The following is a 52,710-nucleotide window of genomic DNA, read 5'->3' on the forward strand; positions in this document are numbered from 1 at the left end:
AAAATAAAATATTTAGTGGAAAAAAAAATTTCTTCTACCATTAGTATTTATTGTCACAAAAACATTTTGTAATAATTGAGTTAATGTCATTGTATCCAAAGTTGCTAAATTTTTTAGTAATATTTATATAGAGTAAAAACAGTCAGGTGTATTAAAGCTCCCGCTATGCGCATGGTCCGGGGAAGGGCCCGACCACAAGAGTCTATTGTACGCAACCTTACCTTGCATTTCTGTCAGAGGCTGTTTCCAAAGCTTGAACCCGTGACCTTCTGGTCACATTGCAGCAACTTTATTAGTTACTCTAAGACTCTCCTTCAATTTATATAAAGTACTGAATAGAAATACTCATATTATATTATTGCAGCTAAATATAATATAATGATAATTATATTATTATCGTTAAATAATTGTTGTAAAAAAATTTATTTGTTATAGTGAAAAATTTATCACCATGCTTTGTGTTTTTCTTCTCTGCCTCTTCAAACACAAATATTTGACTTTTAGATGCATCTTATACTTTTTAAAGCTCTCACAAATTAATTTGTTTGTGCCTTTGTATCTGTCTATAGATTGTGCAAAATTTATATAGCATGCTTTGTTTTCTTCTCATCTATGAAACACAAATATTTAAATTTTAAAGTCAATTCATTTTTTTTTTCATTTTTTAAAAAAATATTCAAATTAGGTCTGTTGGATTGTATTCCATATCGTTCTTAATTAAAAAATGTATCCCATATCTATCCATTTGAGCTGTTTTAAAACTTTGATATTTGTTGTGTACAACCTCTTCATTTTTTTAAAAAATAAAAATAAAAAATAAAAGCCCATATTGTTTGACTTTTAAAAATCAATCATCCTGTTTATGTTTTTTTATTTTTCACCCGGTGTTCAAGCCCGTAGAACCCCGATTAAATTTGAATCATGCACTGCAAGATCCATTTTGGAGTGACGCTCCCAAATAGAATTTTTTCCATACCCAGGACTCAAATGTGAGACTTCTAATTAAAGATGAAATAGATCATCTTTGCACCACAACCCATATTGATCAATCATCCTGTTTATGTTGGGACAAAGTACTAGTACTAAATCCAGCTGATCATGACATCATAAGCTCACAATGTATCCATAATTCTTAAGGTTAAATTGTTAATTTCTTGTTTAATATCGAGTGCGAATAATTTATTTTTTGTATCTATATCAGCCCACCATTATAGGATGGGTCTTGAGAAGACTCTTCAATTTTTGCAACCGCCGGCAATATGTAACCAAACTAACGTTATAGAATGTATGCATTGAATCTTTGAATATAGTTTGGAATTTCTTGAGTCTTTATTCGAAGGGAAAAAAAAGGTATGTGTATGTATCAAAATCGATAAATACGTAATTCATTTAATATTATAATAGCAGTGTAGATCGATGTAGGTTCATTTGAATTCATAATTTTTAATTGAATTTATTTGTGTAAAACTAATTGAATTGTTGAAAATACTAATGTACGAACTCAAAATCAAACATAATCATCTATCAGTTCAGTGTTAGAACCTAATTCTATATTCATAAAATTAAAATTTTGAATCCGTTTCTAAACATACTTTGGAAAAAAAAACCTATTAATGCATCAGAGTCCCTATCTAAATTTAGAGTAATAGAAAATTAGCCTAGAGGAAAAAATTATGAATATTCTTCTAAACTTAAAACTTGTTGCTCCACTATTGACCTTTTAGTCCAATTTGTCGTCCAAATTACATTCCACTTGTCCCCACTCCCCTTTATATTTTTGTTTTATTCTTCTAACGTATTGGATATGAAGACTTAATTACTTGTTTTCTACATAAATTTAAATTTAATTGAATCTCAATACAGATATTGAATATCAAATATCGAGTCAGAAACAAAAAAAAAAGATAGGGATAGTTTTGATTCTCATTTATTAGATGAAATATACTACTTATACTATTGTATTATAAACACATCAATCTTTTTTTTTACTAATTAGCTTAAATTAATTTATTTTCCTTGTTTTTTCCTTGAACAAAAATGTAGGGGAAAATGAAACAAGATAAAACTTAATTAGCACTTTATTGTCCTTTAATCCCCAAATTAAGTAATGTGCACAACATTAGACTGGATAAGGGATCACATAATTTTTGGGGAAAAAATACTGTTTGACAAAAAGCAAGTTGTTTGAAAAATAAAAACATGAAAGTACAAAAGAATGAATAAAGTTGTATTAATCAGCCATGACTATTCTCCGTTTTGTAACTTAATTTACATTTGCAAACTTAATTACTAATAAATTGACTAGCATTAATTTTTTTAAAATTTCTTATCGGGTGTCCAACACTCGCATTAAAGCTCGACTAATTTAGATTTGTGCCGCTTATGACCTCATTCTAGTGTAAATGCTCCCTGCCAAGAATTTTTTCATATTCAAGGCTCGAACCCTAACTCTAATTAAGGGAGGAACAACCTCATCCACGACATCACGGTGATGTGTATTTATTGATTTAATTATCAAAAAAAAAAATCTTGATTTGTTTCAGTTACTAGTTTATACCAATTGTTAATATAAAGTTATCCCTTAGTAGGGTAATTACAAAATACATGACATTCAATATGAATAATAATGACAAACATGTTGTAAGATATATGTTTTTTTAAAAAATATTTTTGCTTGAAAAATATGCTAATTTGCTTAATTATTATTTTGAGGATAATGCTGCTGTATTATTCAAATTTTGTTTAAGCAAAGTTGATATACTGTTTCCGTACAAATAATTGCATTAATGAATTTCTTCAACCATAATATATAATTCACCACCTCTAGACATTTTATTTTATTTTTTATTTTTTTAGATCTAGACATTATGGATAATCTATTTTGTTTGTTTTTTGGACCTAGTAGCATGTTTATCCTAATCATCACATTATTGTTAATGACTTGTTATACACTAACTACGTACATAATTTCTTCACTTTCGATGTATGTTTTACCAATTAGGTTACCAAATTGAGATTATAATAAACCATTACATTTTGTTCCAAGTTATTTTAACTTAATAGTATACACAAAAGTTGAACTTTTTCCATATTTATTAAGAAATTAACTTGGTTGTCTTAAAAAATGTTAATTGTATATCAACCATATATAGGACCTATATATTTGGTTTCTAGACCTTCAATCCCCTCATAGAATTCAAGTTGATAGCAGATAGAAATGAAAATCTACATGAAAATAGTTTATTGTATAGTTAAATTTTGAAGGTAACATTTTAATGAGCAAGTTGTCACAATTCGAATCATAATATTATAAGTTTTAAGTTTGATGAATTTATAATCACAATTGTCCACTTAAAGTATTTCATTCTTCCTGTTTACATAACAAATTTTGATAGTATGTTCGTTTAAATATTTAACTTGAAGATGAGACTTAGACTTTGGAATCATTTAGGGCATGAAGTGATGGAGATCAAATGAAACCAATTAGAAAAATGACTTTAAAAAGCTTGTCAATTTATTGTCAACGTAGAAGTTTCTACTTGGATGAAACTATAATGAAAAAGAAATTAAATATGTATCGCATAAAAAAAAATTCATGCAACAATATGAATAGAAATAGAAAGTAGAGGCGTTATAATTAAAAATAGAATTTTCAAAAGTAGGGTTATAATTACACAAACATTTCTACCATATTTATTAATTTTTTCTATAGTTTGAAATATTTACATATTGTCTCATTAGCTAATGATTTCATAAAAAATTTCAAGTCAGATATACCTAGATTAATGTATTTTTGTTACTAGATACACTCTAATATACAGATACATAGGATAAGATGCGAGCGAAATATGAGGGAGGCGAACGAGAGAGTTTGCGTATCCAAGATACATGCGAATCACAGTAGATACATATATTTGGGATATCGAATACATTATGAAAAACAAATATATATATATATATATATATATATATATATATATATATATAAAGAGAAAGGGGATGAGAGAGTTAGATACATGCGAATCCACTTGGATACAGTATATCTTAAACAAATTACACCTAATTTTGACCCCATTTATCCTAGATACATGTATCTGGGGATAGAAATCTGGCATGAAAGATAATTTTAAAAACTCACGAAAAGACACATAATTAGACCCTAAACTAGTGGAATTTGTGTTGTTTGCCCTAATTTCATCCAAAGCCCTCGTGAACACTATTATGTGGTTACCTCAGTAATTAACCCATAGATCTTGCAAAATCAGCCCATTTATGCAGAAGTCAAATCGCAAACTAGCCCATTAAATAGACACTAAGATGTTGTTGGGCCTTGCAGGTAGTTTCAGATCAATCTATCTACTACATTTTAATGTTGGACTTGCATTATTTCACGAGGTACTCTATTTAGACACCGCTATTTAAATTGTATTTAGTCTCTACTCACCTCAGAATAAAGTAAGACATGTAATTAGTCTTGATAAAATAATGTAATAATCGAAGCACAAGAAATAATAGATAGTAATAGAAATCGAACGACAAAACACTACAAGAATATGAAAGGAGAAACAAATAGGATGCACCAAACAATCACCAAGCCTATTATGCAGGGAAGTGTATCTACTAACATTTTATCCTAATACGCGATCTGCATGTCCTTGATAAGTTAAAAATGCATCATGTCATATCTTATTAGTTATAACATCTTCTCAGTATTTCTTCGTCTTGCGAGAATCTAGCGAGAATGAAACTTAACACCTTTTAAGTTTTAAGTTGTAAGATTAGAGTTCTATCACTAAATTAACAGTTCAATTCTTCACAATAAAATTTTAAATATATTAATTAAATAAATTTCATTGTGGGCAATATGACTTAGCTAGCTAGGAAGGTCGAAAAATTCAATAACATGGAGGGTGAAAAAGAAACTTATATTAATGTTGAACGTTCTTTTAAATTAAAGGAGATATAATCCCAGTGAAAAAGGAAAAAGAAAATAAAAGCATTTACTTAGATTAATTATTAATTTATTATTAGTAGAAAATCAGAACTGGTCGTGCAATAAATATTGGCAAATCTTAGTTTTTGTTTAATAAATCAGAAAATGTCGAAGTAGGAGGTGTGTATTTCACAACTGTTTCCTTTTTCTTTTGATTAAATAAAAACAAATCTTATGATTAGTTGTTGTAGTAAAACTATAACCCCACTTACCTTTAAAAAATTATATTTCAATTACTAAGAGAGATTTTTTTTTAAAAAAAAAATATCGTGCAGCATGCTTAAAGACGTTTAAAATTTTGAAAACCAACATATCTTAGAGAAAATTGTATGGAGATTTTGATGGCTAATTTCATTAATTAAATATATATGATTGTTTATGGTGATAGAAATTAGAAGTATTCATGAATCTTGCATATTGTTTCAAGAATATTAATACACTGGTTTATTAGAGACAATTACGTGGCCCACCTATTAGGTAGTAAATTATTTACCTTGTCTTTCAAATAAATAAGATATATAATAGATAATATTTTTGGTTATGCATATTGGAAGTTTCTTTGAAGGAAGGAAAGTATTAATTATAAGAATAGTATTTTATGGAAAGTTCCTAGGGTTAAGATTTTTGCCTAGAAGTCCATTGCCTCCTATAAATACGATGCGATTTCATCAGTCTACCACACTGTGATAAACATAGGCTAAAAGATTCTTAGTTTTTTCATTTGCCAATTTTCTATGGCACTTGACAACTATGCAGAAGGTATCGCTGAAATATTAAAGTAGGAAGATACCTTCAACTATAGTTGTTCAAGAGTCGTAGAGAATTGTCTTTGATCTGATATCAATTCGTAACTTGAAAAGAATGATAAAAATTTTAAAATTTTCTTTGATTACACCCTTTAATGAATCGTAACTTGACATCGATTCGAAACTTAAAAAAATGATAGAAATTCTAAAATCTTCTCTGATTATGCCCCTTGATGAATCGAACTGTCCTTCAACCTTCGTTTGATTAGATGAGCCACACGTAATGCCTAGTTTGGTGTAAGAGTATATGAGTTATGCCTTCTTGTCGTAGCTAAGAGTGGATCTTGTTTGTGGTAAATGAATATCATTCTTTGTAAAATTGTATATACTTGGCTAATGAAATAAGAATGTTTTTTTGTACTATATACAAAACTGTTTATGCCCTTTTACAATAAAATAAAATAAAATATGATCTTACAAACATCTATTGTGTTTTATTTGCAAATTTCCTGTATTTTATTTATCCACCTCTTGTGAAAAAATTGTGTACCAAAAAATCATTGAAAAATTGTATTTTCACCTTGGTCACTATAAAAAAATATTCCCCAACAAATAGGGAGTATTAATTATAAGATAGACAAAAGAATGTTCTCTTTATTCTATGTGCTTTAGGTCCCATCTAGTGTGAGATGTCTCTTCTTCTGCTACTAATTATAAGCAGCATATATTCTCTTCTTGTTTTATTCTTTTGTTTTTGAAAAGAATATAATACCCATAGCTTTGTGGGAAGTTCCATTAGTGATAGCCTCCACTCAACTTTTATGGCATTCATTTTGAGTTGGTTTCAATTTACTTTATTTAGTTTTTCGTTTGGTGTTGATATTTGTATCGGGACTTAATTGAATCTAAATTTATGCGGAAAAGTTTCATATATATTGGGGGTAAAACGTCTTTTAACAAAGATGATTTCATATCTCGAACGCGAATTCGAGATCTCTGATTGTTAAGGATAAATGAGTGTTTATCATTTCACCATAATCTTTGCTGGTCATTTTTCTCTATTAAATAAACTATTTGGCATAGTTTTTATGTAGAGAGGCAGATCCAAAATTTGAAACTCATGGATTACTACAACGATTTCAAGTTAATATATAATAATCAAATTCTTGTTTCATCAATTTCATATCAAGAATTTTGACTTGCAATTGAATACCCAATTTGTCACTATTTTCATGAGATTGAAAAATTATAAATATCTCAAGAGAGGGAAATAAACTATAAGCGGTCGTTTGGTTGGGAACAAGTTATCCCGGGATTAATCATCCCAGAATAAGTTATTTTATCATGTATATGGATAACTTATCCCGTGACTAAGGTATAAATGGTGGGATAAATAATTTCAGGATTGCCTATACCTCCAATCAAACTTAGAATAAATAGTCCTACATTTTATTCCTTGGATTATTATACATTATACCTCACCACAAACACACCAAACTACTCCTGAGGAATGACTTGTACCACTTCTCCTTTCTTTACTTTGAAGCAGTTTAGAAGAATCATATTTTGGATATGCCAAAGAATATGAGTTTCCTCAACTTTTAAATGATAAAAAAAATATAAATTATAAAAGTTCCTTTATAGTTCTTAATGCTAAAAGGAATAATATAAACAAAATAAAGCTAAGAATTAATACCATTTTAGTTCATCATTAATGGTTCCTCATTTGTTGGGGCAAAACATTTCAACAATTATATGATTGTAGTATATTATTTCTGATTATTAGCACAATGCCTTGTCCTTGATTTCTATTTTATATTATTACCTCAACTATTATATGCCAATTTTCGGAATTTTGGGATTTTGATTCCTTTAAACAAAAAAACTCATTAGTTAATTTATGATTATGAGTATCCTTTAAAGTCATACCTTCAAACTAAAATGATCCCTCTATGTTTAATTAACTTTATGATGAGGTGGAAGAAAATGAAATTTACATTTGAAAATACTTTTCAATGATGAAAGAGTTGAAATTCGCATAAATGGTATTATAAATATTGCTTATGATATATCACCAAAAAACAAAAAAAAATGACATTAATTGTCGTTGAGAAAGTCATTCTTTTTTTTTTGGGGGGGGGGGGGTTGGGGGGAGGGAAAGTAGCAATGCAGAGGAATTGATCGACTCATCTAATATTTATTATTATTGTTGCCATTATTTGTCTCAAAATGTGATGATATATAAAATATATAAATAATTAGCAACAAGGTGGAATCCAACTGATTAAACAACCCAAAATGATCATTGCCATGACCTCTAAAGTCAACCCTATACTTTTTATCATTTTGGAGTGATTAGTTTTGCCATAATAATTAAATATTACCAAAAGGTTTATTCTTTCGGCCCAATGTTAATTTTAATTAATTACCTTTGGCAACCTCACAACCAACATTTTAGATCTTTATGCTTCCTAACTAACTTATAATCATATTTTCATTAAATGGAATCTAATTGAAAAAAGTTTTCCACATACACCAAAAAAGCAAAGTTGTTTGTTGGCAAAATGGTCCCAAATCACATTGAATTTGCAAGGCAAAAAGAAGGAAAGGGATGAAAGAAACAGGAAATAGTCAATAATTGCAACAGTTAGAAACCCCCGCCCCCCATAACATTTTGCAATTTAAATTTATTGATTCGATTAATTTAAATTTTTATTGGCTAAATTCGCGATAGAAAATAAAACGCACAAATTAAATTTATATGACTAAGAAATGAACTTTTTATAATTTTTCATTTGTTTATCACATGCGCATATAACTTAGAGTACATAATAAAAACTAATTGAAGAATTCACATAGTGAATGTGCTTTTTGCCTCAACCCTAAACTTTGATATCTATGAACTAAGACGCTTCAGAAGAAAGCTTCATACACCCTGACATGCTATAACTTGAGCTTACTCAGGACCTTAATACCCGAACCAACTAGATTAATATCTTTTTATATTGTTGATAAAGTTTCTAAATTTTAATAAGGCATAGATTGTTATGTAAGATTCAATTCAATCAATTTATGATTGCTAAATTAGTATTCCATTTATTAAATAAGAAATTCAAATAGAACCATAATCTTATCTAATTCAGCAGGTGCTGGCATTATATATACATTTATACATCTTGGAATTCAAAGGCCACATAACATATCACCACATGATCATTTAACCCCAAGAACAATTGGGGTCAAAAATCTAAATGGGAAAAGAATGAAGGCAAATGAATTCACAAACCAAAATTTATTTCTGTACCCCCTAACTTTATACCCTTTCCACCAAAGCCACTGAAAATATGCAATCTGAATATTTTTTTCACACTAATATTCCTTAGGCTTTTTTATTTATTTATCAATTCTTAGAAAGTTTCCCATTTTGTTGTCACCACAACTGGCCCTGGGCTTCTTTGATCAGCAAAATCTCCATTTCCCATTTTCCTTTGTTCTTGCTGATAATAAATTGATTTTGGCATTTGTCCTGTGGCTATTCTATTTTTGTGGTGCATTGGCACTTTGACATTGTGATTTCCAAGTGCTGAATTTCTTATTTTCAACATGTCTAGAGTCTCTATGTATTTTTGCACCCTTTTCACCTACAATTTATCAACAAAAAACAATTAATGAAGTGATATGGATAGTAAGAATTCATATAGTCAACGGTTGAACTGTGATTTTCACTAAGAAAGATCAAAATATAAATAAGTAAATACACAAATAAGTATCTATATTGGGGTGTCACCCTTGGATTGCTTGCGATTGAGGCCTCGTTGTTATTGTTGTTTTAGAGAAAGATTAAGGAAGAACTAACAACAATTAGCTAATTTACATAACTCACAAAAACATAACACTTCTTAGTAAACTACACAATAAATCTCAAAAATACTAATCTTTGGGAAACTTCATTCAACATAGAAATTTTTTAAAAAGACACAAACTATGTTGAAATTGAGTTGAATAGATGTATACCTGCATTCTTCTCTGCAATTTGAGATCACCATCAGCAGTAATTCCATCTAACTTAATCAATTGTGTCATCAACAATTCAATTAAACTCAATAGCAAAGTCTCTGTTACTTTTTTGCCACCATAAATGTCCATTTCAACATGGGCAACCTAAACCATAAACATTAAAACCAATGATCAAAATCCCTTGAAATAAAAAAAAAACTAACAGATTTTTTTATTTTTTTTTGTAATTTAGGAAATATAATTCGTTACCTGTTTAGCTAGCTTATCAATTTCAACTCTAATTGATGTGATTTCCTTTGATGCACTCTCCATTTTTGCATTTCTTCTTGATTCAAGATACCTTTTTTCTCTGCTTATTTCATCCTCAATTAGTAAAAGTTTTGATCCATCTTTTAAACCAGAAACATCAAGAAAACCTCTTGAATCTCTTTCTTTCTCCTTGTAAAATATTTTCTGATCTTCAGTATGTAATCCAGTTGGTCCTGCCAGCATTTTCTTCATCTCCCCTGTAAAATTCAAGATTCCTCATTTTATGACAACCCTTTTGAGAGATGAGTGGAAAAGAAAACTCATATCAAAGTATGAACATGCAAATCCATTTCAAGATTCCTCATTTTGTGAACACCCTTTTGAGAGATATATTTATATGGGGGAAAATGCAAAAAAAGAAGAAGTATGAATTATGCAATTTCATTTCAAGATTCCACATTTTGTGAACACCCCTTTTGAGAGATATATGGGGAAAAAATGCAAAAAAAAGTATGAATTAAGCAATTTCATTTAATATTTGTCATTTTATGACAATCCTAAGAGAGATGAATAGAGAAAATGCATATCAAGGTATATGAATGTGCAATTCATGTCAAGATTCCTCATTTTATCACAAGGTTGTTTTCCCAAACGATCACTAAATTAATTTTATGAAAATCACCTTTTTTCTTGGTTCCAATTTTTTTCACTTTCACAATAACTGTTACCCGAGTGATCATTTGAGAAATGATGAATGAAAAAAAAAATGCATAACAAAAAGTATTGAATTGCAAAATTACCAAAAGTTGCTTGTGAACTGATTTTGACTTCGTGATAAGATGAACCATATTTGACTTTGAGTCTAATTATTGGAACAACAGTTGAACTTTGATTTGAATCAGAACTTCTCTTTTGTACTAACATTCCTCCTGGCCTCATCTCCCATCCTGAAGAGGAAAGTCCATTTCCATTTGGCTTTTTAGTCTTCATTCTCAACAAGTCTTTGTTCATACTGAGAAATTGAAGCCAATTTATGATGACAACTTTCCTACACTATCAAGAAATGTTAAAAGTTGATTGGAAAAAAAAAACTGTTCCTTTAAATGCTTGTCTGCTAAGCTAAGAACAACCCCATGAATGAAGAAAAGAAAAAAAACACAAAGATTCTGACCCACAATGTCACAACAACAATGTTATGTTCCTATGACATAAAATCCTTTGTAACTAATCAAGAAACACCAAATTGGTTTAAATTGTTAATGATTTTAGTAGGCTTTTTATAAATTTGTGCTTATTGAGTCTTCGGGGGGGGGGGGGGTGTTGAAGAAACTTCAGGGACTTTTCAGAAACAATATCATAATTATAATGATTTTATAGAAACTTAAAAATGTGGAGGTGATAAGAAGGGATAGTAACAAGAATGAATGGCTATTTGGGTGGGTGAGGAGAAGGGAATATATCGGTGTTGGGATATAAAATAAAATTTTAAAAATCCAATATTAATTTTTTTTAAAAAAAAATAATAAGAAGAAGAGATAACATCATTTTTGGTCTCTCAATTATTTGTAAATTCTTATTTTGGTTCTTATGTTATATGGTTAAACACATTTAACCTTTCAATCAATTAAAAAGTGTGTGTTTTGTCTTTATACCTATAACAATATGTTATAATTTGACTATCTTTAGAATTATAATATCCTCAAATATCGAATAATAATACAAGTTTAATAAAATATATTGATAATTAAGTAGTGTAGTACTCAAGAATTCAGGTAAATTTGTAAGATTCACAATTAAAAGAATCAAAAGTGCATTACATGTGCTTAATCATATTATAAGAATTAAAATTGAAATTTATTAATAATTAAGGAACTAAAAGTATTATTAACCTAAATAAGGATTGAAAGACCCTTTTCTTTTCCTTCTACTATATTGAGTGAGTTTAGGGGAGGTATCAAAATGTTAATTATTTGTCAATAAAATTAAAATTAACTATTGTTTTGTCATTTGATGTATAAATTAATAAACTAATGGTAGCTAAATGTAGGTGGCTTATATTCAAGAGCCACTGCATTGGCTGTGGAAATGTATTATTACTATTTTGCCACCGCATGGCTTTGAGAAAATCCTCCACTTTGAATTAGTACGGTTTCTTTCATCTCATTTTATTTGATACTTTTTTTAAAGTTATTTTAAAAATAATATTATTTTATTATAATTAAAAATAATATAACTTTAAAAAATTTCTTTTATTCTTAACGAAATACTTTACAATCATACAAATATTTAATAATTATTTTACAATAAATTTCAAAAGTCCTTTTTAAAAAAAATAAAATATCTTACCAAATAAAATGTCACATAAAATAAGACGAAGGGAGTAATATATAGCATCAGACAGTTGTTCGTTGACATATCTGCTTCTAGTCGAGGGCATTCTTAAAATTTTTGTACTCTCTTTGTCTTAATTTGTTTTTGTTTTTGTTTTTTTTAATCTGTTATATACATTTTTATGTAAAAAGTATTTAAAATCACAACAAAAAACAAATTAAAATATGTAAAAGACATATAAAAAGTATAAATAATTCTTGACATTCTATTCGTACCACATAAGTTGGGACAGATTTAATAACATATATTATTTGAAACTTACATGAAAGATGCTATAAATCACAATAATAAATAATTTAAAATATTTAAAAGTCATATAAGGCGGAGTAACATATATTATTAAAATTATATAAAAAGCACTATGAATTACAATAATTAACCACTATAAATATCTAAAATTCATATTAAAAAAAATAATTTACTCTCTAAATTTTATCTGTATCACATAAATTTAAAATAAAAAATAATAATAAATATTAGCACGGACTCCTGTGTATAGCCCCAAAAGAATTATGGATTTGGTGGTGTAAGGTTAACTTTATTTTCTATGGGCAAAAAAATAGGAAGGTGGAATTGGTTTTTAAAAATATGTATTAAAACAAAAGGATTGATATCTTAGTGTCCATATTTTAAATAACAACAACAACAACCCAGTGAAATCCAACATCGTGGGAGTGTCCATATTTTAAATATGTTAATTAATTATAATAATGGAGGTCAAAAAATCAAAATGCCAACTGTTATCTTTTTAATTGTTTTATTTTTCTTGGAAAGGGACTTGACAAGAATAGCTTTGGCTTTTGATTGTGATTGATTCTTTGCTTGCTCAAATTTTTCATTATCCACGTAATTTCTTATCCATTTATATACACCTAAAGTTAATAGGACTACTATTTTTCCCATGTTTTGTAGGCAATAATTATAATTTAATATTACAGGTAACTCTCCAACTTGTGATTATGATGGATGTTCTGTATTTTTAAAATTTAGTTTCAATAATTCAGTAATTAATAACTAAAAACAGATATTAAATATCAAACTTTCAAAGTTCAACTACTAAAAGTAAATTAAACTTCAATATAATAAATTCAATTTGATTTGATAACTCGATTTTTGGCGATTTATAACTACCCCTACTTGTGATTGCCTAAGCTATTTGTTTTTCTTTATATTGAAAAGACACCTTTTAATAATAATAATCTTTTACATAACCATAAACAATTTGTTACCAATTAAATAATTCCAGTAAAACTTTACTATTAGCTACATGATTAAAGTAAAATTTCTCTATAATTCTAAATTAACATAATTCTAGTTTTTGTGATATCTCATTAATTATACTCAATTTTTTAATCAATTGAAATGCATGTTTTTTTGTCCCTTTATGTACGAGATATCTTATTTGAACTATTTTTAGAATTATATTACGGTCAAATATAACATAATACATGTGTAATTAAGTGATGGAACAAATTATTAAATTTTTAATATCATAAGTAAAAGGAATAAACGTACATTTCAATTAATTTGAAACTAAAGATATTTAGTCAGATATTGCAATGACTAAAATCAAAATTTACCCATAAATAAATAACCAAAAGTACTATTAAGCCTAAGAAAATTTCTTAACAACTCTTTTTTTTTCTTTTTTGTAATTTAGTACAATATTTTAATCTTTTCTAGAACAAATAAATGTTTTTTTTCATTCCAAGATTAAATATAAATTTGACCCACTTGGTGGATTTGTTGGAAAAGGAAAAAGAGTAGACCAATTGTAAGGATAGCAATCCCTTGAAGCAATAGTAAATAGTCAAAAAGATTTTAGTTCCAAACCCTTTTTCTCCTACAAGCATGCAATAGAGAATGTTCACTTTCATAACCAAATCAAAGGAATTATTAATCTTTTGCACAACTAGCAAGTTAGAGGATAAAAAGTGTTAATAAGAGTTCAAATTCTAGTTATGAAGGTGATTTGTTATAGAGCGTTTTACTTTTAATGTGGAATTTCTTTCTATGAATTTAGATTTAATCGACTTCAATATGAATATCGAATATTGAATGGACAAAAAAATCAAGAAATTATTTTAACTTATAGTGGCATCATTTTTGGTTCATTGTTCTCTTAGATTCAATTATTCCTTTCTTACTTTTATTCCATAACAATTTTATATCTTTCACTTTTTCTAATAAAATTTCTAGGACTTTATAAGAAACAACAATTTAAACTAAATGATTTTGTAATTTGAGTAATGCAAGAAAAATGTTTAAAACAAGTTGGTCTTGAAACCATCAGCAGAGCCAAAAACAAATTGCAAGATGATTTCTTTTTATTTATTAAACATTGGCAAGAAGAATTATGAAAAGTAGCGGGTACCTAATAGAATAGTCAAAATTAATACAGTTTGACTCCAACACCACCATTATGACAAATATAAAGAGAGTCTTGAAATTTTTTTTAAGAAACCTTTTTCGTAATAAAATATTCATTTATCCAAATAAATTGTTTTGTTCATAATTTTTTTTAAAAAATAAACAAATTGTAGACATTTGTCTTAACTTGGAAAGATTCATATGAACCAAGAAAAAATAATTAAGGACCCAAAATTTAAGCACAAGAAAAATGAACTAATGGGGTATAATAAACAAGGGGTCCATATCCCCCTCAATTCACAAAAAGCCAAATGAAAAATGGAAACAAAAATGGCCAGCTATCTTGGGTCATTTAGTCCTTTGAAAAAACTTTATCCAATGAGAGCATATATAGCCTTTCGCACTAGGCATTCATCTAAATTCATAATTTTCAATTCAAAATATAAATATATATGTAAAAATTTATTCAAATCTTAACATATATTACATATGAATTACCTTTAATTTTAACATTGTAACGAGTTCAATATTAAGAGTTCTAAAAATTAAACTTATAAAATTTAAATTTTGAATTCGCCGATGCTTCTCCAAATAAGCTTATTTTGCCATTCATAGCTAGAGTTTGTTAGTAGTAGGGGTGACAAATGGTTGGATTGGATCGAATTTGGATAGATTGAATATGGATTGAACCAAAATAGATTGGATTACAATCTATCCATATAAAATATAGGTAAATATAGATTTGGTCAAATATGATTTGGGTAAAATGGTTCTAATGCTCTTTAATCTCATAAAGCCGAAAGACATTAAATCAAAACAAAATTACTAATGTTCTAACCCCTACAACCCACCCCAAAATTCTTGTTTTTTAAACAATTAATTTTTCATACAAAAATGAAATTTAATTTTTCTTCTACCCTCGTAAACCTCCCCACCACCACCACCAATCAAATTTTTCGCCCAATTCCTCTCTCCATCACCCCTTATTTTTTAAAAAAGAAAACAAAAAATAATATTTCCCACCGCAACCCCCCTCCCCCACTCGAACGACCTACCCCACCCCCACCACAATTTTTTTAAAAAAATAATTAAAATAATTTCTAAAAAAACAAAAAACTTTTGAACCTCTCTCCATCCTACCCCATCCCCCTATCGAACTCCTACCTCAACCCCACCCATAATTTTAAAAAAAATTAAATAAATTTTAAAAAATTAAATTTTTTGCAACCCCACCCCCACCCCCCAATTTTTTTTAAAAAAATTGGCTCCCTCCCACCCACCCCCACCTGAACCTTACCCCCCCCCCCCCAATTTTTTTTTAAAATTTTTTCTAAAATATATTGCCTACACCCAAATTTTCTTTTTTAAAAAAAATACTTTTAGTGCAATTAGAAATTTTGAGTGATCTAAGGGTCTATATGAATATTCAAATTTTACCCATTTTTTTCATATTTATATGAGCTTTTGAAATAGGTCAATCCATATTTACCTATTTAAAAAATATGAATGATCCATTTAAATATATATAGACTAAATAGATTCGTTTTACTTAAATGGACCGTAATTGTCAGAGCTAGCAGTCAGTTTAGAAGAGGCACACATCACTTTGTTTCAACAAAAAACATAGCAAGTGAACTACTTAGTCAAGTACCTATCTTCCCTGGTGCCTACATAAATGTCTTGTTTTTTTTTTCCAGATGGCATGCAGCCTTTGGTTCATTGGTCCAAATCATAATAAGTTAAAAAACAAACAAATTATGACATGTCTTTTGTAAATAATAACTGTATTTTTGTAAGAGCCTGATCAATTAGCACAAAATAGGAAGTGTATTATTATGTGACAATGTATGTCATAGTAAGTGAAAATAAACTATATATTATGCTATGTTTTTGGTCAAATATAATAAAGTCAATCATGTCATTCATCTTGCTCCCACTGAGAAAAATAACTTGGCGAAAACAATGTCATAGTTAATGAAAACAAATTATTATGACATGTTTTATGTCAACGATAGCTATATTTCTGTAAGAGTCTGAATTAGTATGTAATAATCTAAATGTTGATCTACTGTGTTTATGTAAGATCTTGAATTTGCAAAAAATATATTTGTGTGAAAACAAACTATTATGACATGTTTTGTTTGGTTAATAATAAATGTATATTTGTGAAAGCTTGAATTATTGTGTAATAGTCTACATGTATATTAGTCGTGTTATCACTTATCAGTACCAAATCTAATCTAGATGCACAACTCATTGCTTATTTAATAACTCGAAATATACGTGACATTATATAAAGAACATGACGATTCTAATTTTGAATCCGACACTATATGTAGTTCCTCTTGTTCCATCGAATGTACTGAGAAAAATAACTTGACAGAATAAAGCATGTTAATATGTGTGACATTTGATGTCATTCTTGCTAACAATTGATTGGACAAATTCCCAAACAGAAGAATGTATATGTGTGCATGTTATTACCAACATGTCACAATTTCGTACAATTAGTTTTTTGTTCAAAATCAACACCACAACTAACGCATAGAAAGCCAAGAACCTCTATCAAACAAGACATGACACCAAATTTATGCTTGAAGACGGTCTTACTTCCTATTTAACCATCCATTATTCGAACCAATGAACACGACTCTACTTTACTGGGAAAATGGATTACTCATTAATGAGCTTTTGGTAACTAATAATTTTTGGGTTTCCTGCCCTTCTTTCATAGTGTACACGTCAAGTTGAGTCATTTGATGAATCCTTAGTCCAAAACAAATTGGAATCGGCTCATTTCATATTATACATTGTCAGTCTACTGCAACCTTCCTCCTTTAACCAGGCTTGAGATCAGCAATATGAACAAGCTCGCCTTAACAAAATCCACTAGTGATTAAATCGGATTTTGTGTGGGGTAGACCTACTAAGGAGAGTAAAATGGTACTTAATAAAAATTTATTCATTTTCAAGGCTCGAATCTGAAACTTTTGATATCTCAATGGTTAGAAACAAATCTTAAACATATACTATATAAAGAAATGTTATCTTTGAGGGTGTGATCAAAATCAACAGTATGAATTGCCCTATAGGCATAAACATAATGAAGTGGGGACTACAAAGTAGTGGCATAAGAGTGACATGCCCAAATCCAAAGGGAAAATAATTCCAGGAGAAGAATACATTATTTTTTTAATAAAAAAAATAAAATGTTTAGGCCTTTTCAAGCCTTATCCTTGAAGAAGCAGTCCATGTTTCCAAAAAGGATTATCAAAGAGAAGTGGGGCTAAAGCCAGTTCATTTTTCTCTACAGTTTTTCAGATAACAAATAGATGAAGAAATAATGCATGATATTTCAGAAACTCTAGTTTGAATCTTTATATAGTTCCACTCACACAAGGCTGTTTTAAGGGTGGTCCAGGATAACATGCCTTATTTGGCACTTTCATCACAAAAGAAATGGTCACAAAGTCAACAATCCAGCTGCATTCATACATTATTATAATAACACAACTCAAGCAACTTAGTGAAGCTTAAGGTCCTACAATTTTCCACTCATCAATGGTATTGAAAGAGATTATGTAGTATATGAAACATGTCAAAGTTTATGTGAATCATTATAGTTTTGAACAGCACTAACAAGGCTGTGGTGGGATGGATTGGATCCGTTCACCCTTAACCAGAGGTCTCAGATTCGAACACTGATATGGAAAAATTCTTGTTACCACAAATGGGATCTAAGGAGAGTACGATGTACGCAGATCTTATGTCCTTACCCCTAGCATTGTAGGGTAGAGAGGTTATTTCCGATAGATTCTCAACTCAAAAGAAGCATAATAAAAGCAGGATAGAAAGGTAAATAACAACCGCAAAATAGTTAGATAAACAAAACAATGGGTAGAAAGATTGTTTTCGATAAACTCTCAACTCAAAAAAAGCATAATAAAAGCAGGATAGAAAGGTAAATAACGACTACAAAATAGTAAGATAAACAAAACAATCGAAGTAATTGGTAATAATACAATTGAAAAATAAGATACTGTAATGAAAGTGGATGTGGTGGACGTCCCTTTCCTTTTCCTTTTCCCCCATTTTTCTTTCTCCCTACCACTAATTATTGTCTCCCTCTAATTCTTCCTATAAAAGGCTGTGTAGAGATGCAGAAAAGAAAAAAACAAAAACATAAATAAACATTCCATTGTTCTTACTCCTCTTCTCTGTTTTCTGTGGTTTACTTATCCTTATCTATAATTTAATTTCACAACACTCTTTGCTTGATTTTGTTAAATCTTATTTATTTTACAACACGTTATCAGCACGAGGCTCCGGCTATTTATTTTTGAAGGTAACAAAAAGCGGTAAGAATTTTATTTAATTTTCTTTTCATAAAATGGCAAACATTTCCAAACTTGAATTTCTTGCTTTGGATATCTCTGAAAAAGATTACTCCTCATGGGCACTAGATGCTGAAATTCATCTTGAATCGATGGGTCTGACAAACACCATCAAAGATGATAACACGGCATCTAGTCAAGACCGTGCAAAAGCTATGATTTTCCTCCGCCACCATCTTGACGAGGGTCTTAAATTACAATATCTTACATTAAAAGATCCCTTGAAATTGTGAAAAAATTTAAAAGAAAGGTATGACCACCTGAAGTTGGTCATGCTTCCACAAGCACGTTATGACTGGTTAAATCTGAGACTGATGGACTTTAAAAATATAACTAAATATAATTCTGATTTATTTAGAATTATAGCTCAGTTAACTTTATGCGGAGATGAAATCACGGAACAAGATAAACTTGAAAAAATATACTCCACATTTCCACCCGCGAATATGCTCCTGCAGCAGCAATATCGCGAAAAAGATTTTATAAAATATTCTGAATTATTATCTCACCTACTTATTGCTGAACGCCATAATGAATTATTAATAAAAAATCATGATAGTCGGCCTGTTGGTTCATTGCCGCTCCCTGAAGTGAATCAGGCAAATTATAACCAACGAGAAAAAGGTCATGGCCAAGTCGTGGTCGTGGTCATGGGCGAAAAAGAAATTATAATCATGATAATCGATTGACACCGAAAAATGATCAGCAATATAAAAGGCAGGGTAAAAAGCCAGAAGCTTTACCCAAGAAAAATTTAGAAAGTGTATGCTATAGATGTGGAGGTGTGGGGCACTGGTCGCGGACTTGCCGGTCGTCAAAACGCTTGGTTCAGCTATATCAGGCATCGTTAAAAAGGGCAGAAAATAATGCAGAGACAAATTTCATCTCTGAGGACAATATTGAGCCCATGCATCTGGATGTAGCTGATTTCTTTAATTTTTCAGAAGTAAACATGAATGTTGATAAGCCCGATAATATTTAAATAATTCTCTTTGTTGTTGTATGTATTAAATATTATGTTTGTATTTTTCTAGATCCATGTAATAAAATAAAATTTTGTATAATAAATTATGTATTAATTATAATATTCACTTTCTTTCCTTTTGAAGAAAATATGGAAATGCCTCAAATTTTATTTGGATCAATGATCAATCAAGATGATATTTGTGTAATTGATAGTGGAACAACTCATGCTATTTTTAAAGACGAGAAATATTTTTCCAACTTGCTTAGAAGAAAAGCTAATGTTACTACGATATCTGGCAATTCCAAAATGATTGAAGGCTCCGGAAGAGCTACTATAATTCTGCCTAAGGGGGCAAAAATTGTTATAGAAGATGTCCTATTCTCTTCTAAATCCCCAAGAAACTTGTTAAGTTTTAAAGATATCCGCAGAAATGGATATCATGTTGAGACACTAACTGAAATAAATACTGAATATCTTGGTATAACCAAAAGTGTCTCAGGCCAGAAATATATTTTGGAAAAATTACCAACTTTGTCATCTGGCCTATATTATGCAACAATTAGTGCAATTGAAGCACATATGATCGTAAACCAGAAGTTTACTGATCCAAATATATTTGTGTTATGGCATGATCGAATAGGTCATCCTGGATCAATAATGATGAGACGAATTCTTGAAAATTCAACTGGACATCCATTAAAGAACCAGAAGATTCTTACAAATGATGAATTTTCATGTGCTGCTTGTTATCAAGGCAAATTAATTGCCAGACATCGATCCTGAAGGTTGGTATCGAATCTCCTGGATTTTTAGAACGTATACATGGAGATATATGTGGACCTATTCATCCACCTAGTGGATTGTTTAGATATTTTATTATCCTAATAGATGCATCATCTAGATGGTCTCATGTGTGCCTGTTATCATCTCGCAACCTGGCATTTGCAAAGTTGTTAGCACAAATAATAAGATTGAGAGCGCAATTCCCAGATTATCCAATTAAGGCCATTCGCCTTGATAATGCTGGAGAATTTACATCCCAAGCATTTAATGATTATTGCTTATCAATTGAGATAAAAATTGAACATCCTTTTGCTCATGTTCATACTCAAAATGACCTTGCAGAGTTATTTATAAAGCGCCTACAATTGATAGCAAGACCTTTACTAATGAAAACAAAATTGCCAATTACTGTTTGGGGTTATGCTATCTTACATGCAGCAGCACTTGTACGTCTCAGACCAACACAATATAATAAATACTCTCTGTCACAATTAGTATTTGATCATGAACCAAATATAGCCCATTTAAGAATTTTTGGTTGTGCGGTATACGTGCCTGTAGCACCACCATAACGTACAAAAATGGGCCCTCAACGAAGGTTGGGCATATATGTTGGGTTTGACTCACCCTCCATAATTCGATACCTTGAACCGTTGACTGGAGATTTATTTACTGCTCGATTTGCCGATTGTCGGTTTGATGAAACACTTTTCCCACCATTAGGGGGAGCAAAAAAGGAATCCGAAAAAGAAAAAGAAATTGCGTGAAAAGTTTCATCACTATCACATTTTGATCCACGTACCCGCACATGTGAGCAGGAGGTCCAGAAGATCATCCACTTGCAGAAAATAGCAAATCAAATGCCAGATGCATTTACTGATTTGAAACGGATAACTAAGTCACATATCCCTGCAGTGAATATACCTATCCGGATTGATGTCCCAAAAGGACCATCTACAAGTATCATAGCTTCTGAATCCCAAACACGCCAGAAGCGTGGTAGACCGTTGGGTTCAAAGGATAAAAATCCTAGAAAAAAAAGCGTGAGAAATAATAAAGATGATACTACAATAGAACCTCCTGAAGAAGGTCAAGATTTGAGTAATCCTGATATTCCTGAAGAAATCAGTGAACCCGAGACTCAAGTAAATGAAGAACTTTCAATAAATTCTTTCGGTGATGAGATAAATTTAGATCGATCTAAAATCACGGTTGATAATGTTTTTGCATATAATGTTGCACTTAACCTCATGCAAGATAGTGAAAGTCTTGAGCCTAAATCCATCGAAGAATGTCGACGTAGATGTGATTGGCCAGAATGGCAAAAGGCAATTCAATCAGAATTAGACTCACTTGCTAAACGTGAGGTTTTTAGACCAGTAGTCCAAACCCCTGAAGGTGTAAAACCAATTGGTTACAAATGGGCTTTTATGCCAAAACGAAATGAGAGAAATGAAATTGTAAGATACAAGGCACGTCTTGTTGCACAAGGATTCTCTCAAAGACCCGGGGTCAACTATGAAGAAACATATTCACCAGTTATGGATGGAATAACTTTTCGATATCTCATCAGTTTAGCTGTACATAAAAATTTCGAAATACATCTAATGGATGTAGTTACAGCTTACCTTTATGGTTCACTTGATAATGAAATTTATATGAAAATTCCAGATGAATTAAAATTGACTGAAGCATGTAAAAAGTCTCGGGAAATGTACTCAATAAAACTGCAAAGATCATTATATGGTTTAAAACAATCAGGGCGTATGTGGTATAATCGCCTCAGTGAGTACTTAATAAATGAAGGCTATATAAATGATATCATTTGTCCATGTATTTTTATTAAGAAAATGGAATCAGGATTTGTTATACTCGCCGTTTATGTTGATAATATAAATCTCATTGGAACCCCTGAAAAGGTCCAAAAGGCGATTGAATATCTAAAGAAATAATTTGAAATGAAAGATCTCGGAAAGACAAAACTTTGTCTAGGCCTACAAATTGAATATTTAGCAAACGAAGTTTTTGTCCATCAATCTGCCTACACTGAAAAGATCTTAAAAAGATTCTACATGGACAGAGCACATCCATTAAGTACTCCAATGGTTGTTCGATCACTTGAAGTGGAAAAAGATCCATTTCAACCTCTAGAGGAGGATGATGAACTTCTTGGTCCTGAAGTACCATACCTCAGTGCAATTGGTGCACTTATGTATCTTGCTAACGCAACCAGACCTGATATAATATTTTCTGTAAATTTGTCGGCAAGGTATAGTTCATCCCCAACGCGAAGACATTGGAACGGTATCAAGCATATTTTGCGATACCTAAAGGGTACTGTTGATATGGGTTTGTTTTATACTAACAGAGGTAGTGCAGACCTTATTGGTTATGCAGATGCAGGTTATTTATCAGACCCACACAAAGCTCGATCTCAAACAGGCTATTTATTTACACACGGAGGAACTGCTATATCATGGCAATCTACAAAGCAGTCCATTGTTGCTACTTCTTCAAATCATGCTGAAATAATAGCAATTCATGAAGCAAGTAGAGAATGTGTATGGTTGAGATCGATGATACAGTTTATCAAAGAAAGATGTGGCCTGGAAAATAATGTTAAAATACCCACAATAATATTCGAAGATAATGCTGCATGCATAGCTCAATTGAAAGGTGGCTTCATAAAAGAAGACAGAACGAAACATATTTCACCAAAATTATTCTTCACACATGATCTTCAGAAGAATGGTGAAATAGATGTACAACAAGTTCGTTCAATTGATAATCTTGCAGATTTATTCACAAAGGCATTACCAACATCAACTTTTGAGAAGCTAAGGTATAAGGTTGGAATGCGCCGTCTCCAAAATGTCAAATGAAGTTTTCATCAGGGGGAGTAAAATACGCGCTGCACTCTTTTTTCCTTAACCAAGATTTTGTCCCACTGGATTTTTCTGGTAAGGTTTTTAATGAGGCAACATTAATGAGGCACAACATCTATGAGTATTTATGATAACTATATTTCTTGTAAATTTTACTGAAGCACACTACACGTGGACATCCAAGGGGGAGTGTAATGAAAGTGGATGTGGTGGACGTCCCTTTCCTTTTCCTTTTCCCCCATTTTTCTTTCTTCTTTCTCCCTACCACTAATTATTGTCTCCCTCTAATTCTGCCTATAAAAGGCTGTGTAGAGATGCAGAAAAAAAAAACATAAATAAACATTCCATTGTTCTTACTCCTCTTCTCTGTTTTCTGTGGTTTACTTATCCTTTTCTATAATTTAATTTCACAACACTCTTCGCTTGATTTTGTTAAATCTTATTTATTTTACAACAGATACTATGTAAATAACAAGTAAGACTACTAAATAAGGAGAAGATGAGAAAAGGAGACTAGTTCCATGACACTAAGTACTACAACACACGGTTACGTATTATCCTTCTATCCTAATCCTCGATCTGCAAACCTTCCTATCTAGGGTCATGTCCTTAGCAAAACTAAAGATTCTCATGTCCTATCTGATCACCTCTCCTAAAACCTGTTATAGCCAAACTGCAGATTACTGTCCAACATGTCCTATATAACTTGTTTTTACCAGTGAACATTTGTTCTAGGTTACAGTGAATCAGTTCATCATATCCAGTCACCTAGCTAAGAATGTCACAATTTGAAGGGAACATGACAGAAAAAGAGGTACCATTGCATCCTTTTCTGTCTATTTCCCCACTGCTTCAACCCCACACCCTCATGCTGCAAGAAAGGGAAACAGGGGCAAAGAGTATGTTGCTTCTTGTTCTTTTTTTCTTTTGGGATAAATAGTAGCATCTTTGTTTCTTGTGAAGCCTTTTTCAGAAATAATACACAACCAACATAAAAAAAAGTGGCAATGAACATTGAATGCAAGAACAGAACTTGATTAGATAGTAGCAAAACCAATCATTTATCAATTCTTGTGGCCAAGATTTTTCCAAATAAATTATACAGTTAGCTACATGACTTTCAGTGGCCAGTTAAGGAGGGAAAATGCTACTTCTCCTATTCTGCTCAAACTAAGTGCTATCCAGCCATTGAAACAGAATACATAGAATTTAAGCAACAATCTCAGGAAATTGGCTTGGACTCACTCTACTTTCCTAGCTTTAGACGTCGCAGGTCTTGGAAGCTTAATCACTTTACTAAGCAGGATGAGTACAATTGGTATAACTGTTCCAACATAGTATACACTTCCATAAGCAGTAAGAGTTTCATGCAGACTTAATACCTGTAACACACGAAAGAAAACTATTATCTGTGTCTGTCGAAGACAATTGGCTTTAGAGTAAACATCATTCCAACAAATATGTGACTAACCATGAACCCAACAGCGGAGTAGTTTAGAACCAGCAGTGTGTATGCAAAATTCATTGCTACAAGTATCTTCTCAAACATAGTACCTTTTGCAGCTTGCTGCCATCTGTAAATGACTGCTCAGATACAAAACAAGATTAGGAAAAGAAACTCAAAAGTTAAATGTGTCTGAGAAATAGGTATGCCAGTTAAATACCTCTTGATCCAGCAATCATCAAAGCAGACTGTACAAAGAATATGATGTACCCAGGATATAATCCCTGTAAGGTAACAAAGAGGTACATTTGTTAGACAGACAGAAAAACTAATGGACGATAAGCAGAGGGTGCAATGATAAAAGAACACATCAGATGAGCATAAATTATTTGACCCAAATTCACGCCAGACCATAATTAAATCTGTAGATAAACATGAGAATTCAAAATGTCAATCAATTAGCATTGTGTCTAAGAAAAAGCGTTCTGAGGTAGCAGGTGCTGATGGATTAATAGAAGTGAGTAATTTGGCCAAGACGCCACCACTATCAAAGATTTAAAAAAAAAAAATAAGAGTTCCACAGCTTACTTTCTGAAATTACTGAGTTGGGAACTGAGAAACTAGTTCTGAGAAGCATAAAAGTAGGTTGGCTCTTTCTTCTTAAAATGGACAACGAGACTGGTCCTTTTATGGGCAAAGCATGTGGAAATTCTTTTTTATTTTTTTATATAATGGGTGGTGGTGAGACTCGAACTCAGGAAATCTACCTGCTCCAACCCAAAAAAACTAGCTCATGAGGTGAGGATTGTCCAAGAACATAAAAGGAGAAACAACTCATCCCTCAATGAATGTGAGATAAGATATAGATATGTATTGATATATAGGACGAACTGCTATGTCCACAACATCAAAGTCATTCATGGTATTGCTGTGGGAAAAACGCAGTTAGACTTGTTAACAATCCAATGGGGTTCAGCTGTAGCTGATGCAACTTAACTAAAGGCATTGGATTTTCCTCATTGTTTCTCTAGGTAAGCCACTGAAGGGAAGATCCTAGCTTCTAAGGGGGTTAGCTGGATCAACGCCACCTCCGGATGGAAAGGACAGATTAGACCAACCAATTTTCTCACATTAAATTCCTACAAGAGTAGCAACACTTTGCCGAGAAACAACAGGATAGATCGCAACGATACTACTGGTCGTGAGGTAATCAATCTGGTTAAATAAGATCATGGTGGATTCTGATAAAGTTCAAAAGCATCATAATCGCAGGGAGATGTCGAAGAAGGAGATCCTCTTATCCTTAGAGAGTTGTACAAAGAACAGTGTGTAACATATAAATTTTCAAGGCCAAAGAATAGAAAGAATATAATGAAAAAAACTGAGATTGCTCTTAATAATATAAAAGAATCTACAACTTCAATTTGCATGCGCTACGGTGCTAGATTATCCACTTACATGCCAAACGGCACTGACAGTTTGGGTAGCCAGCAACTGGAAGAAACCAGGCTTCCTTCCCTTCTGTACGAGCCTTTCATATACATCTGCAGAGCAAAAATGTAAATCCAATAAAATCTGATTGTATTCATATTGACGTGGATAGTGAACCAAACTAGTTGTAAATGTTGATGCCTAATAACCTATTGTACTACCAACAGTTTAGAACTAATATCTCGAGATGAACTACTAAAATCCTATGGTTTCCTTGTAGAGCGAATAATTTGTCCTCAAAATAATCCTTCATCATCGAAATGAAATACACACAAAAAAACAAAAACCACCCTTATAGGTAATATCAAGTTTGCTCATATTAGAAACGAATAGCTTCAGCTTGCCTATAACAATGTCTACCACAAAAGTGAATTGAATGTAACTGAAGAACATCTCATTCACAAGTATTTACATTCTTACCATTAGCCAAAATGTTCTTCTAGTCTAATAGCTTTTACAAAACTGAAGCTTGAGATCAACTTGCAAATGAATAGAAGAGAGATTAACTTACAATGCCGCAGCCACGTGCTGACTTGAATATTCCATACAAGTGGTAACTGAACCGAGCTCTTTGCTAACTCAACACCCAATACATCAACATTTTTCGCACGGTCCCAACGTGGTTTTGGCGGAGAAGAGTTTGTCCAACCACTGAAACCCAGTCCAGATATGATTATAGCAGCTTCAGAGATTGACCAGATAAAATAATATTTCCACCGGGCAGTAAAGCCAGCCATATATTGGTAACCCAACCGTTTAAAGAAACCCCATTTGTGGTATACTGGATCAGTGAACCTGGTCAGTGGGAAATGAGGCACCAGATAGAGATACAACCCCATACATATAGCAGCTTGAAGAAGAGCCCTTAGAGTTGATCCAAAAGGTGAGGGTTTCCCTTTCTCTGAAGGTTTCCATATCTGAAAGGAGGAAGAAGTTGAATTTATCAGTTGTATGAAACTATTTTTGATGAAGTAGTTGCATCGGAATTTGAAGTGATTAAAACAATACAATGATGATATTAACTTACTCCTTTTCTTTCTGTCCATTCAAGGTAATCCTTCATTTCATACACTGGACCTGCAAAATGACTTCCACAACAGAGACAGAAACCAACATACTCAAGTAATGATGGCAACTCGAGCAAACGATTTTTCTTCTGAGCCTCACGCAAATCCTCCTCCTTCAACAGTCCGTCTTGATAATTAATCACAGATGAAATTATTTTTAGTGTTATCACCATTAAAGCTCCTGTTAATTTGGAGGACAAAAATAACATTAATTTTGGATTACCTAAAAATCTAGCAACACAAGAAGTGAACTTTGTAATTGGGGGTAGTCTACCAATAACAATAGAATGTGAACAACACGATAATATAGCATTCTGAAATAAAATCAAATAACAAAATGGCCATTGCTCCTAGGATGATCTAATTTTTTCATCCATCTGCCAAAAATCAGCTTACTTCACTCCGAATTTGTGTCTATCATCTTGCCACTAAATGAAGGTAATCGATAGTATTGGACTATAGAATCAGTCGATCTTAGTGATGGAAACCAACAAAAGTCCAGAACTCACCACGGAAGAAGATTCAAGGTAAATTACTTAAACCTCCCCTCTAGTTTAGTGAAACTAAGTAAACCTCTTCTATTTAAAAAATAAACATAATCTGTGACCTCCATTCTAGCTTTACATATCATTACCAAACCATCTACGCCATCATCCTCCAAAAACTTTTGACGGAAAACTATCATAGATTTATTCCCACATTTACCTGCTAAGTTATCTACTTCCTAAACACAAAAGCGCGAGAAGGAAAACGAAAATAAAAGAGAGATAGAAAAGTTAGTTTCTCACTACCCACATAGAGAGAACTAAACTGAAGTTATCTCAAACCTACAAACGGATAAATCCAACGCATGAGAAGGTCTGGATAAGCCTGACATGGTTAATTAACGATAAATAGCGCTATTTTTGTCCAGTTATGGCTGCAGCAGTTCCACCTCAATCAATGTATGTTTGAACCTACTTTCTTCTCTGTGAATTGTTTAGTTTTTAAGGACACGTAATTCTATTTCCAGTTAGTTTCCCTCTCATTGAATCAAGAGCATTTTCATCAACGTTGTAAATTTTGAGATCGTCCAAATCAAACATTTGATCTGAGAGGTATTCAGATGTTTCACAGAAGGTCGGCTTTATTTCTAAAAACTGGAGGGCAGGTGTAGTTATTGACCCATAAATCTGGGTTGGTTCTCTTAATAAGTAAATTTCCAGTTGATTCAGAATGCATTTGTTGGTTTGTATCAAAATATAGGGATTGAACACATCAACGATTAGGGCCAAGAGCATGATTCTTAATACATTATTACATTTAATAGAAAATGAGGCAAGGCCAAAGATCGAGCCAGTGCTTGCCTGTAGCATCAATTCCTCCTTCCTTCCATGCATCCCCACTCATGTAGTATACATGACTGCAAGTTGTACCAAATAAATGTCAAATATTTTACGGAAATTGAGAGGTTTCTATCACAGAGTTCTCATACTGGAATCACAAAACAATAAAGGAACCATCAAAAGCATCTAAGCCAATGGAGCCACCATCACAAAGTGTACTTTTTATCAGTAGCTTTGCATATTAGCATACCTGCATTTTATATGAGAAAGCTTCCTTGAAAATTGTATGTTTGAATCAATTTACAAAGAGCCGTCCCTCACATTTACATGAACTTGCAATAAAATCCCAGTGTCAAGAATATACAAATCCTAGATGAGTACAAAAACAACTAGGTAAAATATAATCAGGGTACAAAACCTGAAACCTTAACTCAGATTAAACGTCGAACTTTTGATACACGAATCCAAAAGTTTCACACTTTCCAGATTCTAAATCCTGTTGTTTCAAGTTTACCAACCAATGAAACCAACCCCAACAAAGAATACACATAGTAGGAATTAGGATCTTCTTTTCCTATTAATAATGATCTCGTGTGCACCCAGACTAATTCGTTGATCATCTTATTACCAGAGGGCAGAGGCAGATCCAGAACTTTAATTCTATGGGTTCATGACTCACATACAACAACTGAACCATTCACCTTATTTAAGTTATGGATTCACAAGTCAATAATTTTAACAATTTCAATGGGTATTATACAAATAAATCCAGGTCTAGACAATAAGTTATGGCACCGAAAGGGCTAGATCTGCCCCTGCCTATTACAACCCACGAACGCAATTGCTGGGTAAGCCTGTCGACTATCTCCAATGACTCCACCTAGTTTACAAAAGATGGACTCACACTACAGAGTCATTCAGTTGAAGGGATTACAAAAAAATTATCCCAGTACACAATCTGTAATATTTATCCTGTGTTTGGTTGGCATCAACTAGTATAACTCATATTCTGAACACAAAATGGGATACTAGATACCTTAATCTTTGTAACAATCCATACATCAGCATAACTAGTAAGTCGTAACTTCTTCTTTTTGCAAATAATTGTGGTGTTTGAGTCAGCTTGCACACAACTCGACTAATCTCACAGGATAACCAACAGGTACCGGATAATTCTATTCATCAATTTTGACCTTAGGTGTTTAGTCAACTTCATTGAACACTAGGCCACACCACTAGGTGCAACCAATAAGTAGTAACTTCTTCTTTTTGCAAAAAATCGTGGTGTCTGAGTCAACTTGCACACAACTCGACTAATCTCACAGGATATCTACTACCTCCCACCAACATAGGTACCGGATAACTCTATCCATCAAGCTTGACCTTAGGTGTTTAGTCCACTTCATTGACTATTAGGCCACACCACTACGTGCAACCAGTAAGTAGTAACTTTTTCTTTTTGCAAATAATTGTGGTGTCTGAGTCAACTTGCACACAACTCGACTAATCTCACATGATAACTACTACCTCCCATCAACATAGGTACTGGTTAACTCTATCCATCAAGCTTGACCTTAGGTGTTTAGTCCACTTTATTAACCACTACGTGCAACTAGTAAGTAGTGACTTCTTCTTTTTGCAAATAATAATGGTGTCTGAGTCAACTTGCACACTGTGAGAAATATTGGAGAAGAATATTATTGAACTGTGTCTACACTATTACACACAGACCCTATTTTATAGACATTACAATACAATCCTTTACCAAGTAGGATATTATTTACTATTTCTATCCCTACTATTATTTCTATTCTAAGTAGGATTGTACATACCTATTTCTATTCTAACACTCCCCCTCAAGTTAGTGCATACAAGATATGTACCTAGCTTGTTACAAATGTAATTAATACAAGGACCCTTTCACCCACTGCTCAGACCACAATTGAGATTGATTCTCTCTATGAGGGTATTGATTTCTATTCTACCATTACCCGTGCTAGATTAGAAGAGTTTAACATGGATCTGTTCAGAAAGTGTTTGGAACCACTTGAGAAGCGTTTGAGAGATGCCAAGACGGACAAGAAAGAACTCTATCCATGATGTTGTACTTGTTGGTGGCTCCACCAGGGTTCAGCAGCCTGCAGTTCCTACAAGACTTTTTCAATGGGAAGGAGTTCTGCAAGAGCATCAACCCTGATGAAGCTGTTGCTTATGGTGCTGCTGTACAAGATGCAATTTTGAGTGGTGAAGGTAATGAGAAGGTGCAAGAACTGTTGTTGTTGGATGTTACACCTCTTTCCCTTGGACTTGAAACTGCTGGTGGTGTCATGACTGTGTTGATAACACCACTATCCCAACCAAGAAAGAGCAGGTCTTCTCAACCTACTCAGACAATCAGCCTGGTGTGTTGATCCAAGTCTATGAAGGTGAGAGAATTAGGACCAGGGACAACAACTTGCTTGGCAAATTTGAGCTCTCTGGTATTCCTCATGTCACCGATTGGTGACCTGATCCCGCTAAGCAAGAACAGCTACCGACACCAACTTTGCTTGGCAAATTTGGGCTCTCTGGTATTCCTCGTGCTCCCATGGGAGTTCCTCAAATCACAGTGTGCTTTGACATTGATGTCAATGGTATCTTTGAATGTTTCTACTGAGGACAAGACTACTGGGCAAAAATAACAACATCACCATCACCAACGACAAGGGCAGACTCTCCAAGGAGGAGATTGAGAAGATTGTTTCAGACCATAAAGTGACTTACACAATTGACATACAAGGCTACCAGACTCCCCCTGAGCAACAAAACTAGGTGGTTGCTCCATCTGGACTTCTTCACAATGCAGCAGTTGCTGGAAAATGCTCAAAATCTGGTATAAAATATATGGATCGCCTTGGAATCAATAGATGAGTCGACATTAAACAAGAAAGTCATAAAAAAATTGGTCGAAACATAATCATGCATCGGAGTATTAGATTTGATAGCTGAAAGTGATCACAATCTGAGAAATAAAATTATATGGATAGGGCCGGAATGATGGCACGACCTTACTAAAAAATAGAAATTATATGTGTAGGTCGGAATGATGGCACAATCCTACACAAATAAAAAAGTAGTCACCGGGAAGATGACACGATCCTCAACAAATTGGATATGAAAAAGTAGTCATCGGATAGATGGCATGATGCTACACAAAATGAATATGAGAAAGTAGTCACCGAAAAAATGACACGGTGCTACACAAATATGATATGAAAAAGTAGTCACCGGAATGATGCACGATGCTACACAAATCAGATATGAGAAAGTAGTTCGAAAAAATGCACGATACTACGTAAATTAAATATGAAAAAGTAGTCACCGGAAAGATGTACTGTACTACGCAAATTAGATATGAAAAAATAGTCATCGAAAAGATACACGGTGACTCTTTGATTCTCTACCAAGATCGTAGAGGCACTGATACCATGTGAGAAATATTGGAGAAGAATATTATTGAATTGTGTTTACACTATTACACAAAGACCCTATTTTTTAGACATTACTATACAATCTTTTACCAAGTAGGATACTATTTACTATTTCTATTCCTACTACTATTCTTATTCTAAGTAGGATTGTACGTACCTATTTCTATTCTAACACACACAACACGACTAATCTCACATAATACCTACTGCCTTCCACCAACACTGGTAGGGGTTACTCTATCTAGCAAGCTTGACCTCACACTACTTTAAGTCCACTTCATTGACCACTAGGTGCAACCTAAGTAGTAACTTATCTAGAAAAAAACAATCTTGCATAACTAGTATGTGAAGCAAACAACCCCGATATAGTGGGAAGTCCAGCTGAGATCTACTGATTTTCTTCCATTATGATGGTGGGAGCTTTAAGAAATTAAAAAAAAAGAAGAGAACTTTATGAATTCCTATAAATCAGGGATCTCTAAATCAAAGAAATTCAAAGAGAGAACATAATGTACCATCCAATAAGATAACCAAAAGCAGCGATGTAAGTGATGATCCCGCAGTAACGGCGACAGAGAACCATAGAAGCATAACCCAGAAGCATAGGCCCAAAGAAGTGAAGATTTGACGAGAACCCAAACGACAGGTAAGACAGAACAGCGCCGGTAACGGCGGCGTAGAGATGTCTACCGGTGGCGCTAGGTACAAAACGGTGAAGGAAGCTCACCGGAATAGTAGCGACGAAACAGAGTAAAAAACGGAGCACCGGCACCGATACTCCGATCGCTGGCGCCATTGATTCTAACTCCGGCAAGCCCATATTGGATCAAAATTCGGGTCGGGTTTACTCCGAATCCGATTGGTTGAAGAAAGTACACTTGTACAAGTTATAATCTTGATTTCATGGCCAGGATATCGGAAAATGATATTGAAGAACAAACTAAAAAAAGACAACTGACAATGAAACAAAATACAAATAAATATTCCCTCCCTCTGCTTTCATTTGTCAATTTTTTTCGGAATCAATTTGACGGAATCTAAATGTAACAATTAGTTCTAAATAACTACAATATTAAGAGCCCGTTTGAATGGATTTAAAAAAAATAATTTTTATGTATGAAATGTTTTTTGAATTTTGAAGTGTTGAAAGTTATTTTTATAAATAATAAAAGTGTTTATGTTGAAAATAAGTGTTTGAATTTTAGGATTAAAAGAATAAAAAGAATAGTTTGGAAATTTAGTTAAAATATAAGGGATATAAAAGTAATTTTTATAGTCAAATAAAATGGCTTTAAGCACATAGAAAAAAAAAGTTAGAAATCCTAACTTTTCATTTTTGACTGACTTTAAGAACTTTATAGCTTAAAGTTAGCATTATGCAAACACGTTCAAAAGTTAAAAAGGTATGTCATAAACTTCTAATTAAAAAATACTCAAGTCGTGTGTTGTCAAGTAAAGTAATATAAAACAGAAGAAATATTAGATTAATTCAATATTTTAAAATTTAAATTTGAATAAAAATACTATAAGTCGTAATTTTTTATATATTAATGATATAAAAATTAAAAAAATTAAAATATTCTGAGACATGCAAGTAAAATGAATGAAAAAAGTTTTTTAAAAAAATTATTTTATTTGATATGATGAGAGAGCTTATAAGAGAAAAATTCATAATACTCTTTAGATGAATATTTCATATAGTTTAGACTCTAAAGTCATGCAGATTTGATTCGTAGTTTGGTACAAGTTGTTGAACTGCTAAACTTATGCTTTTTCTGACTAATAAATGTAACAAGATTTAACAAAAAAAAAACTCTAGCATTAAAGTTCCTTCTTTTGCTATGTTCTATACAGAATTACAGATACTCCCTCTGTCCTAGATTAATAGTGACGGTGCATTTTTCGATAGTTAAATTATATAAATTTTAATTAATATATTAAAATATATTTTTTTACTATACTGAAATGAGAAAAATATAACTTGTAATTTTTTATATAATTTTTAAATATTTAATTTAATTTTAAAAAATTAATTAAATTGAATATCAAGGATCAAAACATGACAATTAATTTGCTATTTTACGTTGTGACGGAGACCCCAAGGTACCTAGAAATCATCGACTGGGAATTAATAGTGCATTTAATTGCCTTTCTTATCCACTGCAGTCTCCTTAGTATTAAACTATTAATAGCCAAACTTTAGGTAGTTGAATGTGTGATTTGGTGGGAGAACAAGTTATTTTAAAATTAATTATATTTAAGAATTATTATTTTATTTTTAATATAGATATAATTACTATTATAATTTTGAAATAAGCATAACCAACAGTTTATCTTAATTTTCACTCACAAAATTGTAATGTTTTTACAAATGAAATGCATATTCAGACACAATCTCTAATTTCAATTATCATTTTCATTTCAACTTCGAAAACACTTTTTTTTTTCTCATTTCAACTGAGTTTATGTTGGAACACCTACTAAAAGTGTGGCCATATTATACTGTTCTAGGCCTATGTAACCCAAACTTTGTCCATTGAAATCACTCCTCCTTTTTTAGGCCCATTTTAAGACATAAGTTAATGTTCCACACCTACAACTTAGCCCATTAACAATATAAATTTAAAATGTTGATTTTATAATGGAAAAAGACTCAAATATGTTATTGAACTATGAAAAAAGGCTTATTTATACCATCCATTAAAATTTTGGCTCATTTATATCATTTTCGTTTGAGAAAAAGACTTATCCATGTTATTATTTGTTAACTGAAATGGCATAAATGAGTCAAACTTTTAATGGATGACATAGATGAACCTTTTTTCAAGGTTTGATGACATATTTGAACCTTTTCCATTTTAAATAATAATTTAGTGAATGACGTGGCCGAATCATCATTGACCACGTGTACAAAATAGTTTTGCAAAATAAAAAATATTTTTAGTTTACAAATAATGGCATGGATGGGCCTTTTCTCAGACGAAAATGGCATAACTGAGCCAAACTTTTAAAGAAAACTTACATAAATATACAATATTAAGAAAATATTTACCATCTATAGCAATAAAAAAAATTCACTGAATATTTATAATACATTTATAATACAGTTTTAATACATATTGCAGAGAACTATTTATATAACATATATAATACAAGTTTTATAAATGGATAATACATTTATCACATATTTTAATAGACTTATAATACATTATATTAGTTTCTTACTACACATATAATATATATTTTAAAACACTTATAATACATTTATATTGTATGCATAATTCACTTTTAATACAAGTGTAGATTTATCATAGTATTGCTATATATTGCTATAAATGGTAATAAATAAAAAATATCGCTAAAATCAGTAATTATTTTTTAAAAAGCACTCAATCAAGTAATTTTTCCAATTTTTAACGAATGGCATAAATGAGTCTTTCTCAAAGTTCGATGGCATATTTGAGCCTTTTTTTCCTTTTATAGTTAATGAAATAATTGTCATCGCAAGTATCTATGTCTATTTTTGACCACAATTTTTTTTTTAATAATATGTCAAATCAAACATCATCACATAAATTAAAATAGAGAGAGTAATTTTTTTTTTTTTTTAAAAAAGAAAATACTATCTCATATTGAGAAATGAGAATGATAGAGCTTTCAAATTAATTTAGAAAAAAATTTACCTAATTACACTCTTTTATTTACCATATTTTTCATTATTCTCATCCATTTCAAAAAAAATTCAAAAATCTCTTTTTTCTATCAGGATACATTAATTCAGTAATTCAAATATATTAATTCTGGTTCATAAATTATCTCTAGACTTCCTCAAAGACAGGATTTTGTATCACACTTTAAATGTTACGTGCTGATACATAAAAACCTTAATTAATGTATTCGGATTACTAAATTAATATATCCGAATTACCATATTTTTAAGAAATTTTTGAAAACTAAAAAAAAATAAAAAAAATTAACCCTCTACACTACGTGATTTCTAAAAAATCTACATTAATTTATAATGATCCAGATTGAAGCGGATTTGAAAGTTGACCTTTATGAGTTTTGAAAAATAAAACAGCAAACCTCAAACAGTAATAAAATGATAACTGAATTTTTTTTAATTTTTTTTTTTTGGTGAATAAAAAATTGTGATTTGTGGGATCTTAGGTAGAGACCAATGGTATTTTAATAGGTAAACTAATATTTCAGGTAGTGAAAGAATTGCCTCATCACCCAGAAGATAAAAACCTTTGGAGCTATACTCATACATGTTTGATCAAGTTTCTAAAATTAATTTATTTTTAAAATTATTTTCTTTAAATAATGTTTTTTATTATAAAAGCTACCGTACCTTTTTTTTTTGTTTCTGAAAAATATTTTTTGCTATTTTCTAAAGGCTCATAAACACTTATTTTTTTCTTTAGAACTTGATCAAACACTTTATTTTTCAGAGAACTTGATCAAACACCTTATTTTTCTAATGTGAAGCAGATTAAAATAAAAGAGGTGAATTTAATTATATATTATTCAAAGCAAAGTGGGTGATAAATAAGATCGGAGGTGAAGGATGCTTACTATACTAGACAGAAGGAAATTGACCATTTCAATATCTAAGGGTGCATCTGTACACTAAGAAAGATTACATTTCCATAATGACTTCCCCTCATAATGCCATTGTTCAGCTAGAGTTTGAAAAGAGGAAATATAAACAAATCTTAATTCTTACATTTAGAGATGAAAAATTATTTTCCATTTCAATATCTAGAGTTTGAAAAGAGTAAAATATATGCAAATCTTAATTCTTACATCCTCATGGAACTAGAGAAATTGTTTCCCATTTCAACAACTAGGGGTGCCTCTGTCTGCTAAGAAAGTTTTCAACAACAACATACCCAATCAAGTCCCACAAGTGAAATCTGAAGAGGATTCTACGCAAACCTTACCACTCGGCTCAAATAACACTTACTAGAATTGAAATTGCAAAAGGATATGTATGTAATGTAACAGATGCTAACTTAGTACAATGAACGGATAAAATGTCCCATTGTTCACATTTTACACAAATTGCCTGAGTCTAATATATGATTATCCCTTAATACTAAGTTACTAACCACTCAAAAAACTATGGATAGCACTAGAACTAAAACTCTTCTAGAGACAGGTAATCAAGCAAATCAAAAACTCTGCTTCAACCTCTCCGTAAACTCTACTGGACATATCAGTACAGAATCTACACATAGTCCACCCTTAGTATGTGTACAATCGATCTGAGTCATCGAATATTTAACTTTCATGGGTTCAACCGAGCCCGTGGCAACAAAGTCACCTACATGGTGATACTTCCATATTCCAGGTTCGTTCAAGTAACATTGGGTTGTAGCTTGTTGGCCGTCTGATGTAGAGAGCTGAAACCGCACCGGTTTTTTATCCCACCCATGAACATGCTCAGAGTTGCAGACTCGGCGTCCGAATCTCCGAGAGGCACGTCCTACTTGTAGTCTGAAGAATATGCTGTAGGACCCGACGGGGAACGGGAAATCAACCTCTCCATCAGCTTCAAACCACCAGATCTGTTGGAGATATGCAACGGACTTGAATCTGCATGGACGGAAAGGAGAAATTATTATGCGTTCTGTCTGAGGACGTACTAGCTTGACATCGGTACAAGAATATAGCAATAAAACCAAAAGCTCAATTGATATTACTACTACCATATTAGTGTCTAGCCAGCACTAGAACAAGAAAATGTGCAAGAAAGTACAACGCTTATACTAATGTTGCAGAGCGTTCCTGATCATGCTAGGAAAATCATGTGGACTAACAATTAGTTGTGAATGAAACTTGAACATTTTGCAGAAGTATATCTTGAACTATGTTTGCTCGGACTCTTCAAAAGCACCGTCAGCGGCAAAGTTTTTGGAGAGTCCGAGTAACATAACTCTTGAACCATCAAATAACAAGCAATGTTGAACCCTGGTGAGTATGTTGAACCATGACGTCTATCCAAACATAGCATAAACAACACTACAAATGATGCAACGGGAAACAACAACCCAATCAAAACATAAGATTGCAAGGATAATACCACTGCAAAAGACAACATGAACACCCCAAGGCTATTCCACCAATCGATCATTTGCATATAAAACACTAATTAATCATTAGATATTGCAATGTCAAATTTAAAACTACATTAAGCAATTCCACTTCACATACTAGAGAAGGGTGTGTGCGGGTCGGATCTTCCAAAAGTAAAATATTTTTGGAGGAAAAACATTTTCGAAGAGTACAGGCAACATAGGTTAAACCACTATTCTGACTTAACAGTTCACAAGCTAGACAAGTTGACTCACGTTGGGAGGATTTCTATTAAAGAAAATGCCCCTAACAGGCAAACATTTGGAATTGATCATCCTATCTAAAAAACACATACATCAATAACAACACAAATACAAACATCCAATTTACTCTAAACAAACATCAAAAGCCAGAAAATCTCGAACCCTCACCTTGATTCATCTGTTTCAATCCGACTCCAATATCTCCTATCATCGATGCCCGTTATTGCCAAGCCACTTGAAGATATAGACATACAAACTCTTCCAGTTCTCTTATCTAACCAAACTTTCTGCACATATCCCAGAAAACAATAAAATCATCAAACTCAATTTCCACCCTCAAACAAATAATCAGCCTTAAGATTACTTTTCAAATTATTATTACAGCCTTTCAAATTTAATACTACCACCTTAGCAACAAAGCCTCAATACCAAACTAGTACAGATTTACTAGTAAATGGTATAATAATATTTATTTTCAGGAAAAAAATTAACCTTTTTTTTGCTAAATAGGATACACAAATTATTTCCACCCTTAAATTATGAGACTTTAGATTACTTCTGAATTTTCAATACTACTGCATCCTTTAAAATAACAACTCAAATTTAACACTACCACTTTAACAACTCCTCAATACCAAACTAGTACAGATTTACTAGTAAATGGTATATTAATTTTTATTTTCAGGAAAAAAAGTTGACCTTTTTTTTTTGGCTAAATTGGATACACAAATCATTTCCACCTTTAAATTATGAGCCTTTAGATTACCTATCAAAATGTCCATACAACTACTACAGTAACACCACCTCGATTTTTCAGTGAAAAAGAGATCCACATATAATCATCAAAAGGGGGGAAAATAAAAAAAAATCAATAAATTGGGTACCCAAATAATATCTTATTTAAACATAAAGAGGAGTAAAAATTGTACCTTTGTGCCACCATCAAAAGAATTGGGTCGACAAAGCTTAGCATAAATATCTCTTTTACACAAATTAGACGGAAAATTTCGACCAGCAAAAACCCTTTGAATAATAGAGTTATAATTCATCGGCAACTTCGATTCCCATACAAAATCAGCAGAAGAAGCACCCCTAAAAGCCCTATTAAGCATAGATAATTTACAGATCTGAGGCGGGTCCATATATACAAGAACTGAAGCTACACAGCTTTCCGGCAAATCACCAAGACCAGGATGATTTTTCTGAATAACAGTAGATGAAAACTGAGGAATCAAGAAAGAAAACGAAGAACCCATGATGGGTTTTTTTTGTAAAAATTAGAGAAAAATCTCAAATTCTTCAACACAGAAAGATGAAAATCAAGAAAATGTGATATGGATATTAAAGAGAAGAACTGAAAGACCAAAAAAAAAATACAGCTGGAGATGGAAAGTGGATGTGTGTGTGTGTGTATATATGCGTGTGTGTGTGTGTGTGTATAGAATTGGACTGTGACTCTTGTGTATTTTTTTTCTTTTTTGGATTCTGCGCCAAGAAAGAAAAAGAGGAAGACAAGTGTGGTGGGCGTGGGGGTGGGGCTGGGGTAGGGGTGTATAGATTAGGGGAGTACCTAGTAATATAGTAGTAATTGGATTAGATTAAAAAATTGATAATTTGAAGGGAAAAAAATGTAAATGGATAATTAATACAAAAGGATAATTGGATAACCTTGACAAAATTTGACTAATATTTTGTCATAGATAAGGAATTTAAATTACTACTAGTATTAATTACTCCTTTCGTACCAACGTAGTATTTTTCAAATTTCGTAATTTAAATAATATTTATTAGATTATGATTTTTTACTTATTTTTTAAATAGCTTAAATTATTAATTTTTGTGATTTATAGTAAATTTTTAATATGTAAATTTTAGTTTAAATACATAGATATTTCATATTTAAATTTATGATCAAAATTAAATTATTCAACTCTCAAAATTCAAAATATGTCACATCAATTACGATAGGTGGAATATATGTTTAAGCCTTTTGGATTATTCTTAAAAAATCAAATTTGTGGTTGTATTTTTTAGATTTTTATTAGCTGGTATTTAATATACACTCTTTAATAAGAACAATAAAGAGTGAATTTGCAAAAATTCATGATTTGTTTATTTTTTTGTAAAATTATATTTCTAGAACAAACTTAATTTATTGGCACAAATAGTTGGCCATCAAAAAAATTGATGAAAATAATTTTGTGTAGAGAATATTTTTTTAGTAAGTAAATAACTATTTAGAACGAAACAATCTTCTACCTTGTTTAAAGTAGTTTTTTTCCTTTTCTTGTGAGAAATAAAAATATGAAGGAAATAAAGTCGAAATAGGAAGAAAAAGAATCAATTTTATCTGCTTTTTTTTTTGGGGTTATACCAGCCTGCCTAATCTTAATTATCCTCTTCTTTCTATTCTTTAGGTGAATAAGGACAAATCTAATCGTTTTTATTTTATTGAACTCGAAAAACAAGTGTAGAAGGCATAGAATTTTCTGGAAGACAAGGTATTATACATGGCAATTAATTCTATTCTATAGTTTATTTTTAAATTTGTGAAGTGTGTAAGGAGTTCTAACAGAAATATTCTCTATATAGTTGAGGCTACAAATTTAAGTAGTAAATTATTGGTTAATAGATAATCAAGCAAATTGTTTCTGCAAATGATGATGAGTAGCCAGCGACAACGTAAATTGATATCCTTACGAAGCAATACGATATAATAAAATTTAAGTAATAATTAAAAATAAATATCATATTTAAATTACTAATACAATAAAATATAGTACGTAACAACCCTCAAACAAGGTGTGATAAACTTTCCGATCACATATATTTCTGCTATAAATTGCACTATCAAGATCATTGCTTTTTCTAATTTAAATAAAAACTTGGTTTATGGTCGGTCACTAATTTGCCATTTTTATAAAGATGTTTGTTGATAAACATGTGTATTAATTCTATAATTACCGAACCAGCTTTTTAAAAACACAATTATGAACTGTATTTGCACTCTCTTTTCTTTTTATGTGCACTTTCGGCTGGGTAGGAATACTTTGGGCAAATATAGGAAGGATCATGTTGTTTTTATTGTTGGATTTTAAATGTGTGAATTAAAAAATAAAAAAAAATATTATTTTTATAAAAGATTATATTTTTTAAAAAGATTTTTAACCCTTTTTAAAGATTTTGTTTTTTTTCAAAGGATTGTAATCTTTACGAAAGATTGTACTTTTTCTAACGTGTTATGACTGTTCTAAAAAAAATTGTTTTTCAAAGGGTTGTAACCTCTCCGATAAGACATAATTAATATTTTTTCATACTATCATTTGTTGACTATAAACAGAGGGGTTTTCTTCCTCAATTTTTACTATTGAATTTTCTCTCTTCTTCATATATTTTCTTATATCAAAGTTGAGTTTTTATGTGATTTCGTTGTTGACTTTTGAATTCACTGAAATTATTGAAATTTGAGATACTATTACTTTTTTAATAGTTTATCCATTTTATTCTAGAAGTAAATACTTTATAACCTCAAATACAATAAGAAATTAAATTTCTTAAGATATTATGTGAGTTCAGTGGACTCAAATACTTTTATTTTATCCTAAAAAGTATTTTTGTTTTACCATATTAAATATTGAGGCAACAATGACAAGTATTTATTCATTTTCATTTTTTATGAGAAGTTTTGGATTCTACTCCCTAATGCCCCCCCCCCCCCCCCCCCCAAAATGTAAACATTGGATTTTTCAACGCAAAATTTAAAGCGAGTATTAAATATCAAACAAAAAAATAATAAAAAGTATAGTTCGGATATAATCAAAGCCCCCCGATTTTCCAAGGCAGCTTCTGATTAGAGCCAACATTAATTTTTGTTTTTTGAATTTTAGTTTGAAATTCGAATTTAATTTTTAAAAACTTTAGATTCAACTAGGATTACGGACTAGACTTCATGAGATTCTCATATATTCAAATAATAATACATATGTAATTGACAGTCAAAATAATTTTAATTTGGACATAATTTTATTATATTTGGACTTGTTAATTCTCAGGTCTTAATGCTTCTATTGCGAAGAATTTATGTGAAAATAGTTTCATTACTTACATGTATATCTTATTTGTGTTATGGTAGAAAAAAATAAGATATTATTAAAATAATTTAATATATTTTAGGTATTTACTTTGCAAAAAGAAAAAGCAACTCAACTTATAAACTTAAAACAAAGAATTCAAAAAAGTCGAACTAATTTGAATTGAACTTAAGTTGTAGTTTTTTGAATTTAAAAATAAAAATATTTATTATCCAATCTAACATTAAAGTCCACTTTAGTATGAAACCGTGATCCTGTTGAAAACCACTGCGTATATTATTTTATTTATAAACTGAAAAAAATACTCTATACATATCAAATCAGTGTTCCGTTTTTGCGTATAAAAAGTCTTACAACAAAATTAAAATAATATAGTAGGTTGCATTGACAAATTAAAATATTTAGGTGGGGTCTATTGTATTTATTTTAATATTTTTAAATTTCGAAATAATACGTGGCAAACCAGTGATAGGGGTATGTATGATGTATGTAGCCACCTCTACGTGTGTATGAGTCAGCAAATTAAATAGGCTGCCCTTAAAGTTGACACCAACTTTTACTTAGATATCTTAATTAAGTTTTATTTATTTTAGACACTTTAAGTAAGATTCCGATGTGTCATTTTGACACTTTGTATTGACTTGGCACATTGCGTGTGTTGCACTCATTTTAAGCGCGTAAAGAACGTTTTTTCTTAAATTTTTTAGAGGGCCACCGCTGGATTCCGCCAACTAAATAACAGCTCATTGTATCTTGTGCCACGTGGCTAATGGTCAGTGTGTGTGTGGAATTAAAATTAATTGCTACTAACTCAATAAAATAATGATGTATTAAAAATTAATACATATTGCCACTAGTTTTTTTAATTAAGTTGAGTGAATAAACAGTGTATTTACAGTTCTTTTAAGTGTATTTGCTTACTTGAACCTCCAACTTATTAGGCAACCATAAAAGCGTGTTTAGAGACGGATTTAAAATTTAAAGAGTGATAAGAGTCTGCATGGTGATCACGGGGATTTGAAATTTTGAATCCTCAACCAAGAGGGAGGTAGAACTTGACATGTTCTTCTTTTTATAATTAGATCAATATTACGTTTTGTTTATAGATCCCCAATTCATAGTTTTTATATATTTACTAAATTTCTCATACAAATTACGAATAAAAGTTACTATATTTTTTAGAACCATCACAAAACACCAGAATCCACCTTTGAAGATTTTGTTGAGGCTCAAGTCTCTCTCAACATAAATTATGGTGTGATAATTGAAATTCTTTTATTTTTAATCAGAAAATTTCAAATATTGCACATTTGAAATAGGCATAATCCATAAATATGACCTTTGACCCGAATTCAGCTGGCAACTATGGCCTCTAAGCTTTATCAGTGCAAAAGTAACCACTTTAACTATCCAAAACTAAAACAAATACACATTCGTCCTACATGGCAATTTTATGTTCTACGTGACATCCTACGTGTATTATGCCACATAGGACATTGGTATCTTAGCAAATTAATAAGAAAAAGAGACAATAAGAGAAAGAGAGAGTTGATAGAATATGTGTATTAATTCCATAACACATAAGGCTATTTATAGCCGAATGTGTTAAGGAGAAAGCTATAATAATAGAAACACAACGATGGCCATTAAGTGTCAACATCATTGTGTAGGGAAAAAGTAGAAGAAACATTAGTTGGTAGGGGAAAGTGATAATGGACAGCCACAAACTATTTCACAACACTCTCCTTAGATGTCCATATGTAATGTACCTCATTAAAAACTTTACAAAATAAAATATGCATATTTATCCTAAACATCCATAGATGTTGTGCCTCGTTAAAAGCTTACTAGAAAAAAATTCAGTGGAAAAAATCCTAGTAAAGAAAAAGGAGTACACACATCTGGTAATACAGCTTGATTGCTGCCTCAATAAAACCTTACTAGAAAAATCCAGTGAGACAAAATTTTGGATAAAGGAAAAAGAGTATAGCACGTATTTTACTCCCCTTGATGAGAACATCACTTAATATCTCGAAGATGATGCATTCCAATTTTGTATCTCATTTTCTCAAAGGTTGAAGTTGGCAATGCCTTGATAAACATATCTGTTAAATTGTCACTTGAACGAACTTATTGAACATATATTTCACCCTTTTTTTGAAGATCATGAGTAAAGAAGAATTTTGGTGAAATATATTTTGTTCTGTCTCCTTTGATATATCCTCCCTCCAGTTGAGCTATACATGCAGCATTGACTTTATACAATATTATTGGAACGTCTCTTTTCAAAAAAAGGCCACATGTTTCTTGAATGTGTTGAGTTATTGATATTAACCAACCGCATTCTCGACTTGCTTCATGAATGACTATTATATTTTGATTCAGATCTTTTCATAAAGACACAAGGGCAAACTGGATCATTTCTAAATCCTTCTTATAGCAAATATTCGCTAAGACGATTGTACCAAATTCGTCCTGATTGTTTCAACCCGTATTAGAATTTCTTAAGCTTTATTGAATAAGTTTCTCGACAATTCTTGTATGCTTTAGACACTTTGAATCTTTCAAGAATTTTCATAAAAATATCGTGGTCCAATGAGCCATATAAATAGGCAGTGATCACGCTCATTAGGTGCATTTCAAGCCTTTCATGATCTGTCAAATTCATTAGATACCTGAAGGTAACTGCATCCACCACAGGGGAATATGTTTCCATATAGTCAATGTCAGATCTTTGCAAAAATTCTTGGGCTACAAGTCGTGTTTTATATCTTACGACTTCACCTTTTTCATTTCGTTTATGCATAAAAATCCATTTGTACCCTACTGGTTTGACACCTTCACGTGTTAGGATTATTGATACAAAAACTTTATGTTTTTCAAGTGAAGTTAACTCTACTTGAATTGCATCTTTCCATTTTGACCAATCATTTCTCTGTCTACATTTATCGATAGATTTTGGTTCAAGATCCTTATCTTGTTGCATTATTTCAATGGCAACATTATAAGCAAAAATATTATTGACCACGATATCATTTCAGTTTCACCTTTTTCCTATCGAGACATAACTTATTGAGATTTCTTCATTCTCATTATTTTTAGGTACTTGGACCTCCTCGGTGGTATCACCATTTGTTATGTCTCTGGGCTCTTCTTGAACAATTTTCTTCAAATTATGATCATCTTGATCATTTATTCATTTCCTTTTTTGGGGATTTTTATCTTTGTAACAAATTGGTCTTCCACGTTTTAAGCGTGGCCTAGACTCATTTGCCTGTATAAGTTGTCCTGCCTGGACATCATCTCGAACTTGAACATTAGCAGCTGGAATATGTGATTTAGTAACCCATGGAAGATTAGTAAATGCATCCGACAGTTGATTTGCAATATTCTACAAATAAATCAAATTTTGAACTTCTTGCTCACATTGATTTGTTCGAGGATCTAAATAAGATAGTGACAATGAATTTCAATCTATCTCATTTTCCAATTGCTAATGTTCTGCCCCTAATGTTAGGTATACTAATTCATCAAAATAAAAATCAGCGAATTTTGCCGTAAATAAATCTTCAGTCATAGGTTCCAAATATTTTATTATAGAAGGAGATTTATACCCAACATATATTTTCAACATTCTTTGAGGACCCATCTTTGTGTGATGTGGTGGAGCAATTGGAACATATATCGCACACCCAAAAATTTTAAGATGGGAAATGTTTGGCTCCTTCCCAAAAGCCAACTGTAATGGAGAAAATTCATGAAAATTGGTTGGCCTTATGTGCACAAGTGTTGCCGCATGCAAAATAGCATGACCCCATATTGAAAGAGGAAGTTTTGTCCTCATTAGTAATGGTATAGCTATCAACTAGAGACGTTTAATTAATGATTCTGCTAGACCATTTTGAGTATGAACATGAGCGATAAGATGTTTAACTTTTACTCCAATCGACATACAATAATTATTAAAGGATTGAGATGTAAATTCATCGGAATTATCAAGACAAATTATTTTTATTGCATAATCTGGAAATTGTGCCCTTAACCTTATAATTTGATCTAACAATCTCGCAAAAGGCATGTTGCAAGTTGATAATAAACACACATGTGACCATCTTGTAGATGCATCCACCAAAACAATCAAATATTTCAATGGTCCACATGAAAGGTGAATTGACCCACATATATCACCATGTATACATTTCAGAAATGCAGGAAATTTAATCCCAACCTTAGTTACCTATGGTTTAATAATCAATTTTCCTTGAGAATAAGCAACACAAGAGAATTCTCAATAATTCTGCGCATCATATTATAACCAAAATGGCCCAACGAGTTATGCCAAATGATAAAATTATTATGGACAATAAATCTTTTATTTACCATGGTATGTGATTCAACCACATCAATACTTGTGTGGTATAACCCAGAAGAAAGTGCAGGTAATTTTTCATGCACAAATCTTTTTTTCGCTTTTATTGTCGTAATATAAAGGTACTCAATATTTCCTTCAATAACAGTCTCAAAATGATAATCATTTTGATGAATAACCTTGAAACTTAATAAGTTTCTTTGAGACTTACTACAACACAAATCATTCTTAATAGCCAATATTTTTCCACAGATGTGATAAGACTGCTTTTTCAGAGTCCTCAATTATTTTTGTACTATCAGATATTATATTAACATTGCCCCTTTCATAACCAAATGAGAGAAATATTTCTTTTCTCTTACTATAGTGTGCGTTGTAGCACTATCTAAAAGACACATATCTCCATTATTCATCTTGGATCAAATTGAAGATTGAGAAATTTATTTATCTTCATAAAATTAAAATACATTATAAGAGATAAAATAAATAACAATATTGCTAGAAAACTTAAGTCTTTTTTTTTTCTTTTTAAATATATAAACGTAAAAATATGATAAGCAAAAGTACGTAAAAATATGATAAGCAAAAGTACATATTGTAAATCATACAATAAAATAAACATCAACTATGATCTCAAAGAAGTCTTCAACCTCAAAATGAGTAATATCATTGAGGTCATTAAAATCATCATCCTTCAAAGCTAAATTCGCTTCAATATTATCACTATATACTTGTGAAGGTTCTGCTTTAACATTATTTTTCAAATGTCAAGTGTAACTCTATCCGAGAATTAGAAGAAGAGGTACCACTTTTATTTGTCTTTCTTTTGAAGGAATTTTGATAAAGCCTGACAAAATGCTCAAGCGTCCGACATTCATTTTTTCAGTGGCCTTTCATGCCACAACGATGATAGTTACTTCTTGAAGGACCACTTTGAGAACTCATATTATTCTCCCTTTTATGTTGATCACCACCACGACGATTATTATATCGTCTTCTATCATTGTCACGTCCACACATATTATTGTGGCATTAGTTTTTATTTTGTCTTCTTTCAGACTGGCCATATGCTTCTACCAAATTTGCTTCCGGTAATGGAGCAGTTCTAGTGGGACGAGCTTCATGATTTTTCATTAAAAGAGTATTATGTTGCTCAACCACTAGAAGGCATGGGATCAATTCAGAGTATTTCTGAAATCTTTTTTCACGATATTGCTACTGTAATATCACATTAGAGGCATAAAAAGTAGTTGGTGTCTTTTTCAATATGTCCTCATCATTTATAGTTTTCCCACATAATTTCAATTGGGAAGTTATTCTAAATACAACAAAATTATACTCAATTACAGTTTTAAAATCTTGAAATCGTAAGTGCATCCACTCATAACGAGCCTTTGGAAATACCACTGCCCTAAGGTGGTCATACCTTCTTTTTAAACCTTTTCACAATTCAAGTGGATCTTTCAATGTCAAGTATTCAACCTTCAGGCTTTCATCCAGATGATGACGAAGGAAAATCATAGCCTTCGCTTTATCCTGACTTGATGTTTTATTTCCTTTGATTATAGCATCACCAAGACCCTTAGTAGTAAGGTGAATTTCGGCATCAAGTACCTATAACAAATAATTTTTGCAAAAAATATCAAGTGCCACGAACTTCAATTTTGACTAGTTTGACATGATGAAAACTATCATAAAAATATTTAAATTAGATTAAACTAATAAAATTTTAACTATTAAAAATTAAGAACAACTTATATGATATTTTAATAAGAAAAATTATTTTCATTAATTAATAAATTTTACTACCACCTTATATTATATGAATAAATGAATTAAATTTCAATAAAATATATCTCAAACTCCCTGTCACTTAATAAATATGTCTTCAATATTAATAATCGATCTTTCATTTTATTTATCTCTTATACTTGTCATAACAGTTTATTGCTATGCATAATTGGATATCTCTTTTTATCATTCTTAGATTACACTAAATCTCAGGCTTATCTTATTTTGCACTTAATGCAGTATACAATGAATCATCCATTCAAAAATATTAAGATGAAGATAACTTCACATATCTTATAAGAGACTTCGTGCTGATAACGTGTTATAAAATAAACTATCTTAGCAAATTAATAAGAAAGAGAAACAATAAGAGAAAGAGAAAGTTAATAGAATCTGTGTATTAATTCCATAACGCATAAGGCTATTTATAGCCGAATGTGTTAAGGAGAAAGGTATAATAATAGAAACACAATGATGGACACTAAGTGACAATATCATTGTGTAGGAAAAAAAATAAAAGAACATTAGTGGATAGAAAAAAATGATAATGGACAACCACAAACCCATAAACTATTTCACAACACAAGTTGAATAATCTTTATTTAAGAACCAATATTAATAATACAGTTGGGAAGATAGGAGAAAAAAGAAAAATTGCATTTGTCACATCACTTAATATCTTTTGTATCTCAACTAACATTATGCCCAAAGTAATCACATGCATGACCACAGATTAAAGTAACATTTAGGACCACAAAATCATAATTAGGTATGTTAAGTAATCTGATAATTATTTGTGTGAAAAGGAACATCAATTATACATTTTCTAGAGTTCTCGACTCCTTATTGTGATCCATTGATAATGTATAGGTACGTGAACTAACACGATACGTAGGTATTCTTTTTGTTAAAAAATATGTAACAAAATTTATATTATCATGTACACTAAAAATTATGGTCGTGGCACTTTAACCCATTCTAATATTCCCCTACACGCTCAAGGCCAAATTGGAGCGTGGATAATTGGAAGCCCATATAGAGATGAACCTGTATTTGATATCATGTATAACGGTCCATTCCGTTAGTGATATTGTCTACTCTGAACCTAGATCTGCACGACCTTAACATACGTCAATATGACATAAGATATACTTATATACCTAACATTTCTTTTGCATTTTTGCCGATATTGGCCCCCAGGAAATTTGAGAGTTGTGGGGGATGGAAATACCCATGATTCATGAATGGACACACATAGGATCGGATAGTAGAACCTTCGATAAAAAATATTTGAATCCAAGCACGAAGAAAGGGTGGTGGTGGTGATGAATGGAATGTCTCACGACGGTGAATAAATAGATTTTTGAGCTCTGTATAAGATTTGACAATCCTCATTTCTTTAAGTTAACTTTTGAAGTATGAATTAAAATTACAATCTAATTTAACAAGTATTTTATCGTAATATAAAATTTTCATGAATACAAATTCTAATAGAATTTCAATATTAACACCAAATATACAAGGCATGTGAAAAAAATGTTATATTCGATTGAATTGCTTGTCAATTCTACTGGGAGTGATATTCGATTGAATTCCTTGTCATATTCCACTTTGAGTGATGGGGAGACATAGTACGTAGTTATATAGTGGCTAATTATTCTATATTCTTTAATTTGTGATTCTAACAATTTCCACGCAGTTATGTTTAATAAGTTATTCCCATGCTAAACGATTATGACAGAAACTGAATAAAAATCTTATAAAAGATTTATTGTGATAGTAACAACAATTTACTGTTTGGTTTTCTTTTCGTAAAGAGGAGAATCTCTTTATTTCTTTATTTATTTAATAAGAGAGAAAAAAAACAAAACAAATTGTGGCTGTTGACGCAGCTGATTAAATTAATCATTTAGGATGTGGAAAACGTGGTATTTTGAGGGCCATAATTTTAAAAATTTATAATAATTTACTATCAAAAGTAATAAGTTTCCTATGTACCAACACGAGGAAAAAAGAAGAACTTGCTCTATCCAAGTCTGAACATATCAAGTAATGATTCAGTCTATTTCAACTTAAATAACTATTCTTCCAAAAAATTTAAATAATTCTATCCTTTCGAATTGAATTATGATTCATTATTTAGTTTATTTTGATCCAGTCTATTTCATCTTGAATATCTCCATCCTTCCGAAAAAGTCCCCATCTATTATTTTAATTTGCATATTATTAGACTCCTCTAATTATATGTGTTGGTTGGTAATGAGAAAGTGAAAGAAAACTATTGTGGAAAACAAAGGAACATAATTAGGGGAAGACCAATGAAATAGCCAAAAAGGGTAACACAATTATTATGGTTGATGTGAGATTTGCATGTCCATATTTTCAATTTTGTTCAACCAACTACACAAATATCTTGTGATGGACAAACAAATCTTCATTCAAATCATTTTGGCCTTTCCACACTAAAGTCCTTCCTTTAATTTCTTATATTTTGAAAAGTTGGACTAAAGAGAAAAACCACTAAAATAAGTAATTGAGACACCAACTTAATTTGTCATTCAACAACATTTTTAAAGAAGTTGGCAAGATTACAAAATTGAAGTAATTTTAAACTATATTGTTCAATACATTGGGGGTAGCAGAAACTTTAGTGCATCAATTTTTTTAATTCAGTAATTAAAATATAATAATTCAAATTGAAGATGACTGATATGCCCATAGGATCGATATCATTTATGTACCATTTTTCGTGGCGGATTATTTGCATTTTCTAGCCCTTTTTAGACTAATTTTGAAAAAGAAGATGTTCACTGAATGCTCCATAGGATAAATTTGCATCTGAAAGCAAATGGGGTGATTCTTTTTTCAGACAAAATTTAGTTCATGGGACTAATGGGAACATAATTTAAAGAGTGACCACAGAAAAGTTTTTTTTTTCTTAATTTTTTTAATGCAAATTTTTGTAGGGAAATTTACATAAATTCCACTAGTTTAGGAGCTAGTTATTTAGATACACTTTAGTTTGCAATAATATAAATTTTATCAAATTTTGATGCGTCCATACAAGTCCAGATAAATGTATCTGGGATACATGAGGTCAAAATTAAGTGTAATTTATTTTTGATACACCATATCCAAATGGATTCATATGTATCTGAAATACCTCGCCTTCCTTCCATCTCGCTTGCTACTCTCATATGTATCTAGCATTCTAGATACATGCGAATCACACCAGATACATGATCCGTATATATTTGGGATATATGACTATCTGGCTCGCCTACCTCCCCATCTCGTTTGCTTCACTCTCTATTTTAGTGTATTTGATAGCAAAAATATATGTATCTAGGTGTATCCTTCTCAATATATGATAGAAAATTCTTAATTAGTGATAATATACGTAATTATTTAAAAGTATAGATAGAATTAATATATATGGTATGTATGTATGTCTAATAAAGTAATTTTCCATTTTTTGTACCAGCCAGCCACATTGACCATTTATTAAGATGAGCCCAGCCAT

The 52,710-nt window shown here is 31.3% G+C and overlaps 3 protein-coding genes and 1 pseudogene across 3 annotated transcripts; 1 reads left to right on the top strand and 3 right to left on the bottom strand.

Moving 5' to 3' along the window:
• Positions 1 to 8,792: 8,792 nt before the first annotated feature.
• Positions 8,793 to 11,423, bottom strand: LOC129889979 (BAG family molecular chaperone regulator 3-like). Its single transcript, XM_055965467.1, has 4 exons — positions 10,806 to 11,423; positions 10,006 to 10,262; positions 9,754 to 9,900; positions 8,793 to 9,380 (listed from the first exon to the last, which is right to left on the bottom strand). Exons 1-4 carry the CDS (start codon positions 11,014 to 11,016, stop codon positions 9,147 to 9,149), a joined length of 849 nt encoding a protein of 282 aa, XP_055821442.1. The 5' UTR covers positions 11,017 to 11,423; the 3' UTR covers positions 8,793 to 9,146.
• Positions 11,424 to 24,809: 13,386 nt separating this feature from the next.
• LOC129889981 (lysophospholipid acyltransferase 1-like) lies at positions 24,810 to 33,625 on the bottom strand. Its single transcript, XM_055965468.1, has 8 exons — positions 33,108 to 33,625; positions 29,144 to 29,199; positions 27,758 to 27,978; positions 27,242 to 27,647; positions 26,698 to 26,783; positions 25,460 to 25,523; positions 25,267 to 25,379; positions 24,810 to 25,177 (listed from the first exon to the last, which is right to left on the bottom strand). The coding sequence occupies exons 1-8, from the start codon at positions 33,410 to 33,412 to the stop codon at positions 25,037 to 25,039; spliced, it is 1,392 nt and encodes a 463-aa protein (XP_055821443.1). The 5' UTR covers positions 33,413 to 33,625; the 3' UTR covers positions 24,810 to 25,036.
• LOC129889983 (heat shock cognate 70 kDa protein 2-like) lies at positions 30,983 to 31,907 on the top strand (annotated as a pseudogene).
• A 3,921-nt stretch (positions 33,626 to 37,546) lies between the features above and the next one.
• Positions 37,547 to 40,312, bottom strand: LOC129889982 (F-box protein PP2-A12-like). The gene is made up of 3 exons (XM_055965470.1): positions 39,866 to 40,312; positions 39,105 to 39,223; positions 37,547 to 38,193 (listed from the first exon to the last, which is right to left on the bottom strand). Exons 1-3 carry the CDS (start codon positions 40,190 to 40,192, stop codon positions 37,770 to 37,772), a joined length of 870 nt encoding a protein of 289 aa, XP_055821445.1. The 5' UTR covers positions 40,193 to 40,312; the 3' UTR covers positions 37,547 to 37,769.
• Between the last annotated feature and the right edge of the window lie 12,398 nt (positions 40,313 to 52,710).

The sequence above is a fragment of the Solanum dulcamara genome, chromosome 5 (assembly GCF_947179165.1).
Source record: "Solanum dulcamara chromosome 5, daSolDulc1.2, whole genome shotgun sequence".
In the NCBI taxonomy this organism is placed as follows: Eukaryota; Viridiplantae; Streptophyta; class Magnoliopsida; order Solanales; family Solanaceae; genus Solanum; species Solanum dulcamara.

Coding starts and splice junctions, on each gene's coding strand:
- LOC129889979 (XM_055965467.1), bottom strand. CDS start 11,016: ATGAACAAAGACTTGTTGAGAATGAAGACTAAAAAGCCAAATGGAAAT. Junction 9,901..10,005: donor TTGATAAGCTAGCTAAACAG/GTAACGAATTAT, acceptor TTTATGGTTTAG/GTTGCCCATGTTGAAATGGA. Junction 9,381..9,753: donor AATTGCAGAGAAGAATGCAG/GTATACATCTAT, acceptor GATAAATTGTAG/GTGAAAAGGGTGCAAAAATA.
- LOC129889981 (XM_055965468.1), bottom strand. CDS start 33,412: ATGGGCTTGCCGGAGTTAGAATCAATGGCGCCAGCGATCGGAGTATCG. Junction 27,979..29,143: donor AGGAGGAATTGATGCTACAG/GCAAGCACTGGC, acceptor CCAAATTAACAG/GAGCTTTAATGGTGATAACA. Junction 27,648..27,757: donor AATGGACAGAAAGAAAAGGA/GTAAGTTAATAT, acceptor TCCTCCTTTCAG/ATATGGAAACCTTCAGAGAA.
- LOC129889982 (XM_055965470.1), bottom strand. CDS start 40,192: ATGGGTTCTTCGTTTTCTTTCTTGATTCCTCAGTTTTCATCTACTGTT. Junction 39,224..39,865: donor CTTTTGATGGTGGCACAAAG/GTACAATTTTTA, acceptor GGATATGTGCAG/AAAGTTTGGTTAGATAAGAG. Junction 38,194..39,104: donor ATTGAAACAGATGAATCAAG/GTGAGGGTTCGA, acceptor CCGTCCATGCAG/ATTCAAGTCCGTTGCATATC.